We start from the raw sequence: 60948 nt of genomic DNA, 5'->3' as shown, positions 1-60948 counted from the left end.
CCCCCCCCCCCCCCGCCCTCCCCCCCCCCCCCTGTCAAATTCGCCATGTTCTATTACTTTTTATGGTTACTTTTCCTATCTCTACTTTTTACTATGTGCTGTGCATCAGATGATACTGCATAAGATCAAATTGACTGTGCACTTTTTTCTCCTCATTATTGAAATAAGAAAGGGGTGGTGACTTCACCATTTATTGTTGTGGTCTTTAGTCCGAAGACTGGTTTGATGCAGCTCTACAAACTACTCTTATCCTCTCCAAGCTTCTTCATCTCCAAATAACTACTGCAACCTTCATCTTTTGGAACCTGCTTTCTGTATTCATCTCTTGGTCTCCTTTTCCAATTTTTACCCCCCCTCCCACTCTCCTCCGGTATTAAACTGGTGATTCCTCGATGTCTTAAAATGTGTCACATCAACCAATCCCTTCTTTTAGTCAAATTGTGCCACAAACTTTTCTTCCCAGTTCTATTAAGTGCCTCCTTGCCAGTTACACAATCTACAAACATAATCTTCAGCATTCTTTTGCAGTATCACATTTCAAAAGCTTCTATTCTCTTCTTGTCTAAACTTTATTGTCCATGTTTTGCTTCCGTACATGGCTACACTCCATACAAATATGTTCAGAAAAGTTTTCCTAACTTTTAAATCTATATACAATGTTAACAAATTTCTCTTCTTCAGAAACCCTTTCCTTGGCATTGCCAGTCCACATCCTCTCTACCCTGGCCACCACCAGTTATTTTGCTACCCAAATAGAAAAACTCATCTACTACTCTAAGTCTGTCATTTATTAATCTAATTACATCATCCTCGTTTTGCTTTTGTTGATATTTATCTAATTTCCTCCTTTCAAGATACTGTCCATTCCGGTCATTTGCTCTTCTACATCCTTTGCAATTTGTGACAAAATTACAATGCCATTGGCTGACCTCAAAGTTTTTATTTCATATCCTTGAACTTTAATTCCTACTCCAGATTTTTCTTTGGTTTCCTTTTCTGATAGCTCAATGTACAGATTGAATAACATCACAAGTAGACTACAATCCTGTCTCATCCCCTTGACTCATAAGTACTTCTGTACAAGTTGTAAATCTTCATTTGTTCCCTTTATTTTACCCATGCTCCTTCAGTCAACACTGTCAAAGGCTTTCTTTAAGTCTACAACTGCTATAAACTTAGGTTTGTCATTCCATAATTTATCCTTTAAAATAAATTGTAGAGGCAGTATTGGCTTTCATGTTCCTACATTTTTTCAGAATCCAAGCTGATATTCCCCGATATTGATTTCTACTGTTTTTCCATTTTTCTTAAAAGAATTTGTGTTGGTATTTTGGAACCATGACTTATTAAATGGATAGTTCAGTAATATTCACACCTGTCAGCACCTGCTTCCTTTAGAACTGGAATTATTACTTTCTTCTTGAAGCCTGAGGTTATTTTGCCTGTCTTGTGCATCAGTTGGAATAGTTTTGTCACCAAGGCTATCAGCTGTTCTGATGAAATGATATCTACTCTTTGAACCTCGTTTCAACTTAAGACGTCTTTCAGTGCTCTGTCCAATTCTTCTCACAGTATCATATCTCCCCTCACAGTTTCATCTGTGTGTTCTTCCATTTCAGTAATACTGCCATCAAGATCATCTCCCTTCGACAGAACATCTACATACTTCTTCCACCTTTCCCCCCTTTGCTTCATACTGATTTTCTATCTGAACTCTTTTTTAGTCATCTGTCTTCTGACTAGTTTGGCGCGTTCTGCCACAAATCCCTTTCCTGTGCCAATCTCTTCATCTCAAGAGAACCACTTGCAACCTACATCCTTAATTATTGGCTGGATGTATCCAATCTCGTCTTCCTCTACAGTTTTTGCCCTCTAAACCTCCCTCTAGTACCGTGGAAGTCATTTCCTGATGTCTTAAAAGATGTCCTATCATCCTGTCCCTTCTCCTGGTCAGTGTTTTCCACACATTCCTTTCCTCTCCAATTCTGCACAGAACCTCCTCATTCCTTATCTCATCAGTCCACCAAATTTTCAACATTTGTCCGTAGCACCACATCTCAAGTGGTTCTATTCTCTTCTGTTCCGGTTTCCCCACAATCCATGTTTCACTGCTATACAATGCTGTGCTCCAAATGTACACTCCTAGAAATTTCTTCCACAAATTAAGGTCTATGTTTGATACTAGTACACTTCTTTTGGCTAGGAATGCCCTTTTCACTGGTGCTGGTCTGCTTTTGATGTCCTCCTTGCTCCTTCCATCATAGGTTATTTTGCTGCCTAGGTAGCAGAATTCCTCAACTCCATCTACTTCATTTTCATGAGTCCTGATGTTAAGTTTCTCGCTGTTCTCATTTCTATTATTCCCATTACTTTCGTATTTCTTTGGTTTACTCTCAATCCATCTTCTGTATTCATTAGACAGTCCATTCCATTCAGCACATCATGCAGTTCTTCTTCACTTTCACTGATGATAGCGATGTCAGCAGCGAATTGTATCACTAACATCCTTTCACCTTTAACTTTAATTTCACTCCTGAACTGTTCATTTATTTCCACCATTATGTCTTCGATGTACATGTTTAACGGTATGGGCTAAATACAACATCCCTTTTTCACACCATTTTTAATCCATGCACTTCATTCTTGCTTGTCCACTCTTATTATTCCCTCTAGACTCTTGTACATATTGTATATTACCCATCTCTCCCTAAAGCTTACCCCTATTTTTCTTAGAATTTTGAGCATCTTGCACTATTTGACATTGTTGAACGCTTTTTCCAGGTCAACAAATCCTATGAACTTGCCTTGATCTTTCTTTAATCTTGCTTCCTTTATCAACTGCAATGTCAGAATTGCCTCTCTGGTGCCTTTACCTTTCCTAAAGCCAAACTGATCATCATCTAACACTTCCTCAATTTTCTTTTCCATTCTTCTGTAAATTCTTCTTGTCAGCAGCTGGAATGCACAAGCTGTTAAGCTGAATGTGCAATAATTTTCGCACTTGTCAGCTCTTGCAGTATTTGGAATTGTGTGGATGTTGTTTTTCTGAAAGTCAGATGTTATGTTGCCAGATTCACATATTTTACACACCCACATGAAAAGAGGTTTTTTTGACACCTCCCCCCAATGATTTTAGAAATTCTGATGGAGTGTTATCTATTCTGATTCTAATTCTGGATCCCCTATCTATACTAAGTCAACCCCGGTTTCTTCTTCTATCACCTCAGACAAATCTTCCACCTCATAGAGGCCTTCAATGTACTCTTTCCACATGTCTGCTCTCTCCTCTTCATTTAACAGTGCAATTCCCATTGCATTCTTGATGTTGCCATCCTTGCTTTTAATTTCACTGGAGGTTGTTTTGACTTTCCTCTATGTTGACTCAGTCCTTCAGGCAATCATTTCTTTTTCGATTTCTTCATACTACCCTGCATTTCCTATTTCTGTATTCGTGACTTTCCCTGCACCTTTTTGTTCTTCCTTCTTTCATGAATAAACTGAAGTATTTCTTCAGTTACCCATGGTTTCTTCGCACTTACCTTCTTTGTACCTATGTTTTTCTTTCCAAATTCTGTGATTGCCCTACTCAGAGATGTCCATTCCTCTTCAACTGTAATGCTTGCTGAGCTATTTCTCTTTGCTGTAACTATAGCCTTAAAGATTTCAAGCGTATCTCATCATTCTTCAGTACTTCCATGTCCCACTTCTTTGTGTGTTGATTCTTCCTGGCTAATCTCTTAAATTTCAGCCGATTATTCGTCACTACTACATTGTGATCTGAGTTTACATCTGCTCCTGGGCATGCCTTACACTCCAGTATCTGGTTTACAAATCTCTGTCTGACCATGATGTAATCTAACTGAAATCTTCCTATATCACCAGGCCTTTTCCAAGTATACCTACTCCTCTTGTGATTCTTGAACAGAGTATTCGCTATTAGTAGCTGAAATTTATTTCAGAACTCAATTAGTATATCTCCTCTCTCATTCCTTGTCCCAAGTCCATAGTGTCCCGTAACCTTTTCTTCTACTCCTTCCCCTGCAACTGTATTCCCGGCTCCCATGACTATTAGATTTTCACCTCCCCTTACATACTGTTGTACTCTGCCGATATACTCATATACTTTCTCTGTCTCTTCATTTTTGATTTGCAACATCGGCATGTATACCTGAACTATCATTGTTGGTGTTGCTTTTCTGTCGATTCTGATAAGAACAACCTTATCACTGAACTGGTCACAGTAACACACTCTCTACCCTACTTCCTATTCATAATGAATCCTGCTCCCGTTATACTATTTTCTGCTGCTATTGACATTACCCTATACTCATCTGACCACATATCCTCGTCTTCTTTCCATTTCACTTCACTGACCCCTACTATATCCAGATTGACCCTCTACAGTTCCCTTTTCAGATTTTCTGGCTTCTCTGCCACACTGAAGCTTCTGACATTCCACACCCCAACTGGTGAACTGTTATCCTTTCATTGGTTATTCAGTCTTTTTCTCATGGCCACCTCCCCGTTGGCAGTCCCCTCCCAAGGTCCAAATGGGGGACTATCCCGGAATCTTTTGCCAATGGAGAGATCATCATGACACTTTTCCAACTACAGGCACATGTCCTGTGGCTACACATTATGTGTCTTTAATGCAGTGGTTTCCATTATCTTCTGCATCCTCATGCCATTGATCATTGTTGTTCTTCCGCCTATAGGTGAAGTGATATATGCTTCTAAATCGTTACATTTGTCCTCTAGCCATTTCTGCTTAGTCATTTCACACTTCCTGTCAATCTCATTTGTGTCCCCTTTTGCCTGCTTCATTTGCCGCATTTTTATATTTTCTCCTTTCATCAATTAAATTCAATATTTTCTGTGATATTCAAGGATTTCCACTAGAGCTTGTCTTTTTCCGTACTTAATTTCCTGCTGCCTTCATTATTCATTTCTCAGAGGTATCTGTTCATCTTGTACTGTACTGCTTTCTACTGTTCCAGTCAAATGTTACCTAATTATCCCTCTGAAGCTCTTAACAACCTCCAGTTCTTTCACTTAGCCAGGTAGCATCTCCTTAGGTGACTGCCTTTTTGCAATTTCTTCAGTTTTAATCTGCAGTTCATAACGAATAAATTGCAGTCACAGCCCACATCTGCCCCTGGAAATGTCTTACAAAGATTCTGAAATCTCTGTCTTACCATCATATAATCAATACGAAACATTCTGATGTCTCCAGACCCCTTCCATTTACACAATGATAAGCCAAAACGTTGCAACCACTGCCCACTGTGATGCTGGATACCTCCTGGCGGCACTGTGGGCGCGTGATGTGGTAACAAAAGTATGTAAGCAGAGCAGTGCGGACACAGACCCAGGTTCAAATCCTGGCCTTGGTACAAATTTTCATTCATTGCTTCAGTTTTCATTGCTTCAGTTTGCATGTATACATCACAGATTTTTAAGATTCGAACAGCTCTCTGGAACCATACAGTTTTGTTTGATAAGAAGCATCTATGTCTGGGTTTCAGGCAGGCTCCCCCATTTCATTTGATGACGAGGTGCTATTCCAATACAGTTGGAGAGCCTCTGCAATGCTGTTCGAGTTTAGGGGGAATACCAAGTGGGCTGTGGCATGAATGGGAACTTGGACTGGTGAGTAAGATGAGCTAGGGTAGTCTGTGCAGTTGTGCAAAGCCATTGCGCCCGGACAGCATATTGGTTAGCACATCTGTCTGAATTTGAATCCCGACCTTGGTATAAATTTTCATTTGTTACTTCAGTTGGCATATATAAATCATTAAGATAGTTAAAGGACACACAGATTTAATTGTAATAGGGTAATGGAATTTCATAGTAAGAAAAGGAAGAGAAGGAAGACTAGTAGATGAGTATAGACAGCGTGAAAGGAATGACAGAGGAAGCTGCCTGGCAAAATTTGCACAGAGCATAATTTAATCATAGCTAACATTTGATTTAAGAATCGTAAAGGAATGTTGTACACTGATGAGCCAAAACGTTATGACCACCTGCTTAATAGCTTGTTTATTCTTCTTTGGAACATTACTGACTCTGCATATCAGGGGTCCAACAGTTTATTGGTAGGTTTGTGGCGGTGTATGAAGATTCATCCATGTGTTGGTTAAGTTTGGACACTGGATTAGTATGATTGTGTCCTCCAGAAACATTAGTTTTAGAATAGTCCTATGAAGTAACTGGTGTAGGGGAATGAATGATCACATAGGGTCAGTTATAGGTGAAGCAGATGGTTTATGTACTTAATGTGTGGCATGAATTAATTATATACAAAAAGTCTAAAATATGAACATTAAATATGCATACAAAATATATAGGTCATATAAAAGAGGAAAAGAGAATAGATATAAAAATATATAAACTATATAAAACCATAGAATATAGGAGAACAATCTGGAATTTGGAGGGATCACCAGTGAAGCCTGTCAATGGGCAATCTTAAATTATATGTTTTATGAGTTGCCTAGCAACTCCACAATCACACTTGGGAGAAGTTATTTCCCCTTCTATAGGAGTCAGCACATCTTCAATGGTTTGTTCATATTCTATTTAGGGTATCCCAGATTTTTTGAGGCTTGTTGAATCTGGGTGGGGTGCTAGCAAGCAAGGCATATTTTGAAAGGCAGGTGGTACCTATTTGGTACACTCCTCTACGCAGCAATCAACTAGGCTGAATCCATTTTCATCCAAAATTGTTGCACTCTTTAGTGATGTGTTCAGCCAAACCGATGCACAATATTCCACTACCAGATTGAATAGGCCTGAAGTTCTGGCAAGTCTCTGAAAAATGTCGTGAGTTCCGAGTTTGGCAGCCTTGTTTGACAGATTATTCTTGGAGGTCATTGAGCTACCTATGGTGACACCAAAATATTTTGGGTTTTGATTATAGAGTAGCACTTTGTTCTCAATGTAAATACTGCATTAATTCTTTCCCAGAACACCCACGGCCTCAAAAATCAGTTTTGAACAACATAGCATTCTGAGAGGCAGGGGATGTCTGTCTGGTCCACTCCTCCATCCAGTGATTAACCAGATTCAATCCATTTTCATCCAGTCTCTGTTCCATAACTTTTTGTTCATCTGGAATGTAAAGACTTCTTTGTGGCACTGGGTTGCAGTCTCTAAAAAAGTATTTCCCAACAACTGTTAGGTACTTCATCAAAATGCCCTCAGTGGCCTCTATATCTTTACAACTTACTGCCAGCATGTAATTGTTGCCATATCCAAACTTCTTTGAGGTGTTTTTGTACATACCAGCTATACAAAGGCTGAAAACAGGGAGCTACAGCACATTCCTATGAGAGGTCTTTGTCAATAAATTACTTAACTAGTTATTACACAAATATGCATATGCTTACTAAACACTCATGCAGTCTAACATAGAATATTACTTAAGGGCATGGGTCCCTTACTAATAGCAATATTGAATGTATATGGAAGGGCAGCGCATACAATCACAGGTTTGATTGATCTATAAGAAAGCATCACTGAGATGCTGAATAACCTGAACTGGCAAATGGTTTAAGATATGCACCTCCAATCCCATAACACTTTGCTTATAGTGTTTAAGTGAGAACTTAAGGATTGTATGGTACTACAATCGCCTAAATATTACTTCCCTAGGAGACACGAAGGCAGGATAAGACTAATGACAATTTGCACAAAGGTATTTCGACAATCTTTCTTCCTCCATTTGTAAACAGAATGGGACGAAACATAAATTAGTGGTACAATTGAAAACACCTTCTTCCATGCACATCACAGTAGTTTACAGTGTGTATCTTTACGACCAGTCTGAGTAGGTGCAGTGAAAGATTTTGATTTTGGCATTGTAAAATTGCGATACCTCTTGGGTCTTTAAGGAATACATTGTACATGCTTATTCTACACTGTTGCATGGATTCAAAAATTTTGGAGATGCCGGGGATCGAACCCGGGGCCTTTCACATGCAAAGCGAACGCTCTACCACTGAGCTACATCCCCTCCCGATATATAACTGCTCTTTTAAGCAGTGTGGTTTGTTACGATACTGCTACAGTTGTATTTGTTTAGTGAAGTTCTTCACGTCACATGTATCTCTCACTGGGACTTACACGCAATCGCAATCTCTCTCTCTCTCTCTCTCTCTCTCTCTCTCTCTCTCTCTCTCTCTCTCTCTCACACTCACACACACACACACACACACACACACACACAGAATCGTAAGCAACAGTAGTGTAGCCATTTCGAATGAAATTCTGGAACGAAACAAGGATGGCGAAGAATAAATAGAAACAATTCTAGCAAGTAAACGCTTGCCCGACCTATTACAGTGCACTACGATGGAAAATTTGAAACTACTTGTTGGAAGTCGTTTTTCTTCGAAGCATTAAGCTAATCAAAAACACAAACCCTTGCATTACATAATTGTCTCCTTTTTGAATGTCCGTGAGTTTTTCAACTTTAGAATGCGTTATAAAAACAGGGACGAATAAAGAATTGAAAAACAAAAGTTGAATCCACAAGGCACCGGAGGGATTCGAACCCTCGATCTCCTGTTTACTAGACAGGCGCTTTAACCAACTAAGCCACGGCGCCAGATGGTCAATTGTTACCAATATTACAGTAAGTTTGTGTTTAAAACCATATTATTATTTGCATTAGAATAACAGCATTAACTGAATTTGTCTCAGAGCAAAAGAAGTTCTGTATTCTTACACACGAGAACAGCTTAACGGGTGTAAGACGGCCGCTACTTCTGTAGACTTCCTTGCTTTATTTTGCACGAGACAAATAACTCTGTAGCATAGTGAAAGCATCGGACTAATGCCGTCTTAGATGATTCCGTCATGTCTGGAAAGATCAATGTTGCGTGTAATATATAATATCCACTATGTTATAAATTAAATATACAATACAAATATTGCCGGTATACACACTGGAAGTAGCCTACCATTGTGCCAACCGACTAACAGTTGTCAAAAAAATTTCAATTCCTTCATAAATTCAGCCATAGTAGTGCTATATATTATTTAGAAACAAATTTCGACAGTCTGGGTTCGTGGCTATGATCTATTAAAAGTGAGTTTAAATAACGCATGACTTTTTTTCAGTTTCCAGCTAGAAATACACGAAAAACTTTGAAACCCCGTTCCTGTCTCCCATTGCGACGTTTGAAATATGGCTCAAAAGGTCCTACAACCTCCCCGTGTAATGGTGCAATAACGTGGCGTGCTGAGCCGTCACCCTCGGAATCGGCTACGCTACGACAGCAAGCTGTGACACATACGAAAAAAAAAAAAAAAAACCTACTGTCTCGGAGCTCATGAGAGGTTAAGGTGGGTTAATGAAGTCACATTGGCATCTAATTTCACCATAATTCTGCCCAACGCCACCCACGATGGAACTACCAAGGATCGTCGAAACTATTCGACGAAATCTGGACGTGATCCGAAGCAGCAAAGGGTATTTATGCTTTTTCAGTCCTACTATGGATGCATCTTAAGCTAATAAAAGGCGTTTTACACGCTCGAATCACGAACAATATATGTGCGTCATCTGTTCAAAAAGTCTCGTGATTGGATTAATAAAAAACAGAGAAAAACTGGCGGTTTTAAGGCTTCAGGTGTTCTACATAGAATCCTTCCTCTTGAGTACAACGAACGGAACTTTCATACAATCCTGTGAAGGCGCCAAAAAAAGTCCTTCTTTGGGATGATCTTAAACTCCTGTGTCACATTGGTTTGAATGTCGATTATGTCGTCACACTGTTGATCATTCAAGTGAATTTTTGCACTTTGTCGTTTGACACTAGGTTTGTACAGATAACACCATATCTCAGCACCAGTTATGATTTTTTCCAGAAAGGAATTGTCCGCAGTTTGCATCTCAAGTCGTGGCAGGCGTCCACGCATTGTTGTTTTTTGTTCGGTACTCGTGGTGAGCGGGCCAAACTTTGCACACACGTTTCTCTTCTTCAAAACATTCTGGATAATGCCTTCAACACGTGATTTAGAGATGTAACCTCACTGTGATTTGTGACACAACAACACCGACACAATACGGTCACACATCCTCAACTAATCATTGCCTGCTCACAACTAACTGGTCAAATGACATCCGTAGCTTATAGCAGTTGTTAGTTCCTGCTGCCACCGTTGTCACTACACCTACTTTACACACACACACACACACACACACGCGCGCGCGCGGCGTAGCTTGTCACATATACTCTGTTCACCATAAGAATAAACCTGATGTAAGCATTACACCATGTACTGTTCCGCGTTTGTTTGAATTTCATTGGATTTCTTTTCATGTGGGGTGGAAGCCAAGCGGTGTCCAGTACTGTCAAGTACGATCATAAGGATACGTTTTATGCTGTGTGACTTGCACATAGACAGCAATAATGCGGGGCAACAGGTTTACCGTCGCATTATACTTGGACAGCAATGGCCAGCCAGCGGTTCAACTAACCTGCAATAATGTGAACAGTTGCAGTTCAGACCAACGAGAGAGAAGCAAAGAATATAGTTTGGAATGTCATTTAATTTTTAAAGAGAGAGAGATAACACTCGGCAAAACTTCAACACTACCGAACCCTACTTAGGTGACCAGACGGAAAGCATAAATTGCTCTCGTACTCGCCTGACATAGCTTTCTAATTACAAACAAGAGTGACGAAAATATCTACCTTAAACACAGGTTAATTTTTCTCGGCAAGCTATGTGTATGCAAAAGCATACTGCAAGGATTTCACCGCACTGTTGAATATCGAAGCCACTGAAGGTGTTAATTATGTACAGTCAGTCGTCTGTTAATCTCTTAGCTCCTTCCTTATCCGAATCCGAGAAATACATTTCAGTTCTGGAACTGTCATCTGCTACGTTGAAACGAGTCGATCAACATCATACTCCACGAATCCAATCAGGCGCCGCATATTCTCCTGCGTGCGTTAGTTCCAATACGTCTGGCAGCTTTAACAGTCTCGTTACTTCTCGGGCCAAATCCCTTAAACTGGATACAGATCAGTTTTGTTGGGTTCATATTGTAATGGTACAGCTGAAAATGTAAAAATGAAGCATCTTTATGGTGTGCCCTATACTGTGAAAATGATTGCTTTTCATGTTTCTACGACACTTATATACATCTGTAGTATAAAACAATGCGCATAGTCCAAATAAAAAGTATCTGGTTTTTCACTTTTGCCTTAAAAATTAAACTTATGTTTTCTTAACTTAAGCAACCTTTCTTTATTAACAGTACATCATACAATATCTATAATTAAGAATTTATATTTGGAACGAAAACAGGAATTTCGCGTGCAATATGTAGTTAGAAACAAGAAGACGTGCATTATTCACAAAAAGATGATGAATTTTAAAATTACGAGATGTTGGTATTTCAAACCGAACGATAAAAAAATAACTCGGGAGAGACTTGAACCAGTGAACCACGGAAAACTTGAAAGCTGATTATCTTTGTAAATTTATGAAAAACGTTAAGAACTACCTACTTCTCCGCAGTCTTTAACCGTGTTCCACACACGTGTTTCAATACGGAACATGAAGCAGCCTCAGCCATTTTCATACCGCGTATTAACAGCACGACAATCAAAGCACAACAGTGCGGAGGTTGTGAATGTACACGATTTTTGAAACAAAAACTACTTAGCTAAAGCTTGATTAAGAAAAAACGTTGATGGCTGTTAAACAGATTTGAATAACGATGAACGGAGCATAGTGCGGCGTTTTAAGAGGGTATTACACGACGTTCCGCCGCGAACGGTACTGGTCTACCGCGATAGTCTTCTAGTGGTAGAACAGGTGAAACTACGAAAATTAGCAGTCACATTATCCGCGCGCCAGAATAGAAAGCAGTTCTGAACTGCTGTCAACCCTCACATGCGCACTAGGCTGCGAAAACTTGCGCATGCGCAGAAGCGGGTACCGCAGTGCTTTCTGCTTGTTATTTGTTTATTGTTGGTTCCCTTGAAGCAAATTACAGATTTTCGTGTTGGAGATTTTCCGCTTTTTCTCAATAAGTTGGTTTTCATAACTGCAGTAAAAAGAAATATTTTTTGCCAATAGGCTTTCTTTCTTTTATACTAGCTGTTTGTGAAAGCATATTTTTCTATTTTTTTGCTTCATATTCTAGAAATAGAATGGAACAAAGAGGCTTTAAGCATCCTAATTCAAGCGTACTGCGAAGAAAAGTGTATGTACGATCCGCTATATCATAATAAGGTACGTCGGCATGGTTCATTTCTGAGTAATATGCAGTATTCGTATCTCAATGCTTTAGTTTACGAAAGTTCATGTTTGATTTGATTGCATCTCTTGCTTTATTTCAGTATGCCAGGGAAGAGAAACTGGCAATGATAGGCGATAAAGTTCGCGCAGTTTTACCCAGTGCGACAGATGAGGACCACAAAACTCGTTTCATGCCCCTGTGGCTGCACTTTTGTGGAGAGCTAAAAAAAAAAAAAAATTAGCTGGTGAGCATAGTGGTGCAGGGGCAAGCGACGTTTACGAGCCTACTTTGTGGTGGTTGCATCCTTTAAAGTTTCTAAAGGACTACGTCACACCAAGGAAAACATTGACCAACATCCCAAACTGTATGGTAAGTATGAACATTTTGTTGTCCTTCCTTTGTAGGAATTCTGCATTGTATAAGACAGTCTATTCTGTTTGAGAATGTAGATGGATATTCCAACTCAAAGTAGTATATTTGCTTATTTTAGTGAATGGTATTTTGAAAAACAAGTCACACTTTCATACTACCGTGTGGGTTCATAGTTTTCATCGTTATGAGTGGTTCACCGATGAACAATCTGCTATTGACTAACATGGGCCTTCAATATTTCAGGTACCACAGTCACTTTCATCAAATCTGAGTAGCAGGACCATTGTTAATGACCCTTGTGTAAGTATTTACCTAAATTTAAATAAAATTGGTAAACAATAATTACAACAAGTGAATAACACAACAACTATTTCAGAATACTGAGGGGACCAGAGTAGCTGAAGTGACCATAGTAAATCAAGGATGTAATGAAGATGGCACCAGCAATGTTAAGTGCATAAACAGTGTTCTCATGTTCAGTCTGGGTGCGCGCGACCGCTACTACCACAGGTTAGAATCCTGCCTCGGGCATGGATGTGTGTAATGTCCTTAGGCTAGTTAGGTTTAAGTAGTTCTAAGTTCTAGGTGGCTGATGACCTTAGATGTTAAGTCCCATGGAGCTCAGAGCCATTTAGTGTTCTCATGTATGCCAATGACAATTCATTAGCCATAAAGCTCTCTTGACGAAAAGAATGTATTGTTATATTGTATATTTTTGGTGCAACAAAATAGTACTTCACTTTCATACAAGTTATTTACATTAACAATATTTCACATAGAGGTCTTTATACAGGCAACTGTAGTCTACATAACCAATTCAATATGTAATATGTATGCAGCACAATACTGTATCAGTTTTCTATTTCCAGTACTCCCAAGACATATTTATTGTGGAATGGACAGAGGGAAATACAACTGTGTCGACACCTCAGATACCACCACAATCATCTCTAAGTGAGCCTTATGTTTCAGCAAGAAAGAAGTGTAGGAGGGACAATGAGGATGAATTGGCCAACTCAACACTGTTTGTTTTAAGAGACATTGAAGTGTCAATTAGTGGCGGCAATGAACATGATAAGTTTGGGTAGTATGTCGCTGCTGAACTGAAAAAAAATGAAAAATCCAGCAATTAAGGCTGAAGTAAAATTGAATGTGATGAAATCTATAATGGATGGCTTACACAAAGAAATCAGTAACTGATTTTAAAGGTAAGAAATTGCCTTTCATTAATGAGTTATTTTCAAATAAAAGATTGTCTTTTGTAAATTATTACTGTTAAAAGTTGTACTTCTGCTCAGCTTCTCACTGCCATGAAACCTAACCTGTTGTACTAAAGAAATCACAAAATTTTTCGCGCACTTCCCTAGCACACAGTGATGTGCGGTTTCCACTCTGCTGGGGTACGCTAGGGAGAGATTTCTCTGCTCGTCAGGAACCATGGTTTATGGTGCACAAGTCTGTGTTTTCTGTATCAGCATCTGTCAGATGTGTGCTGTCTGCCTCTTCAATCAAGTAGTTGTGCAGTATGCACAAAGTCTGAACAATTAATTCCACTTTCTGAACAGGTAGTCGAATTGTACTGGTAAGAACTCTGAAGCAGTTGGCCAGAATTCCGAAAGCATTTTCCACTACTCGCCTCCCTCTTGATAGACTGTAGTTAAAAATCTGTGTGGGCTTCTGGTTCTGGCAGTCACTATAAGGTTTCATGATTTATGGCTCCAGGTGAAAGGCATCAGCAGTAAGTACAACATATGGCACTTCAGTTTTTGTGCCAGGAATTGATTTTTGCTGTGGTACCTTCAACCAGTTTTCCCAAAGTGCGCTCTTCCATTGCACCCAATGTCGATTAAAGAGAATCGGTACCTAGCGTCCACAGTAGCTAGTAAAACAACGCTGTGGATTTTTTTTTTATGATTGAACTATGCTAATCCAGCATACTGTCACAGTTCATCAAATTCTTTGGCAATTTTCTCCCACTCTTCTTCTGTTGCTGGTGCCTGTAACGTTATATACTTAATTACTGTCTAAGTGGCACACTCAGCCAGACTATTAGATTCCCCAGTCGCCAGAAAACGTAATGTTACAACCAGCTTGCAACATAACAGGGCATGTGCTGGTATTTTATCAATGATATAGGTTGGTATGATCACAAAACATAAACATATGATTTAATTCTTACTTTCGAAAAGGGGAGATAGCGTCCCTCATGACTGTGTCACACAATCCATCTTCTAACATATACAGCAGCTTCTCGAAACAGGCCATGTCCACGAAGTTCCGAAATTCTTGCAATATTCGGACCTCAGTTCTTTCTTGAGCAACATAATCCCCTGCCTTCGTTCCTTCTTTCCAGCCAGGGTCGAACTCAACAGTGTCTGGCTTTCCTGTTTCGTCGTCGTTCTGCCCTTATCCGAAGATTTACTGTCACAGCCAGGGCAATATTTCCAAAGACAAGTGGGTACCCCGTGTGCAAAATGTAAATTTAGATATACATGTACCTGTGTAACCAAGTGTCGTAATATAAAACTAACTGTTTAGTCTGTAATTCAGACCAGTAGTAACCCACATAATAAAATAACAATTACTTAATAAATAATGATATAAAACAATTTCTTATTAAATAGAAACCTTGAGCTGACATAAATAGTTTGAACGAATGACGTTCCACTATGTCACACGGGCCCCCTTGTGTTCGAACGAACGACTTTACAAGAGATCAGACGGTTCTATTTACTTTTCGCGCGTTATCACAGTCTATTGCGCATATGGGCCAGGTATATCCCGCGTGAATGGTGTAATAGGTCTATGTGAACCAGCGTGTAGTTAACAGATATGCACGCTTAGGACGCGGATGCATAGGTGCACGGTTTACGCGCATCGTGTGACAGCGGCTTTAGCTTGTCGCCCTCGCATCCCACCCCAACCAACACCATAAATAACATTAAATACTATAGGGGTTTTACAATCTAGCATGCTCGAAGATTTGTAAAAGCCGGATTATGGAGGTAATTTTTAAAAACCTGATTTACAACAATGAATATATGCAAAACCTATAGTTTTAAGGTACAAAACAAGTAACCGTTATTTATTAACAGCATAAAGAATTAAAAGTATATATTAATCGTTTACTGCAATGTTCCATAAACCAGTTTTTAAGGCTCAAAGCTTTTCAGAAGTTCAGTATCCTTTTTACGCCCTTATGAAATCAAATAAGCAGCACTGATTTGAAAAGACCAACAACAAGCTAATTAATAATAACTGTTACCAAGAATTTGGTGCAATTTAATTGGAAGAACTGTTTTTAGGAACAACACAGGTATCTGACGTGCTCGAAGTTGTAGAGTACGTCGGACTGGAATCCACGACTGATAATGATCCTGAGAGTTTCTTCTCAGCCCAGTGGAACATTGCAGAAATAGTAACTTGTTTCTTGGATTGAGATCTTTTTTGACAAAAATTAAGTTTTAGGGCGCGGATATTCACAACTTGAGAAGCTTTCTATGATTACTCTCAGCGAATTTCGCGCGAGTGTGTAAGTCCTCTTAAGTCTTAGTGCAAGAGATATGAGCTACAGGCGTTTCTTCTCAGTCATTCTTAGTTTCTGGCGTCGTCAGTCTTTTATTCTTGGATAACTACATTTTTGTCAATGTCGATCCATATGTCAGCTTCTTCTGCTCAAAATGCATTTTGTTCATTAGTGGATGCAGATGTTCCTCGAAAGCCTCGCGCAGTACAGCCAACCGCAATGAGCTACAAACATACGAAATTTTTTTATGCGTGCCGGACTATCGGATCCTCTGGATCAAGCTATTCCAACCGAGCTCCAGGGACCCGGAGCGCTCACTGCGGCAGTTCGGAGCCCGCGTGGAGGGGGAAAGCGAACTCACTGCCCCCTGGCCGCATGCAGCCGCAACTGACGCAATAATCCGTGTTCAGTGATAGCTATGAGTAGCCGCGGGAGCCCTGTACCTCTATTGGAGGATAATACCATTCTATTCATTGAGAGGGATGGTCGTCCGCAGTGTCTTGTATGTCATAAAGTATTTAATTCTGCGAGGAGGTACAATATACGACATTATACACGTCTTCACGCAGCGTACTATGATCAGGTAGAAGGCGTTGCACGCAGTGAACTGGTAGCCAGGATTAAGAACGACATACCAGGAGACGTAAGTTTAAAAACGGTTTCGTAATACGGAGGGTATCAAAACATGCAACATAGTTCGTGCTCTGTAATGCGTTTATAATTTTCAGGTGAATGAGAGCGGAGAAAACACTACTGAATCTGCAATTCGAGCAAGCTACAGGGTCGTTCACATCATTGCGACGAGTGGCAAGCCGTTTCCGGTGGGACCACTCGTAAAATCGTGCATGGTAGCAGTTGCAGAATGTTTGTTTCCAAGGGAGGTGCAGGCAATTGAAGGGGTTTGCCTGTCGAAGCAAACAATGCCTCGTCGAATCCTGGACATGGCCGCGGATTTAGAAACACAGCTCAGGAAAAAGGCGGAGAGCTGTGTTGCATTTTCGCTAGCGCTTGACGAAGCACCGACATATCGGACTGTGATCAGCCTGCAGTCTTTGTGCGTGGTGTCGACATGGAGCTGCAAGTAACTGAAGAATTCTTGGATGTGGTACCACTCGATTACACCGCAACAGGACGTGACATTTTTGAAGCTGTTTGTGAGTCAGTGGACAATATGAATTTGCCGTGGGGTAAGCTCCATTCTGTAGCGATAGACGGTGCACCACAAATGATCGGGCATCACCATGGTTTTGCTTCTCGTTTGAAAAATAAACTCAGGGACGAATCCGGGAAAGACATTTTGACTTTTCATTGTTTTATTCACCAAGAGGCACTGTGTGCTGAAACAGTAGAGCTAGGTGGCGTAATGAAAGATGTGCAGTGTGTGAATTTTGTGCGGCTTCACGGTATGAATCATCACCATTCAAAGGATTCCTGAAAGATATGGAAGCGGAGTATGGGGATATACCTTACCACAATAGAGTTCGTTGGCTGGGTCGGGGAAAAGTTCTTGATGTTTTCTTTGCCATTCGTGAGGAAATTCCCTTTTTCTCGAAATGAAAGGGGAAGAAACGCGTTGTCTGAAAGATATAAAATGGATATCAGATCTGGCGTTCCTGGATTACATAACTATGCATCTGAATAATTTAAATCTGTCATGGCCGGGCAAAGGGCAGCTAATCGTTGACATGCACGACCAGATCAAAGCGTTCATGGAAAAGTTATGTTTATTTGAGAGGCAGATGAGTAATGGACATTTAACGTTCTTCAATCGTGTTGCTTCCTTAAATCTACCTGAAGGTACTACTTTCGGCGATTACCAATCAAAGTTAAAGCAGCTCATCACGTCATTTGAAACATGATTCCGAGACCTCACTAGTTTGGAAATGGAACCTAAGGTGTTCAGCACTCCTTCTTCCATTTCCCCAGATGACTTGTCACTGTCACTTCAATTGGAGATTATTGATTTGCAAAATTCAACTTTGTTGAAAGAGAGGTACTACAACACGTTGGATTTGTCACGATGGTATCGTTCATTGCAGCAAAAAACATTTCCCAAGCTTCACAACAATGCCGCTCAGATCATGTGCATGTTTGGATCCACGTATTGTTGTGAGCAGCTTTTCTCAGCAACGAAAAGAGTAAAAAGTGAGGAACGATTGGTTCTTCAGGATGCAACAATGAAGGCCATCCTCCGCATTATATCTGCGAGCACTTTGACGCCTGATATTTCCGATCTTGTAATGAAAAGAAAATGTCAAGCTACAGAGGCCCAATAAATTTAGTATGCAGTTTCTTGTAAAACAGTTGTTTCTTACTTATTTCCTGAACGTCGTATTTCCTGGTGTAGCACGTGACCAAGTCTTAGCAACTAAGAGTATGAGGTTGTCGATCTTGTAAGAAGCAGCTGGCACATCAAAACACTTGCCTTGCCGCCTGCCTCAGCCAGCCGTGCCACGTGCCGGCCCACTTGAATGGTCACAGCGAGCGACACGGCTCACAAAGCAGCCGACGAGCAGGAACAACCTGTTCTGGATTATCCGGGGAGGGGGGGGGGGGGGCGGGGGGTTGAAGCAGTATCTGATGTAAATGGTTTTGTAAGCAAAATATAATGTTAAATTTTTGTTAACAGTTTTATAAATGGAAACAAATAAGTACAATCAGTAATAGCTGATTAGTAGTGAAGGAGTACACATAACCTAGGTCCATCTTAGTGACAGGTGACTTTAACAGTTAGCCAGGGCCAATTCAAAAATATTTTTCCACACAAACTGGCGCCTCTTCTTTTCCCTCGTACACTTTTACCCGTGTCAGTTTTCGGTACCATACTTCCTGTATAGCACTCAAAGCTGTGGTGCCTCAGGCGCCCCTCTCAACTTGACACCCATGCGACAGCTATGTCGCTTGGGTGATCCTACCTGTAGCTTGAAGTCGTTCCTTACTAACTTTTTTGCTGCAAATTTAGAAACTTCGCATCAAAATCAATACCTTTCGCTACATTTTTTTCGATTGACACAATTGCCAAACTAGGAGTCACGCTTGGCTCTTAGTACACGTAACCCAAGTCTTGCTCAGTTTGAGTTTTGAAAAACTTCTCCTACATAACGCTATCGAAACACACAAAGTTAGCCACAAATAATACTGACCTAATAGAGAGCGTCATGACGGATACAGGGATTAGTGAACACAAGGTCACTGTAGCAAGGCTCAAAACTGTATTAACCAAAACCACTAAAAATAAACGCAAAATATATCTACTTAAAACAGCAGATAAAAATTCGCTTGATGCCTTCCTATGAGACAGTCTCCATTCCTTCCAGGCTAATTATGTAAATGTAGACCAGATATGGCCCAAATTCAAAGATACAGTATCGACAGCAATAGATAGATTCATACCGCATAAGTTAATAAGAGATGGAACTGATCCACCATGGTACACAAAGCACGTCAGAACACTGTTGCAGAAGCAACGAAAAAAGCATGCCAAATTCAGAAGAACGAAAATTCCCCAATCCTGGCTAAGATTCACGGAAGCTCGAAATTTAGTGCGAACCCCAATGCGAGATGCTTTGAATAGTTTCCACAATGACATATTGTCTCAAAAAATGGTAGAAAACCCAAAGATGGTTCAAATGGCTCTGAGCACTATGGGACTCAACTGCTGAGGTCATTAGTCCCCTAGAACTTAGAACTAGTTAAACCTAACTAACCTAAGGACATCACAAACATCCACGCCCGAGGCAGGATTCGAACCTGCGACCGTAGCGGTCTTGCGGTTCCAGACTGCAGCGCCTTTAACCGCACGGCCACTTCGGCCGGCAAAACCCAAAGAGATCCTGGTCGTATGTAACTTACACCAGTGGCAAAAAACAGTCAATACCGTCACTGCGCAATAGCGATGGAAATGTTACCGATAATGGTGCCACTAAAGCGGAGTTACTAAATACAGTTTTCCGTATTTCCTTCACGAAAGAAGACGAAGTAAATATTCCAGAATTCAACCAGAACAGCTGTTAGCATGAGTGACATAAAAGTAGATATCTTAGGTGTTTCGAAACAGCTCAAATCACTTAAGAAAGGCAAGTCTTCCGGTCCAAATGGTATACCAATCAGGTTCCTTTCAGAGTATGCAGACACAATAGCACCTTTCTTAGCAATCATATACAACCGCCCACTTGACGAAAGGTCTGTCCCTAAAGACTGGAAGGTAGCACAGGTCACACCAATATTCAAGAAAGGAAATAGGAGTAACCCATAGAATTACAGACCCATATCACTGATCTCAATTTGCAGCAGGATTTTGGGGCGTATACTGTTCTCGAACCTTATGAAGAAAATGACTTATTGATACATAACCAACACGGATTCAGAAAATATCGTTCTTGTGCAACACAGCTAGGTCTTTATTCCCATGAAGAAATGAGTGCTGTCGACAAGGGATCTCAGATAGATTCCATATTCCTAGATTTCCAGAGGACTTCTATTACCGTTCCTCACAAGCGACAATTAATCACATTGCTTGCATTTGGAGTATCGTCTGAGTTGTGTGACTGGATTCGTGATTTCCTCTCAGAGAGGTCACAGTTCGTAGTGATGGACGGTAAATCATCGAGTAGAACAGAAGTGATATCTGGCGTTCCGCAATGTAGTGTCATAGGCCCTCTGCTGTTCCTGATTTATATAAATGATCTAGGCTGAGCAGCCCCCTTAGACTGTTTGCAGATGACGTTGTAATTTACCGTCTAATAAAATCATCGGACGATCAATTCCAATTACAAAATGATCTAGAGAGAATTTCTGTATGGTGCGAAAGAAATCCGATAAATTTTGGGTATACGATAATCGCACAAATCTAAGGGCTGTCAGTTCGACTAAATACCAAGGAATTACAATTACGAGCAACTTAAATTGTAAAGACCACATAGATAATATTGTAGGGAAGGCGGAAGAAAGACTGCGCTTTGTTGGCAGAACACTTAGGAGATGGCGACAAACCCACTAAGAGACAGCCTACATTTATTTATTTATTTATTTATTTTTATCCATCTTTCAGCACCTACATGCAATCGATGTCGTCAGAAGAGTTATTTCCGTCCTCTGCTGGAGTATTGCTGTGCGGTATGGGATCCTTACCAGGTAGGATTGACAGAGGACATCGAAAAAGTGCTCGTTTCGTGTTATCGCGCAATAGGGGTGAGAGTGTCACTGATATGATACGCGAGTTGGGGAGGCAGTCACTGAAACAAAGGCGGTTTTCTTTACGGCGAGATCTGTTTTAGAAATTTCAATTACCAATGCGTAAATATTTTGTTGACACCCACCTGCATAGGGAGAAATGATCATCATAATAAAATAAGAGAAATCAGAGCTCGAACGGAAAGATTTAGGTGTTCCTTTTCCCCACGCGCCATTCGAGAGTGGAATGGTAGAGAAGTAGTATGAAAATGGTTGAACCCTCTGCCACGCACTTAAGTGTGAATTGCAGAGCAACCATGTAGATGTAGATGTAGATTTAAGAAAAGTCTGAACGCCATAGCGAGCTTTGGAACGGATTCCGAAAATTCACATTCAATGATGAACTGCAAGAATCTTAAAGACGTGCAACCAACAGAACTTTGGCTGCTAGCAGATACCTTCTCAGCCGTGGAATTTCTGCAAGGATACTGCCTTTAGAAACATCATCATAACTGTAAACTACAAATTTTACAATTGTGGGAAGTTGCGTTTCTGAGGTGTCAATCAGATCGCTGGGCTTTAAAACAGCAAAATGATCTCATATATCCGTACCTTCCATAGTTTTGCAACATGTATTGATTTCTTGTAGAAACTTGCCAATGCTATTTAATATGTATTGATTTCTTGAAGAAACTTGTCAGTGCCCTTTAACCAGTTCCTGATATAAAGTCAGCGTCTCATCTGCTATCTTCTCTCCATTCTCAGAGTTCTGCTTTTATCCGCAGGAATGTCGATCTCACATATGTGTCCAAAAATCGATGTGCTTCATCGAAAAGATAATTTCTCATTTTTCAAAAAGACTTCTCATCTCAATAATATACGTTTCGAAGCCAACTCAGAATCTGTAAACACTTGTAAATACACAAAAATGAGAAATCACACAATGCAGGTAACAGACGTTTCTAGAGATTAGATAGTTCGTCACTGGCGTTGCTGTCTTTCTAAAGTATTTAAACACAGGTTTACCAGCTTTGTAGTGAACATTCGACCACGTATCAGACAGTTTCTTAATTGAAATTCCAAGGTTTTTTCAGAATGATCACCCATATGTGGGTAGAAGCCGAGTGAAACACGTATAGGTTCCAAAAGAGTCACATATAACAGAACTGTTGGAAAAGCGTGTAATCCACATAGACTGAGCAGATGGTTTACACTGGGAACATACATTGCCCTAGGATCAAGTTTACAAATTCTTTCTTGAACTGTTGAAAGCTCTCCAGACAATTGTAGAAGCGTTGCAGTATCCTTGTAATCAGCATGCTGTTATATCCAAACCATCCTATTCAATAACTTGTAAAATATCTTCCGTCATATTAACGGATTTCTTTTTCCCACACTGCTGAAAATAGCATTGAAATTACTCCTTTACTTCTATGTGAACATAACGAATGATTTCACCCATCTGAGCTACGTGTGACATGTCCAGCATGCAGTCAAAGATGATAGAAAAATACTTAAAACTTTTCATATAATCTGAAATATTTTCCTTGGCAATTCCATCCAGAAGTGAGACGTTCGTTTTGTATACTGGGGGATAAATAGCTTGCAAATATTTTACCTGGCTGTAATTGTGTGGACCGTTCTAGTCTGATCAATTGTTCACTTAGTACAGCATCATAATCACGTTATGTAGCTATAGTCCAAATCAGCTGTAGAAAATTTCCTTTGTTTTCTGCTAATGCATGCTCTCTATGGTCACAGAGAAGATTTTTTTCAGCGAAAAACTTCTAGCAGTCCTTTCAAAATATGTCCTCATTTCATTTTCTCTGATTTAGTTGCTATCTTTGTAAGACGATCAATTGTTTGATTGGCAATTAGATTTGTTCTTAAGGTTTCCATTTTTCAAATCAAGTTTGACGTTTCTCTGGGGTTTCATTGTCGTAAACTTTCGGACTATGTTTGTAAACTTTCGGACTAAGTTTACATCAAGCTTGAAAATTGAGATATATTGTTCAAACTTGCGTCTGTGCTAAAGTGCCTACATAAAAACAGTATAAATTCTGGTTTTTAGTTTGAATATTCTATCCCAGTTTGTAGACCAAAGATTCTCAGCCACGGTGTGTGATATCTGTGGGAATGAGACTCAAAGACAGTTTGTTCAGAGATTTGTGCCGAACAGAATTGCGGCATGTTTCCCTCTCGCAATAAAGTATTACTAACTTATAACCGTGTCGACCAGGTTAATAGTACATCTCTCCGCATCAGTAGTGCAGAACTACCACACTGGTCACCCACGACTGACGTGATAACCACAGCGGACAGAAATTCGCTCGCTTTTTTCTACTCTGCTGCGCACTAACAACGCAGTCATCTTCCGCTACGCCATACATATCAACTGTTCCACGAGAGGATATAGTTTAGATTCTGCCTCAATATGCGCGCCCTCAGTGCAGTGACTGCTTTAATCTACAAACATTGATCACACTGGAGCCGTGCTTGTGTGTGCAAACGACGCAACCACCACGTCACCACAATGGCTCACCACAACAGTGGCTGCTATCGTCCGACTTATTAGACTTCACGCAAGATCCAAAACCGCGCATGTTGCTTCCATGTCTTGATTCTCGATGTTCAAACATTCCGACTGATTCCAACTCGATTGTGTCAACCATGCCAGTTGTGCCACAAATTTCATCCGCACACATTGCTATACCGGACAATGTGCAACACCAGTGTTCTCATGTGCCAGATGCTATTACATGTTCTGCATCCGCGCTGCGAGTGCTTCAGCACACATCCACAATCGCTTCACTTATGAGTTTCACAGGCAATCACAGCTGGACACTATGCCTGCCCTCTAAAGACGTTATCACCAACTGAAACTGCCTCCATTCAGCCGTGAGCAATCAGCCCTATGGTTCGCATCGGTGGAATGCGTGCCCACATCACTGGAAATAACAGGACGACGATTCCGAAATTGTCACACTGATTTTCCACCTGGCTCAACATTGCAGCATCATTATCGACGACATCATCACACCCCCTATGCATGATAAATATGCAACAGCAAAATCTGCCTTATTACAACGATTGGGGTGTATCCTACAACAGGTGTGACAGTCCATATACGATGAACAGTTGGACAATAAAACTCCATCACTATTGAGGTGACAACTTTCCTAGACACATACCCACAGCCAGAGAATGTGCTTTGGACTCTGTGCATAGTCAGACTTCCTCAGCAACTACAACTATTTCTGATCCTGCATGAAGCAGAACTGCTAGACTGAAAACCTGCCCTAATGGAAAGATTATTTACAGTCCTACGACAGCCCACTGTATAATTTCAAAGACATGACAGAATGCTGCAACCTATGACACGTGCCAAGCCAGTCCGACTGGAACCAAAGAGAGTCAACAGTTATGTAATCCTGTGATCCCGGGTGCGGCCCGGTTGGCTGCACATGGCACCATCCCTGCGCTTCACAACACTATAATGCCTGACCCAATTGCCACTATTACACTGCTGCACGCAAAATTCAGTAACACCAAATGCACATGCTGGCTAACCTGTGAATTCCCAAATGCCAAGAGTGGACCGAAGTAGGCACATTGGCCCACAGGCAGGATATAAGCCACCTTTGCACATACCTAGTTGGATGTGCATCCTTAAAAACAGATAAGCTATCACATGGCCGAATGTATGTCCTCAATCCCTACTCGGGCATATACTTCGTTGTGGACACTGGTTCTGATGTTAGTACAGACCCTAACAAAGTTGAATGACACATTGTCAGTTCAAGCCGCCAATGGCTCTACGACTCTGTTAAAACTCAGCAAAAATCTCCCCCATTCATACAGCTTCCTCACTACTGGCATAAACAAACCAATGTTAGTCATGGACTTTCTCCGAAATTTCCGCCTTTCACCTGACCTTGAGCAAGCAGATCACATACACCATGTGACCTGACACGTCCTCCCTGGGCTTTTTGCCCTGGTATCGCCTCCACCAGCACACTCTCTCTCGGGTTCCACTGGTCCAACAAAAAAGGGCTATTACAAATGCTCATCTATCATGCAAGCAGGCATGATGGTCACTGATGCAGTCACGACGACATATCAACAGTACCTCAACACTCATAAACAAATATATACTCTTCACATAGATAATGAAAACTTATGCCTCCATATTCACAACATTTCACAATAACTCACACACATGCTCAGGGTTGCAAGACGGTTGCAGCCACTCAACCGCATAACAGCTCCATACTGCCAGACCATCACCAAGAAGACACACCACCAACACAACTGATCTCAGGCTGCAAACACAAGTTAGTCTGCAGTCCACATCCCACTCTCTCTGAGTTGTGCATGAACGTTTCCTAATGCATAATTTGCAATGTCACAATGCATCACATTCATATTACCCCCAGTTTGCTGGCGGCACATGGTATGCCGCTTAGCTCGTATTCTATTGCAAGCAGCCAAGGCACCAACCAATTACTTCCTGCATTCAGGAGGTGTTCGAACCTCTGACAGCTCCAAGGCATCACCCATAGAACTCGTTCCGAAGAAGGATGGGTCTCCCCAATTTTGTGATAACCACAGAGTACTCAATTCTCGTACTATATATGATATTTACCCCATTCACAACATTAAAAATTCTACACACTCACTCGCAGGTGTGATGGTCTTCAGTGTGCTGGACTGTTGTTGTTGTTGTTGTGGTCTTCAGTCCAGAGACTGGTTTGATGCAGCTCTCCATGCTACTCTATCCTGTGCAAGCTTCTTCATCTCCTAGTAACTACTGTACCCTGCATCCTTCTGAATCTGCTTAGTGTATTCATCTCTTGGCTTCTCTCTACGACTTTTACCCTCCACGCTGTCCTCCAATACTAACTTGGTGATCCCTTGGTGCCTCAAAACATGTCCTACCAACCGATCCCTTCTTCTAGTATCCCCAATTCCATTCAGTACCTCCCCATTAGTTATGTGATCTACCCATCTAATCTTCAGCATTCTTCTGTAACACCACATTTCGACTATAAAATGGTATATCTGCAAATAGCAATGCACCCAGAGGACTACTGCCATTACTCCTTTTGGCCTGTTTAAATCGCTGTTCATGCCTTACGATCTGAAAAATGCTACTCAAACGTGGCAAAGATTAACTGGTTCTATCCCCTTTAAATTACACTGTTGTCATGCATATCTTGATTTTCTTCCACAACTACCAAGACCACGAGACCTCAAACTAGTTCTCGTTGCCCTCCATGTTGTGGGGGTTGTCATAAATGAACAAAAGCCGCAACTGCAAAAATCAGAAGTAGCTTCCCTTGGATGCACTCTAAACACTGATCGCATTAAACCCACTCTAGAACAGACTGAATTCATCTGACAGTTACAACCTCCACAAACATATCATTATTTGCGACGATCCCTAAGAATTCTCAACTTTTAACTTCGTTTTTTGTCACATGTGGTGGAAATTCAGGTCCCACTCACTGATACTCTAGCTGGACCAAACACGCATAGCAAGAAGAAATTGGTATGGACAGCACAAGTAAAAACTGCATTTGACCAAGCAAAGGCCGCCCTCCCAAAAACAGCCTATCCCCTCTTGGATGTACCACTCACAGTCACGAAGGACACAGGTGATACAAGTATTGGCACAGTTCTTCAGCAAGTAGTAGACGGTGATACACAACCCCTTCGTTTTTTCTCAAAAAAACTTTACAACTTCATGGTCAGAGTAGCACACTTTCGAACTCTCTTGCTATACACGAAGCAGTGCAATACTTTGGGAGGACACTGAAGGCAGACAGGTAGTGATACACACAGACTGTAAACTGCTGGCAGATCCAATACACAACCCATACAAGACGTCAATCACCGGCATTTCCGTCACCTGGATTTAATCTCTCAGTATATGAAAGATGTTCAACATTTTTGCAGACCAAATAACACTGCTGCAGGATACCTCTCATGCATTAACACCATCTCCTACCACACAGACTATACTATTCTTGCTTATGAGCAAGCACTGCACGCATTAGTAGCAGACCTAATCGACAACATATCAAACTTAACACATCAAGCAGCGTACTACACCAGACACTGACATCCACTTACTGTGCGACATATCAGAAAATAGGATGAGACAACTCATCCCAGTGTCCACGGACCACGTATTGGAACAGTTCACAACCTGGCCCACCTGGGTATCTGACTGGTTGTGCAGTTGATGATGATCGTGTGGCCTAGTATCAAATGGGAATGTCATACCTGGGCGCAGACCTGCCTGCCATGCCAATGCCACAAGGATAGGAGTCATCTACAACCGAGTATCAGTCACTTTGAGATACTACGTGTATGTTTTCAGCATGTGCATCTGGACCTCATTCTCAAACTGGAGACTGGGATGAAATCTATGTGAATGACGAATCGCGAATACACATATACATTACTATTCGTTATTCATGAGTAACCAATGTTATTCGAAACATTATCCACTTACACAAAAAAATACTTATATTCGTCATCTATGAATGTAAGGTGTTAAGATGAATACGTAAATCCGAAATTCAGTTGATTATTATCTCTCATTCTTTGTCATTTATTAAACGAATGTACGTTTCCTTTTTTTAATGTCTCATCAGGGACTTTTATTTACAGAAATTTACCATCGTGACACTAAAGAAAATATGTTCTACACACCCAACCCACTTTTGAATTCATCTTTAATAATGAATTCGATGTATGACTTTCACCAAAAACTGAGGAATCATTAATTCTGCTGTAGTTTCTGGCAAATAGTTTGTTGTGATTCCACTTTAACTTCACTTCTCAGATCACATTCCTAATAAAATCTCCTTTTACGTCATAATGCCACCCGATTTCTTTGACATTTCTTTGGCTATTATATGTCTGAAGTTGGTTGCAAGCCTCCCTTGGACTTGGACAGCAACAGAGGTGAACTACTTGTTTTTAAATCGTGGGTAATAACTGAATGTCTTCCAATCGTCTCTTGACACTTTCAGCATACAGAAGTTGCAAGTATGCTGCAATATTACGAACTCTTTTATATACTTGAACCTAGTGTCTCTTCCGAAATGCCGGCCGGTTTGGCTGTGCGGTTCTAGGCGCTTCAGTCTGGAACCGCGTGACCGCTACGGTCGCAGGTTCGAATCCTGCCTCGGGTGCGGATGTGTGTGATGTCCTTAGGTTAGTTTGGTTTAAGTAGTTCTAAGTTCTAGGGGACTGTTGACCACAGATGTTAAGTCCCATAGTGCTCAGAGCCATTTGAACCATTCTTCCGAAATTTCTGAATCTCAGAGCTCGACGTCATGGCATAATTATTCCGTATTCTAATGGCAAGCTCACTAAGAGTTAACTATAAAACACTTTCGATAACTCTGGACATCTAGTAGCACCCCATAGACTTTTAAGGAGACTTTAGATTATAAAGTCTGGTGACGTTTATCGTTAGGAACCACTGACAAGTGAGTTCTTGTTTGGTTCAGTCATTTTGTAGCAGTACAACCAAGAATTGAGTAATTATACTAAGGAGACACGCATATCCAATAGCGTTAACAATCTAAGAAAGGTTTTGAAGATTGAGAGCTTTGTCGGCTGCATTCTCAACGTTGGCTGCGTACGTAGAATTGTTGCGCCATCTTAGCAGTGGGAGGGGAAGAAGTACTGGCAGATGCAGAGACAAATGAAGGGGGCCGAATCGGTAATGTAGTAGTGTCTAGGCTTACTTCACTTTAACCTGGCAGCCGACGAGTCGGCATTCTTGCCGGGCCCACACGAGACTCACGCCTCTTCACTGTAATGTACCTTCACACTGAAAACGAACTCGGTTGGCAACTGTTTTCAACTTGAAGTTTGACTTAGTTTTCAACAGTTGTCAACAGTTGTTTGAAGTCGCGAATCTGAACAACTAGTTGAGGGAAGTTTTATTTCGAGTTTGTAGTTTATGGTAAGTGAGCAAAGACACGGTAGAGTTGTGTGACTTGCGCATGCGTTTGCCATGTTGTCTGCTTTGTTTCTTTCTTCGTCTGCTGTGTTTCTTTCGACAATGGCAACTCACGAGTCATCGACAGATCCATCAATACACTTTTTGTTAGAAATTGAAATGAGGAAACCTCTGTAAGATTCTTCTTTTTCTGCATATAAAGACAGATACAAAAGGAAAGATTTGTTGTAAGAAATTTCGGATAAAATTGGTGTACCGCTTGTAGTGTGTGAAAATAAATGGAAAAATATAAAACGCTATACAATCGTGAGCATTTTAAAATGGTCAAAACTAAAAGTGGGTTTGGGACAACTTAGATCTATGTTCCGAAATGGATATTTTACGAGCATATGAAGTATTTGGGAGGCTTGAACAACCCGGCGAGAAAAATATTTACAATCGTAAGTAAAATGTGCAATTTTGTCATATGATGAAATGATGGAGAGCGTGGCTGTTGTTTGATGACAAATGTTGATGGTGTTAGGACAGCAACCAGCCACAAATTTACTTTCAGTTCCTTTATTCAAAGGATGCCGTTACCGGTTTCGAATCGTTGTGATTCATCTTCAGACGGTTTACACGCTTTGCTTATGAGATGTGTGTTTTACAGATTAATTGTCGTGAAGTATCGGTTTGGAGTGTTTGTTTTCATAACATTCGTCCAAGTAACTAGTGTTACTGAAACTGTAAGACTGTTGGTCGGAAATTTGTAACTACAACTATATTTATACGGAAATTTACCTGCTTATATTTCTCTTGCCATATCATTTTGTCAAAATCTGATACAAAGTAGTTTGCAAATTAATGGCTTACGTTGTTAATAACTAAAGCTATAAAGGTTCTGTTCGGAAGTTTTTAATTACATTTGTCTTTTCACTCGATATTTATTTATTCACATTTCTCTTGCCATTTCACTTTACCAACGTACGATACAAAGTAGATTTCAAATTCATCCCTTATATTCTTTACGGTTCTTCCTGCGCTGCTTCCCTTTCTCTGAAGACATTTATTTTGTGGAGATAAATCTCCAACGGTCAACCTAAATCCTGCCTGTTTCTGGATCTTCCACATCAAAACTACCAGGTGGGGATTAAACTGCGGCACTTTCTTTATTTCTGCTAATAAAACTGTGCAAAGACACAGCCGCAGAAGTCATAAATGTTGCTTTTTCGGGACTTAAATGCATAGTTGTTCTAAGACACCGAAAAACTGTTTACATTATTCCAAAAAATTCTCCACAATTCTCCTAGCGCGAGATATTCGGTAATTAAACATTCTTTGCTAGCTGCCTTCCTCTTGCCATACTGCATATGGTTTCATCATGAACTCTGAAAGAGCAAAAGCATCATCTCCCACCATAACAAATAGCAAATCTTCACAGTCAGAAGCCATTTACACTGCTTTTCTGTAACAAAAAATAAAAACGCCGAAAATGTGTGTACAAGAGTTTGTAACTGTTCAACGCTTTTTCCAAACTCAAAACAGTTGTATGTTTTTGTTTGTTGGAGTTGGTTTTCTGTGTGAAGGTACCTTTAACCGACAGCCGTACGGCATGCCGTGCCATGCCGTCCTTCCACCTGCAATTGCCTTCAGACTACAAATGGAGCTCGACCAGTTATAGGGGTGGCTTGTCTTGTACTAACTTTTGAAGAGAAAAAGAAGGCGGTTGCATAGGGTTCATCCACTCAATATGAGTAAAGACGAAGTAGGTGTATTCATTGTTCTTTTTGAGGAAGTAGCGAGAGATGGACATAAGTTTTTCAGTTATTTTCGGGTGAGTTTACGAACTTCTAACGATCCACATACACCAATGAAGAGTTGCATTCTGCGCCGCAACTCAATTTTTTGAGAATGTATCCAGCCCATACAAATATTGGCAATTACAGTTTAGGAGAGTGAGAAAAACAATAGTTAAACTTTTTTAAATTGTTATTCTAAAGGATGTATATGTTTGTAATCATCTTAAAAAAATTAAAACATAGGTTAAAAATTGAACAACCCAATACACGAATTTTCAGAGATTTGTGAAAGCGTGGAAGATCTGGAACATGTCCCTGAAAATCCTCCAGTGCTTGTTCGAACCACTGCGTGTCGGTAGTGGGTGGTTGACTACTTATTTCTGCATTTGCACGTGGTTGTTCCTGAAAAAGGGATAAACATGAGGTGTACGCACGTGATGTACTACGATGAGTGGCAGTGTTAATTTTATCCCACGACATTTTACGTTTCTTAATTTCAGAAAAACCTGCGCAAACACCGTCAAATGCTTCCAGAGTTGGAAATATCGTGCTGAAAAAAGACATATACCGATTGGATTTTCTGTGCAGTGCATTAATCAGTTCTACCTCTTCACTCTACAGGGTCAAGCTTCCTTTTCTTGTTACTGCATGATTTCGGTGCTTCAAAGCTACGTACTTTCCCTGTAGGCGTCTTATTACAGCCATTTTCTGGATCCTGAGCATCGTCAAAGACCAAAAAAGTCATCAGAAAGAGGTCTTTCCTTAGTCTCAACGTTTTCAGTGAGCGAGAAACTGTCAGCAGGCGGACGTGCTGCTGTGGTTTTCTACAAAAACGACGCTATTGGCTATGTACATACGTTATCGATGGCTTCCTCTCACTTCTACATTTTAGGGATGACGTATAAATCCTCTCACTTCTTTGGAAAGAATCGCGAATATTCGTTAACGTTTTTAGAAACCCAATATGAAAAGTATTGGAAAGCAGTAGGAGAATAAAATTTTGCACTGTACAACCATATGTTGATAACTTATTACACACGAAGTTTCAGGTTCTTCCCAAGAGACGAAAAGCCAAACTTCACACTTTTTTCAAGCGGCTATTTTTTGTTAGCCCTAGCTTCAAATCAGCTATACGAAAACTGATATTGTAATTTTTTTATTATTTCACATAAGACAGCGCAAAATGTTGTACAATATGTAGCTGATTTGTTTCTCTCACAAATATATTGCCAGTGATATGTCTCAACATTGTTGAAAACTAGGGGCGCAGAGTGGAAAAGTGCACTATAGCGTCAAACAAGTGAGTAATTTCCACATGTATTTAATTGATTAAAGTAAAACATTGCCTCTGTTCATCGGGGATATGTGTGAATGTACACACAAAATTTCATCAAAAACCTTGATGGTCATGCGGGAATTCTTTCCGATTTTAGATCACTGGGCACGGATTGGGCCTAATATGGGATCGTTACGGTACATACAATATGCAATTTACTTTTCCAGAAAGCTACATAGAACTTTTATTATTACAGAAACTTTTTTTCAGATATCTAGCCAGTGGCTGTACGTTCACAGACCTATAATATAGTTTCCGGCATGACTTTTCCAACATCAGTAATATAGCCTATGTGTTTGTCGAGCAATTTGGTCCCAACGTTGTGAATGTATGCCTCTACCCACCAAAGACGACTTCGAAAACATTGCTGCAAAATTTGGTCAAAGTGCAAATTTTCGTCACTGCATTGGAGCTGTAGCACATTCATATCCATCTAACCCCAGACTACTACAATTACACAGGATAATCATCAACAGTGCTGATGGCTGTGGCAGACTATAATTTTATCCACGTAGATATCGATAGTTATGGCAAAGAGGGTGATTCTACTATATTTAAAGAACGTTCTTTGTGGAAATCACTGATGGCGGTAAAAAAGCTGGTAATTCCTGAAGACAGGTGCCTTTCTGGGACGGTACGTCCAAAGGTACCTTATTTATTTGTTGGTGATGAAGCATTTGAGCTGCATCAACATCTTTACGACCGTTCTCTGGACGTCAAGTAACAGCTGCTAAAAGAATGTTCAATTATGCCTGTCAAGAGCACGGTGGTACGTAGATCGTTCATACTGACTGATCAATGGCTGATTTGCTACAGAGTTACAAATTTAAAACCCGATTTTGTTCTTGACACCGTTAAGGCGTGTGTTGTTTTGCACAATTTTGTTCTTAAAAGCGAAGACTACAACACTGTGGATACTCTGTCAATAAATGGACTTGAAAGTATAACGAGAAGTAAACGTGATGACGGACTATTTTGTGACACCTGAAGGATCTGTGAAATGGCAATTACCTAAAATTTAGTGTGCCACGATTTTATATAAAAAAAACAAACATTGTGGACTTAACGTAAAGAATAAAGAAATATACTTGCCACAGTTGTCTTGATCCTTGTCACATATCTGTTCAAAACCTTCGTTCAATCCTTTTCAGGCTTCGATCCACGCATTCCTTATAACTACTTAAAATCTTGTCGCATAAAACTGGTCGATTGGGGACTAATGTTAAACGAATTTCGACATCGATTTCCGCTATGGCGCAATAGAAATCTTCAGAATAGACTGAGCCATTAGAACAAAGCAAAACGCCACTGACTAGCAGACAACAGTTCCCAGGTTGGTGTGAAGACTTCTATTGTCCTGAGTGCCCCACTACACCGGGTGTTCCCCAAGACAGCCGTCATCCCACTGCATCGGCCAGGCTGTCAGTCGTCGTTCAGTCGGCCACGTCATATGCCGGACAGGTGTGTTAAGTTCAGTAAGCTCTTCACACTCACAACTGGTTGACCGGTGCCGGCTGCCCGGTACATGCGAAAAGGTCTCCGTAAGCGATCAAACATTTTGTCAACTTAACTACGCTTGCCAAATATTTGACCGTGTACGGTCCTGCTTGACGCGTTTGTCAGATACTTGTGTCTTGTTTTTCAATGTGAGAGCGAAGTAACGCTAAACAAGTTAATAAACGTTTCACTGTCCATCGGCAGAAAGTTGATGTAATCATCAGATTCTGAGCGTAACATTTTCATTAACAGGTTTTGAGTCGTATCTCTCTCTCACTTTAAACCATTCGCTGGACCAGCGTCTTGTTTGATTCTTCTTTAAACACAGTGCCAGGGTCAATGTTGCTGTTGTGGCCTCCAGTCCGAAGGCAGGATTGATGCAGCTCTCCACGCTACAAGAAATGCTTTATCTGCACTTGTAGCCATTACCACTAGTGCCAAAGTACAGCATACACGAAAATCGTCTGCTTCGAAATCAAGGTTAAATTGATAAGCATTCTTGGTATGTGTACAGGCTTTTTTTGACGCATCCTCGGTTAGATAAGAGCGAATCTGACAGACAAATTTGCTCTTTTAGGAGGGCCTTAGCAAGCTTTAAAAAGTTTCAAGTTGATGCAATGACTAGGTTCTGGAGTAATATTTTCTTCCGCAGATTTTCATGGGCAAATCTCTCATTTTAAACCATTCTTCTTCTTCTTCATACCTAGCACCAACGTCAATTCCAGGACCGCTTTGTCTGCATTTGTGGCCGTTCTCACTACTGTCAAAATACTCATGAACACGAACAGCGTCTGCTTCAAAGTGAGGTTGAACTGACAAACACTGTTTGAACGTGTACGGGCTTGCTTGGCAAATCCGTGGCTAGATAAGAGAGATTTTGTCAAACACGTTTGATCGTTTACAGGGAACTGAACCAAAACGTCTGCAGCAGCCAATAAAACAATGACTCGCATTGTAGCTCACGTACTGGGCCGTTGCGACAGCCAGGTGGTTCCGTGCTGCCACTTGCGAGCAGGCTGTCTCATGAGGAACGTGTGTGACTGCCTTCAGTTTCCATGCACTTATCGAATCAGCCAGACCTTCCTTTCATCCTGAAACAAATTTCATGATCACTTTCGGCAGCTTGTAGAGTAAGTAAGCTGTTTATGTTTTCTTATTGGCAACGTTACGTAGCGCTCTGTATGAAAATCACTGGCTGTGCTGTGTGCAGTCTGTGGCTAGTTTGCATTGTTGTCTGACATTGTAGTGTTGGGCAGCTGGATGTTAACAGCACGTAGCGTTGCGCAGTTGGAGGTGAGCCGCCAGCAGTGGTGGATGTGGGGAGAGAAATGGCGGAGTTTTGAAATTTGTAAGACTGGATGTCATGAACTGCTATGTATATTATGATTTTTCAACACTATTAAGGTAAATACATTGCTTGTTCTCTATTAAAATCTTTCATTTGCTAACTATGCCTATCAGTAGGTAGTGGCTTCCATAGTTTGAATCTTTTATTTAGCTGGCAGCAGTGGCGCTTGCTGTATTGCAGTAGTTCGAGTAATGAAGATTTTTGTGAGGTAAGTGATTTGTGAAAGGTATAGGTTAATGTTAGTCAGTGCCATTCTTTTGTAGGGATTTTTGAAAGTCAGATTGCGTTGCGCTAAAAATATTGTGCGTCAGTTTAAACTCAGTCATGTACAATTGTTCAAAGGGGACGTTTCATATGGCGACCCTACCAGGATACCTCACTGGAATCTTCTGATTTTTTCCTTGTAGTTTGTGTAATTAGTGTAGCTTTTGTTTATTGCTAGCATGTAATTATAGAGAGAATTTCCTTTGTAGTTGTAGTTTTTCGTTGTTGTACAGTAAAACAGTTGTGGCATGCTTGTTGATTTGCAGCAAGTATTTCGCAGCTGCGCTTGCAATTAACGAGATATTATTTTCAGTGCTACGTTAATGTGTTCTCTCATTTTTGCTCTTCAAATTGTGCTTTTCTGTGTTATCGTGTGAAATATTGTGACAATAATGGCGTGTGAAAAACGTAATACTAGGCTCCAAAGTAAACTGAGAAATGACAGTGAAGACGAAAGCAGTGTGTTAGCGCCGCCGAGTAATGAATTAACTAATGTTCAAAGTAGTAATTTGGTAACTGTGCATAGGGAAATGGAGCGAGCGGCAAATAATGGCGTAGACAGTGAAGCAATTAGTGAACAGGGAAGCATTATCGATCGATCGGTCGGCAATAGCTCGCCTCAGGAATCCGAAATGACAGGACACAATCTCGCAAATACTGTAGATTCAGGTTTTGCGTCCTCGCCGTTTTCTCAAATAAGTCAAGACACATTTTCTGCTTGTCAAAATGTGAAGGTTGCCGATGCAACTTCACTGCCGAAAAGCACTGAGGAACATGTTTCAGACAACAGTGCATTGTTATTACAGTTAATGCAACAAATGGGACAAAGGCTTCAAAAGTTAGACACAACTCTTGAACAAAATCAGAAACAAATGGGACAAAATCTTCAAAAGTTAGACACAATGGAACAACACCAGAGACAAACACAGCAACAGTTAGACGCAATGGAACAAAATCTTCACACCACGCTTGAACAAACACGTGAAGATTTAACTACTGAGTTACATAAAATCGAATCGAAATGTCAAAAAGTCTGTAATGACGTAAAAACACGAATTTGTGAGCATTTCCAACCTATTTTTCCGCGTCATGAAAATGCATTACAGAATCACGAAGCAGCCATAAAAGAACTGCAAACTATTGTTCATGAAAATCATGAGACCTTGCAAGCTAAAATTGACTCTGTTGCATCTACCGATTCGGTTACGCAACTTGCAAAAACTCAGGAAAACTTAAAGGACACAGTAGATACTCTGAAAATTGGTTCAGAAAGACACATGGAGGAAATTAGTTCATTATCAGAGAAAGTACTTGAACTTTCGGATCAGCTAAATAATTTATCTACGAAGGTAGATGATAATCTGAATGACACAAAACCGGTAGTCTTTAATGACACAGAAGAGTGCGAACAAATTAGGAAATTCAAACAAGATCAGAATCAAATTAATACGCAACACCAAAGAGAAATCCAGGAAGTACAAGATCAGCTGACACAGGTAATACAAGAATTACGTATTTCAGAGGACACTCGCGCCACAATACGGGAAGAGGGACATAGAAATACGGAACAGCCACAAAATAATAACACAGCGCATTTCGGAAATTATGAAAGAAATTGGCAAGGTGCACAGAATTTTAAAATGGAACCGCCGAAATGACGTAACAATGACCGATATGTGACTCGCCGACATGATGATTTTGACTATAAGCTGTTCATTACTACACGTAAATTTAAAACATTTTTAGAATTCTGGCAACGACATTCATCCACAAGCGTGGCTCCATCAATTCTCTCATTGTTTTCCTCCCAACTGGTCATTAGAGCACAGATTAGAATCTGTGTGTGGCTATTTAGAGAATGAACCAGCTGTAAGAATGGGATCGGTCATTCACGATTGCCACAGTGAAGGAAAGGAGAATTTTGCAATACCTTCCTCTCAGCATATTGGTCTCAAGCTACACAAGATCGAGTAAAACATAGCGTCATAATGATGAAACATTTCGAACAATCTGAATTTTCCAGTCTTGTGAAATATTTTGAAGACATGTTGCACAAGAATCAGTACCTGTCAAACCCATACAGCCCCTCAGAACTCATCCGCATTTGCTTAATCAAATTACCTAAACATTTACGACATATTACTTTGGCAGGACGTTGCAAAGACGACATTGAAGCTTTTCAGGGACTCTTACAAGAATTAGAAATTGACACTGAGAATCGCGGAACGCGAAAACAGGAGCACAGCAATTACAGGTCACATCCGTCGCAATTCCGCAATGAAATAAATAATAACTGGACACGACAAGGCTATTCTTACAACGCAAATCGTGAACAAAACAGACACCTCCCATATGACAACCACTGGCAGAGTAATAGTTACAGAGAAAGTTCGCATTTCCGTAGTAATGAATATGACACAGACAATCATAGAAACAGGAATATGGCAACCAGAACTATTATTATCACGGGAGGAGAAAAATTGTGGCACGAAATTTTATCCCTGGATAGCTGACGCCAGTAGGATCCAGAATTACCAATGTTGTGTAGGTCGACAACGCACCATTTTTAAACCATGGAAACTTGGCGCAATGCCCTGCCCAGTTGCTATTCGTCAGTTGACGGGCAGCGCTATGGTTCCGCGGCCAATCGGAGCGCGTGCCGCAAAGTTACCATAGTTTAAAAATGGTGCGTTGTGGACCTACACAACATTGGTAATTCTGGTTCCTACCGGCATCAGTTATCCAAGGTTAAAATTTCGTGACAAAATTTTTCTCCATCCTGTATATCTAAAACAGCTGATGCCAAGATATTCGCAGTCAGTGAATTTATTTCTAATTAATTTTGGACGGCTGTCAATCGTCATTAATGTCTGTTGATCCAGACTTGCAAGTAAAGAGATCAGCAACAGCTTGATCACTTTTACAGTAAATTTCCTCAAGTTTCAAATCACCAGAATTACTAAAAATACCAGTAACTCCATCAGTTTGTTCTGAAACACGCCAGGCTGTAGCCCAATCGATGTTTCATTTTTAATTTTTACATTTAATAATTACTCAGATATGTGAGAGGCAGATTTTTTCATTTCTTGCTTGAGTAATGAGAGGTTTGAAATGCACAGGGGATACCTATGATGAATGCAGAGATTATAGCATTCCTCTAACAAAACTGAACTCCAAAGTCGCCAACCATGAATCAAGTGTGTGTACAACCAAAATTTTTGCCAATGGACAGAGTTGCAAACAAGAATTCAAAATGGACATTCTGTTGGTAAAAAGAGAAAGTAGTAGTGGCAAAATAAATTTAAAAATGACTCGAAATTCTAACCAGAATGTTTAATTGTAGAAGACTACTGCAAAAAATGGTCATTATGTAGCCATAGGGAAGATGAGACCAGTGCCAATACGGCAATTTTTAGGGACTGCAGCATCTCCTGGTACATGATTTTCAAAAAATTGTTCAAATGGCTCTGAGCACTATGGGACTTAACATCTGAGGTATCAGTCCCCTAAAACTTAGAACTACTTAAACCAAACTAACCTACGGACATCACACACATTCATGCCCGAGGCAGGATTTGAACCTGCGACTGTAGCAGTCGTGCGGTTCCAGACTGAAGCGCCTAGAACCGCTCGGCCAAACCGGCCGGCATACATGGTTTTCTCCATTTTTGGATTTGTAAGTGTAATATTAACAAACAATTTAAATTATACATTAAATAATTTGTTATGTATCTAAAGTTTACAGTATTGCCGCTAATTTCAATGTTTCTGTATTTATTTACCAAGAAAAGCTGTTTTTAATTGTGCGAAATCCACTTTTCAGTCTCTTATTTGAATCTGTGACTAACTTCAGCAAGTCTGCTATCACAGTCTGATACAGTTCTACAAGATGATCCTGTTCTCCGCGAACATTTAGTAAGAATAAAAATGAGACAAAAACTTTCACTTACTTATACGTCACCAGAAATTCAAAACGAGTTTAAGCCTACTGAAATTTTAGGGAATAACATTATAGGTCACGTATAGGCCAAGTATTATTAGATGATATTCGGCAGTAGCGTGAATATTTCCCACAAAGATCAAACAAGCCAAGTCACGATACATGGTGATTGAGAGTCGGGAAGTACAAGTAGTGGAATCTGTTATAGATTTCATAGAAACAAAAACAGCCAAAGGTATTGCTGAGATGATGGTTATGACATTACGAATTGTAGAGGAAAGTTTACAATAATGCTGCTACAAAGGCCAGAGGTGTGCAGCAAAAAATAAAATATATCAATCCTAAAGCTGAATTTGTGCGCTGCACGAACTACTCACTGAACCTAGTTTGCTTACATTTGCCTTCGGTGGAGGTGAATTCAGTGGCTTTTTTATGATTTCCTTTCTGTATCCACAACACTGCTGGGAGTTTCTGATAGCTGCTGCAGGCACAGTTTGAAGAGGATTCAGGACACACGTTGGAGGGCAGGAGGGGATGCAATAAACATGTCGTGAAATCATTGTCGTTGTTGTTGTGGCATTCTCCAAATGCTGATTTGATGCAGCTCTCCACACTACCCTCTCCTGTGCAAGCCCCTTCATCTCCCAATAACTGCTGACTGCTGCAACTAACATCCTTCTGAATCTGCTTACTGTATTCCTCTGTTGATCTTATACGAGTTTTACTTCACATGCTTCCCTCCAATACTACATTGGTGATCCCTTGGCATCTCAGAATGTGTCCTCTCAACCGATCCGTTCTTTTAGTCAGGTTTTGCCACAAATTTCTTTTCTCCCCGTTTCTATTCAGCCTTCCTCATTAGTTCGGTGATCTGTACATCTTCAGCTTTCTTCTGTAGCATTACATTACAAAAGCTTCTATTCTCTTCTACAAACTGTTAACCATCCATTTTTTGCTTCCTTGCACTGCACGGCTGTATTCGATTCAAATGCTTTCAGAAAAGATTTCCTAACACTTAAGTAAATATTCGATGTTGACAGATTTCTCACCTTCAGAAACACTTTCCTTGCCAGTGCCAGTCTACATTTTATATTCTCTCTACTTTGGCCATTATCAATTATTTTGCTGCCCAAATAGCAAAACTCATCTGCCACTTTAAGTGTCTCATTTCCTAATCTAATTTCCTCAGCGGGCCGGCCAGAGTGGCTGAGCAGTTCTAGGCGCTACAGTCTGGAACCGTGCGACCGCTACGGTCGCAGGTTTGAACCCTGCCTCGGGCATGGATGTGTGTGATGTCCTTGGGTTAGTTAGGTTTAAGTAGTTCTAAGTTCTAGGGGACTGATGACCTCAGATATTGAGTCCCATAGTGCTCAGAGCCATTTGAACCATCCCTCAGCGGAATCTGATTTAATTCTACTACACTCCATTATCCTTGTTTTGCTTTTGTTGATGTTCATCTTATATCCTCGTTTCGAGACACTGTCCATTTCATTTAACTGCTCCGCTAAGTCCTTTGACGCATCTGAGAGAATTACAATGTCATCGGCAATCCTCAAGGTTTTTATTTCTTCTCCCTATACTTTAATACCTACTGCAAATCTTTCTTTGGTTTTCTTTATTACTTGCTCAATGTACAGAATATATAACATCAGGGATAGTGTAGAACACTGTCTCAATATCTTCTGCATCACTGCTTCCCTTTCATCCATTACGGGGGGGGGAAAAAAAAAAAATTGCAAGACAAGATAGGAGAAATTAATGAAAGCTTGAACGAAACTACTCCAGAACTTTGTTAGTTGTGATGCAGTCATTTTCGTTTCTGTGTTTCCTGGGTCTCTAGCAACCAGTGCTGCCGGAAGTGTATAAAGCCTAAAATTATCTGCAAATGGAGGACTTAAATGAACATCAGCGTGCTCAGAAAATGAGCACATTACAGACAGTATTGGATGAGAAGCGTGAGGAATTTGTAAACGAGGCTTTAAGTTACGCTAAAAGATTGAGATTTTTCAAACCTCCAAACCTCCTAGGCGAATCAGGAGGAGGCACATTGCTGGCGATAGAAAGAAAGAAAAGTGCGCTCTTATCGGTGTCCACATACCAACTGGAGAAAATCCATGACATCATCTGTTGGGGTGGAGGTAATTAATTGATCAATTAATTACTTTGATATCAAAAGAGTTCTCGTTCCACCCTTGTTCCACTACTGCAGTTGTCAACAGTGTCAGTGGAGGAATGAAATGCCATACCACAAACACTCGCTACCAACCCCGTGGCTGGTGCGGTAGCACGTTTGAGAGCATGCTCTGCCGTCTGTGCTGATCACACACCCCATTAAGGACCATGTCCACATTTTGTCATGTCCGTGCACCATCATAAATAGTGGTCACTGCAGCGTAAGTATTTTCTTTGAATAAAAGCGCCATTTCTGTTTGTCTCATAATGTATTTCTTTCCATTATGTTCTGTACTATACTGCAGTGTTATTTTCTATGTTGTTCCAAGTTTCATAGGGATATGTTTCTGGGCAGTCACACATCATGTCCTTACGTTTTGTGTACCACTGTACTTATCAGCACTATAAAACATATTGTTCACAAAATTGTTGCACACTACTGTCACTATTGTTGTAGCGATCAATTCAGTTCGTCCATAATTGTTGTTGTGTTTGTCAGTTCGAAGATTAGTTCAAAGCAGCCCTCCAGACTAGTCTCCTATGCAGGCCACTTCATCTCCAAATAACTACTGCAACCTACATCTTCCCCTTGACACACGGTTGCATTTATTCTGAAGTAAATTGTAAAATTATCTAGATCTGTGGTAAATCAAAGGATGTATTGGAGGACATTGACCCCCCCACACCAGGAATGAATATTTCCATGATTCACCCAAGAAGTTTGAAAGTTGATATATTACCTACCTACATTTAGAAGGACGCAATAGGTTTGTTGTATCTACAAATGTACAACTAATAACTATGATTTATTACGACTTCATGAATTTGTACATGTATCCATTTCCCAATTGCACTGTTTCTATTTTTAGTATCTTCATTATCCATTCTTCAAAACACAGTTTTTAACATTTTCCCTTCTATATATAACCAACTTTGTTTCTTACATATTGCCATTCATGGTAACATTTCTGTTAATGGTTGCAACTGAGTCCCCAATTTCTCATACAAGAGTGTTAATCCCTGAGCAAAAATAAAGAACTGTCAATCCTCTCCCTCCTTTATACAAGGAAATAAACACAGAATATTACAAGTAAAGAAAATTAAGACTAACCTAAGTCACTAACAAATAGCATATGTGAATTTTTCATGAATTTTTATACTGTTTCCTACACCTAAGTGCATGAGGTACACTTCTCTGATATTCCTTTTTGCTTGGTAATTCTTCTTTTTCCATCATGGTTGAAGGAATCTGTGGCAATGTACCAATCTCACCTCTAATCTGTTTGATTGTGCTTACATGAAGTGTAGAGCTCTAGTTGGCAACTGTAAATTTGCATCATCTGGCAAACTCATTTTGATAACTGCACTACTGGCCATTAAAATTGCTACACCAAGAAGAAATGCAGATGATAAATGGGTATTCATTGGACAAATATATTATACTAGAACTGACATGTCATTACATTTTCACGCAATTTGGGTGCATAGATCCTGAGAAATCAGTACCCAGAACAACCACCTCTGGCCGTAATAACAGCCTTGATATGCCTGGGCATTGAGTGAGACAGAGCTTGGATGGCATGTACAGGTACAGCTGCCAATGCAGCTTCAACACGATGCCACAGTTCATCAAGAGTAGTGACTGGCATATTGTGATGAGCCAGTTGCTCGGCCACCATTGACCAGACGTTTTCAGTTGGTGAGAGATCTGGAGAATGTGCTGGCCAGGGCAGCAGTCGAACATTTTCAGTATCCAGAAAGGCCCATACAGGACCTGCAACATGCGGTCGTGAATTATCCTGCTGAAATGTAGGGTTTTGCGGGGATCGAATGAGGGGTAGAGCCACGGGTCGTAACACATCTGAAACGTAACGTCCACTGTTCAAAGTACTGTCAATGTGAACAAGAGGTGACCGAGATGTGTAACCAGTGGCACCCTATACCATCACGCCGGGTGATACGCCAGTATGGCAATGATGAATACATGCTTCCAATGTTCACCGTGATGTCGCCAGACATGGATGTGACCATCATGATGCTGTAAACAGAACCTGGATTCATCCGATGAAATGACGTTTTGCCATTCGTGCACCAAGGTTGGTCATTGAGTACACCATCGCAGGCGCTCCTGTCTGTGATGCAGTGTCAATGGTAACTGCAGCCATGGTCTCCAAGCTGATAGTGCATGCTGCTGCAAACATCATCGAACAGTTCGTGCAGATGGTTGTTGTCTTGCAAACGTCCCCATCTGTTGACTCAAGGTTCGAGACGTGGCTGCACGATCCATTACAGCTATGCGGATAAGATGCCTGTCATCTCAACTGCTAGTGATAAGAGGCCATTGGGATCCAGCACGGCGTTCCGTATTACCCTCCTGAGCCGACCGATTCCATATTCTGCCAACAGTCATTAGATCTCGACCAACGCGAACTGCAATGTCGCCATATGATGAGCCGCAATCGCAATAGGCTACAATCTGACCTTTATCAAAGTTGGAAATGTGATGATACACATTTCTCCTCCTTACACAAGGCATCACAACAACATTTCACCAGGCAACGCCGGTCAACTGCTGTTTGTGTATGGGAAATTGGTTGGAAACTTTCCTTATGTCAGCACGCTGTAGGTGTCGCCACATCTTCTTCCTGTCAGTTAAATTTCATGTCTATAGCGTGTCTTCTTCATGGTGTACCAATTTTAATGGCCAGTAGTGTAGGTAAGTAAGGTCCAAGATAGTTCATTAAAAACTTTAGGATATATGGATTAGCTAGTAATAACCACTTTCCTTCTATATTGTGGCAGTTGTGTGTCCATTGAACCATATATTCTTGATTCTCTAAAGTTTATGTGTTAGCACACTTTACCCTTTGCTGAATTTCTCTCAATTTCTTCACAAAATTTTTCACTCGTTCACCATGTGGACCTGGTTTAGGCTGAACTACATTAGAAGGTGAGGGTATTGTTTGCCTGTCTTGTATCTTGCACAATGAGAGACCAGTTCCAGTATGAACTATTGAATTATACAGACCAATGACAAAACTTAAATATACATCCCAGTCTGAATGCTGTTCATTTATGCAATGGCTTGACAATTTTCATAAAGTTCAGTGAAGTTGTTCTGTACATCTATTCATTTGAGGATGGAATGGGCAGATACTTAACTTTGTAATTTTCAGTAAGTGACATAACTGTTTCATTAGTTCAGATACAAAGCTAGTTCCCTGGTATATAGTAACAGTTTCTGGCATGTCAAATTTCATTAACCAGTTATTTACCATGGCCAAATTTTGTGAAAGATAATCTAACATCTTAAGGACATATTTATATAGAAAATGGTTTGTCAGCTTCTGGTAGTCTCTGTAACTGAATTTTCTGATGAGTCCAATCTGCTCTTCATGCACATGGGATGCAGTTGCTTACATATTGCTCTACATCACTGCAAAGTGTTTTCCACTAAAATCTTTCAGCTACACATCTACAGTTGTTGTTTTCCCTCCATGACCTGATAAGATGTGGTCACGTGCTTGACATAATACTTCCATTCTCAGTGAGGTCTGCACTTCGTAGAGCTGCATAACTGGCCTTCTTGCTTTTCAAGTCTGAGGTTCCATTCAAAACAATTGACAGTCACAGTTAGCTGATTGTGCCTTTGTCCGATCTGCCTGGCTTCCACCTGCTGCATTTAAAACTGCTATCTTCCTGCTTGGGGTATCTGCATTCGCATGTTTGACTCCTGGCTTATGAATTACTTCATAATCAAACTCATTTAATTTTAACAGTCATCTCATTAATCAATTTGGCGGATATTTCAACCCCAATAACCATTTTAAAGATGCATCGTCTGTTATCACTTTAAATTTACAACCATATAAATTGTAACAAAAATATTATTTTCTGTAAATAACCACTAAAATTTCTTTTTCAATTGTTGAATAATTAGTTTCAGCCTTATTCAACTGTCTGGAGGCATATGCCACTGGATGTTCCGTCCTGTCAATGTTCTGACTTAAAATATAACCCAAAGCATTGTTGGAGGCATCACACAAAAGTATGAACTCCTATTCAAAGTTAGGAAATATTAACACAGGATCTGATATTAATATCTCCTTGAGTTTGTCAAATGCTTCTTGACATTGTGTTGACCACTGAAAATAAGACCTTTTCATAGCAACTTAGTTAATAGCTGTACAATTTCAGTGAATCCCTTCATGAACTTATGATATGAACTGCATAATCCAATAAATGACTGCAATTGTTTAGTAGTTTGTGGTATTGGAAAATCATGTACAGCAGAAGTAAGTCAAGGATCCATCCTCACTCCATCTTGACTGAAAATAAACCCAAGGTAACTTACTTGTGTCTGAGCTAAATGGCATTTCTCCACACTAAGTGTAAGGTGTGTTGCTCTCAATCTACTAAATACTCATACAGATGTCTAACATGATCTACAGTTCTGGAATACAAGACTATGTTATCAAATTATACCATACAGGTTCTTGGTTTTAATGCATGAAGTACTTCATCTAATACATGCTGAAATGTATCCAGAGCATTTTTCTATCCAAACAGGCTTCTATGATATTGGTAATGACCAGAAGGTGTTGTGAAAGCTGTTTTCGGCCTTCTTCAGGAGAGACTTGCAGTTGGTGGTAACAACTTCTCAGATCAATTGCTGAAAAATATTTACATTTTCCTCAGTTGTCTAATGTATACATGAAGTTTGGGATAGGATAAGCACCCATTGTGGTTTGTGCATACAGGTAACAGTAGCCACAACAAAGTCAATACAATCAAGTACCGTCAACTGAGTTTGGGGGTGCAGCAATAATACTTCCTGACCACAGGCTATCACTATGCTTGGTAACACTCTCACATAATTATTGATCTATAAATTTGTGTACTAGTGACTGTATGTGTTTTGCTATTCTGTATGTTTTCCTATAGACTGGTGAATTATCACCTGTTGGTATATGGTGTTCCACGTTAGGAGTTGCTGGTAGTGGACCATCTGAACTGAATAAATCTGAACATGCTAATAACAGTTTCCATGGCTTCCCATTCACTGTCTTTCAAGTGACGAACTTTGGCATTTGGTACAGATGCAGTGATGATTTGTTTGATGCTTTGGTCACCTTGTGATTCATCAATATCCTCATCATCATCACATCATTTGTTCCAAATTTATCAAAGATTACTGGGATAATCAAGTCCCCATTAATGTTGGTTACACATATAATGCTTCTTTTATAAAACAATGCATTTTATCTAATGCTTCATTGTTCTGCAGTGGCACATTAGTATCTACAGATACCCAAACCGACTTCCCACTACCAGCGGGTATGTTGTCATGTGTAATTATCTTTAATGTTCATGTACACAGTTCAGTTGGTGACACCTTAGCAATCAGTTTACTGAGCAATGCTGAAACATTTATTGCTGTTGGACGCACTGGAAACAAGTTCCCACCAAGTCCAGCTGTGCATGATGCCTATCCTGGAAGTGAAGTCCAAAAACTGCAGAGTACTATTGTGCCATAGTTGGCAACACTTTCATATGCTCACAAAACTCAACAATTCCAGTCCTAAAAATGATCCATGTTGTTCTCATTGATACCAAATTATTATTTCCCACTCCAAGTAATTTAAATCTTGGAATCCCTATTCTTCTCCCACCCATATGGTCAAGACTAATCACAGACGCATGTGCACTGTTATCAAATAAAACTTTACATTCTTTATCATTTACAAAGCACATCAAACAGCAATCCATCTCCACATTAGTGTCTGTAGTACTGTGACATATGGGGAATGTTTTCCAATGGATGATACACCCCAGTTTATGTTTAACATTTCCCATTGCTTGTTTCCATTACCCCGTTTTCTATTATTACACTCATTTGCCATGTGACCAAACTGTCAACATCTATAACATTGTAGTTGATTGCATTGAACCTTCAAATGTCCTTTCTTCCCAAAATGATAAAAATTCTTTTCAGAAGTGAAAATTTGTTTATCATTGTATACTCATGTAGCAATACCTATCTCCTGCAAATGGATGACAACACATAGAGCTTTAGCCAAATCTTCTGTATTTTCCATTCATACTCTTCACAAAGACTCCACAACAATTGAAACTTCTTGGCAGATTAAAATTGTGTACCAGACTAAGACTCAAATTGAGGACCTTTGCCTTTTGCAGGTAAGTGCTTTACCATCTGAGCTATCCAAGCATGACTCCTGACCCATCCTCACAGCCTTACTCCTGCCATTACCCCATCTCCTACCTTCCAAACTTCACATAAGCTCTCCTGTCAAACTTGCAGAACTAGCACTCCTGGAAGAAAGGATATTGCAGAGACATGGATTTGCCACAGTCTGGGGGATGTTTCCAGAATGAAAGTCATATCGGCACACACTCCACTGCAGAGTGAAAATTTCATTCTGGAACATCCTCCTGGCTGTGGCAAAGCCATGTCTCCACAATATCCTTTATTCTAAGAGTGCTAGTTCTGCAGGATTTGCAGTGGAGCTTCTGTGAAGTTTGGAATGTAGGAAACAAGGTACTGGTGGAAGTAAGGCTGTGACGATGGTTCATGAGTGGTTGGGTAGCTTAGTTGGTAGGGCACTTGCCTGCTAAAGGAACAGTCTCGAGTTCAAGTCTTGCTGTGGCACACAGTTTTAATTTGCCACAAAGTTCCATGCAAGACGCACTCCATTGCAGAGTGAAAATTTCATTCTAGAAACATCTCCTAGACTGTGGTAAAGCAATGTCTCTGCAATATCCTATCTTCCAGGAGACCTAGTTCTGCAGGTTTCACAGGAGAGCTTCTGTGCAGTTTGGAAGATAGGAGACAAGATATTGATGGAAGTAAGACTTTGTGAATGGGTTGTGAGTTGTGCTTGGGTAGCTCAGTTGGTAGGGCACTTGCCTGCAAAAGACAATGGTTCTGAGTTCGAGTCTTGGTCTGACATACAGTTTTTATCTGCCAGGAAGTTTCATGTCAGTGCATACTCCACTGCAGAGTGAAAATTTCATTACGGTGCATAGGAATTCCTTTCAACAACACACCAAGACCTCTGTTTCCAGCCTCCGTAATTAAGGAACAATCTGCTTCTGCATACCCTGTCAGCTCATATATTTGTGCATTTACTCTATGGATTCTGTCCAAAAAAAGTCTCCACAGTCTCATTTGCCTTCTGTATCAATCCACTCCATTTTTCTTTGAAAAGTCTAGCACTATTCTGATTACGGTATCTTTGATGCATACCTCCCATTAATTGTTCAAACATACTTGCCTTGCTCAGTGTTTAGTGATACATCACATATGTCTTGGCTTCACCTGTAAGGCATAAACTGGTCATCTGCAGAGTAGTCTCATCTGACCAACTACTCATTCCAGATGCAGCCAACACACCATTAATGAATTCTATTACATTATCTGTTGTTTTGCTAGAGAAGGGTGTGATTAGGTTAGCTATTGAAGAATCTACTGAAAAGTGGAGCATTGCTACTGTTGACTTAAATTCACTTGAACACAACTGTGGCTCTTGTGCATCCAGTAAAGATTCTAATTCAACCATTAATTCTTCATGGGATAACTTTTGTTGTGAATTTCCCTTTAGCAATTGTTAACACTTGCTCTGTCGGAGTGGTTATACTATCACTAGTTTTAGTTGACCTTGTGCCTAGGATTTCCATGCAATTTACCACTAACTTATATTTATACCAAAACTATGTGCTTCAACAGAAAAACATATACCAAACAAGATAAATACAACTTACAATGTACAAATATATCTAAAAACGAAAGCGTTGGTATGTTGATAGACACACAAACAAACACAAACACACACACAAAATTCAATTCAATACACGGATATGTGTGTGTGTGCGAGTGTATACCTGTCCTTTTTTCCCCCTAAGGTAAGTCTTTCCGCTCCCGGGATTGGAATGACTCCTTACCCTCTCCCTTAAAACCCACATCCTTTCGTCTTTCCCTCTCCTTCCCTCTTTCCTGATGAAGCAACCGTGTGTTGCGAAAGCTTGAATTTTGTGTGTGTGTTTGTGTTTGTTTGTGTGTCTATCAACATACCAACGCTTTCGTTTGGTAAGCTACATCATCTTTGTTTTTTAGATATATTTTTCCCACATGGAATGTTTCCCTCTGTTATATTCTTACAATGTACAAAACGAGACTCAACTACTTCTTTTGCCTTATCATCACCCAGCAGCACTCATTACAGTTGTGTGATGCATGACCATACCATCTACAAGCAGAACAAGTTACTGGTGTGAACTTAGTGCATGGTTCACTATGACCAATTAAACTGCAAACAACACATCTTGCAGTACCAAATATATCTCTTTACAATTTCCTCTGAATTCTGACAGATCAGCAGGTCCAACAAGCTTCACAAAAGATAATTCATAGACATAGAATGTTCATCAGTATGCATAAAATCTGTCATATCATAACCAAAGAAAGAGAAAAATGGCTTTTGTGGTTACAGCATTGCAGTTATTGCTACCATGAATGAACATTGTAGATGCAGACCACTGCCTCTGAATTCCTGGGATTGGAGCTGAATGCTTCCAATGTCAAATTCTGCTGGTGCTGGAGCACACACTTCTGGCAGCAATTTACAGAATTGGAGACACCTCTGTGTGAAGTCAGGATAGCTGTTGGGAACCCATGAAGCATCAGTGATGCTAGTAAAGCATTATTAGAGTTCAGTCATTTATTCACAATGTTTAAAATTTGTGTTCTTTTGAATCAGCCTCTGCTGTTGCTCATTCAGCTGCATGTTGGATTCTAGCTGACATCTGTTGAGTCAGTTCAACAGTTACACACTCAGGTGGTGTTAATGACCCCTAGACCTGCGGTAGGTTGCCAGGAAGGAGGTGCAGCTGTTGGCTGAACAGGAACATTGATCTCAAGAGGCCCTGTTACTGGCTTCCGCATTGAAGTCTACCAGTGCTGGCAGCACTCTGTGATGTGGTGTTGTCAGAAGACAGTTGGTTTCTCCATCAGTAGATGGTAGAGAGTGAGCAGCTTTAAGTATGTCAGGTGAAGGCCATCATCTTGAGTACAACTTAGGCTAGTTCATAGACTGTGCTGGAGCATGTAGAACTTGGATCCACTACAGCATCATAATCATAGAGTCAAATGCTATTACTGTGAATGCCACTGATTGCAATGATCAACTCATGATGAAGCTGGAGAGATGGCGTATTTAAAGGGAGGTGGTGTGAGACTATGACACAAGGTTCAGTTTGTAATGACCACATGTGTCCTTATTCCGCTACATTCAATTATCAGGCTCTTAACTGCTGTATCATAATCAACTGTTGTGAAAGAGATAGAGTTCCTTGCAACAAGTCTTGTGAGCTAATGAATTTACTTGTCTCACTTCCTTTGGTTTTCTGTCACAGTCTCCTTTCATCTGAATCCATATCTATGTCTATGTCTACACTGCTAGGCTCAGTTCGTAATGACTACACGCAAGCTCTTTATTCTGTTACATTCAGCTATCAGGCTGTTAACTGCTGAGCTAATGAGCTTATGAGCTAATGAATGTACTTGTCTCATTTTATTTGGTTTCCTGTCACAGTCTCATATTGTCTGAAAGTGTATTGTCACTTGTCAGACTGTCATAATGTGACAGTGACGTGGCCCACTTGTGACGTACTGCCTGGCTTCCTCCTTCTGCCTCTATCTCTGGCATGACTTGATTGTGGCAATGTGAGTGAGTTTTAATAAAATTTTTCTAATTTTTGTCCCTTGATATTCTGTCCATAACACTGCTGTTGAATTCCAGTCTCCTACCACAATTAAATTTTTGTCTCTTTTAATGATCTTAATAATTCTTTTATCTCATTAGAATAGATGTATACTTTTTGTTCCAATGGATCCATAGTGAAAAGAGCCTCCAGAATGTAAAACTTGGGAGAAAAACATTAATAAACAATAAATATTTACCAGGACAGACAAACAGGCTAATGTCCCATCCAAAGATCACTAGAAAATGGTTGTCATGGATGGGGAATAAATCAAGAAAATTTTAAACGTATTTTTAAATTATAAGGTGATAAACAGCTTGTCATGAACCATGTAAATGTTCAATGCAATGAGGTACATATGATAACGCATCAGATATTTTTCAATTTTTTTCATCATATGCTGAGCTAGTTAGGCAAACTTGCACTACTGTGCTGTGTGTTGGCATTGAGTCTACGTTGGTTATGGTAATGCATTCATTGTGCTGTTCATAGTGGATAACCCCTATTTGTTTTTGCATTTATAACTCACCTGAGCAGAAGGCCTGTTCTTCCTGCCATGGCATCTCGCTAATACCCACTATATCTAACTTCAGCCTATCCATTTCCCTTTTTAAATTCTCTAACTTACTTACCTGATTAAAGGATCTTACGTGCCACACCCTTGACTTGTAGAATACCAGTTTTGTTTTTCCTGTTTACAACATCCTCCTTGTGTAGTCCATACCACCACCATTAAAAAATATATCAGATCCACATGTCTTTGGCAAATGTATAATATATTATGAAAATGTGAAGCAAACTTCTCATCCAGATTGTGAAGACCCAAGTGATGTCTAGCACCCACCACGTCATCCTCTGCCTTGCAGAAACTTGTGGATGCTGTTTGGAGCCTTGCAGTGACATGTAGATGCTGTATGGAGGGGCATGTGGTCAGCACATTGCTCTCCCGGCCATTTTGCACACTTTCCAGGCTGTGAAGCACTACTGTTCACTCAAGCAGCTCCTCAATTGACATCATGAGGCTGAATTCACCCCATTTCAGTTGTCCCACTGAGGAGAAAATCCTTGCCTCCACATGACAGCCATCTACATTGACCACTCAGCTACAGTAGTGGATATAATATAATACAGTAATATACAAAAATAAAGTCTCCTTGTTTTCAAACATTGACACTACCACTGTAGCAAGGCACTATTTATTAAAGCGGCAGAGCCAGATTGGCAGATGTAGATGCAATCGAATAATCTAAGACTGTTCATCCTGCAGCAACTGAAAAGGCTGGTGCCATTCTTCAGGAGCCATATGTTTATCTGCCCTCCAAATTAGTTGCATCCGGGTATAGCAAACCAAATAATTGTAGATCCAACATGAAAACACACAGTAAAAATACACTGAACACAGGAATTTTTGTTCTGTTATTGTGATCATTGAATGGCCTGCCATCCAAATAGCACACCAGACTGTGAAATTTTGCTCTGCAGAAGCAATAGGTTTGTGATGTTTGTGCTACTCTGTACAGTAACCTTTGTTGTCAAGACATGAGATATTATCAGTTGTGTATGCTCTTTGGAAGAGTTAATTGAAGGGTAATGGAACCACTGTCAGTGTAGATTGTGGTGTCACCACCAGACACCACACTTGCTAGGTGGTAGCTTTAAATCGGCTGTGGTCCATTAGTACATGTCGGACCCGCGTGTCGCCACTGTCAGTGATCGCAGACCGAGCGCCACCACACGGCAGGTCTCGAGAGACTTACTAGCACTCGCCCCAGTTGTACGGACGACTTAGCTAGTGATGCAACACTGACAAAGCCTCGTTTATTTGCAGAGAAGATAGTTAGAATAACCTTCAGCTAAGCCAATGGCTACGACCTAGCAAGGCGCCATAGCAATTGATAGTTATCGTATGAAGCATGTCTCATCAAGAACGATGTATACAAATGATGGATTAAAGTTAAGTATTCCAGAAGCTACGTACTTTTCTTTATAGCATTCATTACGTATCCTGTTTCAGACATCACGCCAGTCTGCGTGAATTAACGCGTGCATCTTGGCCTCCTCTTTCAATTAGTGTGCGTAGTGTTGGCAAGTCTGCCGACACTACATAGATCAAGATTGTTCTGAGGAATATTGCAATTCATTTACAGTGTGTTGCTTTTAAAACATCCACATAGTAGAATCATTAGTAACACACAAATCTTTCTGGAGTGCAGTGCTATTTACGAATGATTAATTGGCCAAAATGCTCTTAATTTATGAAAGAGGTCACCAAAAAGCACAAAGAGCATTGAGTTACATGTAGAACGGTTTCCACGTAGATGTTTTTCAACTTGTTTGGCCTTTGTTATTGCTATCAAAAGACTTTGTGAAGTATTACCCAAGAAAATGCATACAAAAGGAAAATTACTACTAATGAGGCTGCAGAAGTAGCTGGTCATTTTTTGTCTAGATGGAAATAAATTACAAATATCCTTAATGGGTGAAAGGTAAGTTGATATGATAAAGCTAGGCACCTCTCCTTGTATATAAAGTGTAAAAATTATTCCTATAGCCCTTGAGAGGCTTCTGAAAAATGTGAAATTATCTGTTTTACACAATAGTCTTATTGCACACTTCTGTAGAATAAATATTTTTCTAATCTTACCAGCATTCCCCAGAATATTAACTTCATGGACAGAGCCTCATCCAGTGAATGAGTATTGATATCAACTACTGGTGCCTGTAAGTCATTATTGTTTGTTTGTAATTGTATAATTTGAGTCTTTGTGAGATTAAGAGTTAAACTGTTCACTGTGAAACAATTGTGAGCATCTTCCATTATTCTTCTGGCTTTGTCGGGTATGGTTGTGTTAGGGCCAACATTATAAATTTTGAAGAGTCTTCCAGTGTCCCAGATAAACTATTTAAAACATCAATGTAGACCTGTGCTGTGACAGTGCCACACAAAACAACAAGGGATGCAAGCCCCCTCCCTGAAAAACATGACCACACCACAACAGCACTGCCTTCTAATTTTACTGTTGCCACTACACATGCTGGCAGATGACGTTCACCGGGCATTCGCCATACCCACACCCTGCCATTGGATCGCCACATCATCACTCCACACAACATTTTTCCAGTGTTCAATCATCTAATGTTTATGCTCCTTACACCAAGTGAGGTGTCGTTTGACATTTACCGGCATGATGTGTGGCTTATGAGCAGTGGTTTGACCACGAAATCCGTTTTCTCACCTCCCACCTAACTGTCATAGTGCTTGCAGTGGGTCCAGATGCAGTTTAGAATTCCTGTGTGATGGTCTGGATAGATGTCTTTCTAATTACACATTACGACCGTCTTCAATGGTCAGAAGTCTCTGTCAGACAACAGATGAGGTCGACCTGTACACTTTTGTGCTGTATGTGTCCATTTTTCCACTTCACTATCACATTGGAAACATTGGACCTATGGATGTTTAGGAGTGTGGAAATCTCATGTACAGACAGATGACACAAGTGACACCCAATCACCTGACCACGTTCAAAGTCCTTGAGTTTCGCGGAGTGCCCCACTCTATTCTCTCACAATGTCTAATGACTACTGAGGTCACTTATATGGAGTACCTGGCAGTAGGTGGCAGCACAATGCACCTAATATGAAAAACGTATGTTTTTGGGGGTGTCCAGATACTTTTGATCACACAGTGTATAATGGACTGTTTATTTACCTGCAACTATTTCAGTTTCTGTCTGTATCATTGTGTGTAGTATGTGTAGGATCATAATTCATAGCAAAGTAATCCTCTATGAATAAAACAACTGTATAATTCAAACAAGTGCTAAACATACCTCGAGGGATCATAGCCTTAATTCCCTGATTCATAATTTAAGTTACTTATATATCAGTAGCCAATTGCCTTCCTGCAGTGGTAACACCAATTCCCAACAGATAACTGAAGTTAAGCACTTTCAGGCTTGGCTAGCACTTGGATCGGTGACAATTTGGGTCTGCTGAGCACTGTTGACAACTGGGGTGCATGCAGCCCATGTGAGACGAATTGAGGAGCTACTTGCTTGAGAATTAGCGGATCTAGTCAAGAAGACTGACAACAAATGGGAGAGCAGTGTGCTGACCACATGCCCTTCCATATCCGTATCCAGTAAAACCTTTCGGCTGACGCTGACATGGCGATCAGGTAGTACCGTTGAGCCTTCTGAGGCTTGTTCGGACAGAGTTTACATATATATCAGTATTCCACTGACTGACCACTTAAGCCAACTTAACAATCATTATTCACTTATGTAGGGGTATAATATAATGGTGTGCAACAAAACCTCTGTGCAGACAAGCCATTTAACAGGTTGATCACTTTCCCTCTACTGGACTGTTGGCAGGAGAGTTACTGCTAGCCAAAAGGTAAAGTTGCAGGTGATGTTGCATGCAATGCCAAGCAAAACTAATGCATCATCCTCTTATGGACCACTTTTGTCCTGAATTTTCAGTTATTATTGTTATGAATTCATTAAATTTAGTGACCAGTAATTTGATCTAGTACAAACTGTCTTGTAGTTATTATCATTAGGGAGTTGGATGTCATTTGCCTTACCAAGTTTATTTGTTTTGTGTCTAATAATGTTCCACATTGTCCTTGTCTTATTTCACAATCTTTTGTGGGTGCATCAGGTATAGTATTATTTCTTCTTGCAATATTTCAGCTGATAATTGTACAGCCATCTTTAAGATGGGTCAGTAACAGAATTAAAAATCACTTGACACAATACTGTGGAGTAAATAAACATATGTTAGAGGTAAGACAGTTGGCACCAATATTGTCAATCATCGGTAAAAGTGTATGCATGTAAGAGTAGAAAATAGTAAGCAAAGTCAACAATTTGACAGTGCTTTTGAATTACGTGGTTAATAATTGAGATGAGTGACACATATTCGAATGAAAGGCAACTGAGACTTAGAACAGTAGTTCTTCTAAGAGTGTTGAAATGAAATGAGTGGTTTCTATGATTTGTTGAGCTGTAACGCTCATCTCTATGGAGCAGATTGTCTGCTAATTGCACTTTCACAGCTTCTTTAACCAGTGAATCCCACTAGGAAGATGCTGTACCTAGTATCCTGACTTTCCTGTAAAGTATCCTGACTTTCCTGTAATCTAAGGAATGGTCATTGGAAATACAATATTCCTTTACTGCAGAGTTTTTGGGCTGTAGAATGTGGGTGAGTCATTGGTGTTCATTGCATTGTTCTTGTACAGGGTATATTGTTTGTCCTGTGTACCTTTTAACATGGTGACAAGAAATTTCATAAAAATCTACCTTTTGTAAAAGCAGATCACTTTTCACATACCCCAGAAGAACTGCTGTCTCAGCTGGTGGTAGGAATATCAAATCATCTTCATTATACTGGCAATTTTTGAAGATCCCCACATAGAATAGAAAGGCCATAGACTTTGCATCTCTTTTTTCTTACTCGTCATTTGGTTGGTCTAGTGTTTTCTCTTGTGGAACACTCTTAAACTATTGTTTTGAATATCCATTTTCTTTGAATATCTCTTCCAAATGTGTCATTTCATTTTTTAGCCTGACAATATTGGACATTACATGCACACTATGTATAAAATTTTAAGTATGCTTGTAGTTTGTGAAGGATGCTGACAGCTAGTTGTCTGCAAGTATAAACTGGTATGCATGGGCATACATTATACACAGAATCTAAAAAAATCCATTATCCCTACATCAAACTCATACATCCAAAAACAGCAGAGAGCTGTTCATTCTCTGTTTGGCAGTAAATCTGATGTTTTGTTTAATGGGGATTCACTGCTCAAGAAATTCCTTCAACTTGTCCAGACTATGAATTTATACTTGACATATTTCCAGAACATTGTTAGTTTAGGAATTCTGATTGTAGTGCATTCAGTGCTAATGCACACTGATAAATAAAGTCCATCTCTTCCTAGAAAAAGATAATCTGATTCCAGATGCTAGCCATGATTTCTCTTCATTTCCAGTGTAATTGTTCCTGTCCCATTGTAAAAGAAAACAGGATTCATAAAGTTATTAGAATATTTTTAGGAAAACATTTCATACTTCATCTACTGTGTGTTCTTGGTAAGTTTCTTCCAGTTTTTCATCACGTTATTGTAGTCACAATGTAAGGAAAGGTATAGTTGTTGTACGCACCAAAAGTGAACTGAACTGCACAGAACAACACTTTGAGTGCTGTGCTTCAGCAATGTAATTGAAAATGTGCAAAAATGTAGTCCTGACAGTGTACAGAACACAAAACAATGTTTTGAACTTCAGCAAGTTATTAGTAAGAGAATTAAAAAGTCTCAGTAGCAAAATCTGGGAAATTGTTGGATGTGGTGATTTCTATGTTGATTTCATCATAGTATTGATCAAGTGCATCTAGAACTACTAAAGTTTAGCTTTGATTTGTTTTCCACAGTAAGGTGTCGAAAAATACAGTGCAGAACCAATTGACATTTTATTTCTAAATACAACTATCTCCCATGAAACAGATGCAAACCCCATAATATATGATTTGTTTGACAAATGGCGATTAAATTACCACAATAAACTGTCAGTGTCAATCAGGCTTTGGTAAGAAATGAAAAGTATAGTCTATAGAATCTTAAATTCTGACCCATATGCACTTTCCAGAGAGAGCATACTAGATGAACAATGCGAAGAAGTTTACCAAGTGCACACTGTAGACAAGAAATCTGATTCACTGTAAAAACATTGTACATAACTATGAATCCATTTTTTCTTCAAAACAGATGAGAGCCAATTTCAGTGGAAGTTGACAAAGTCTGGGGTTAAAATGAGAATATAATAAAAGAACAGCTCTATGATGACCTGGAAAATATATGTTTCACAGTATATAAGTACGACTCGGCATTAATAGTAGGTGATTTTAACACAATATTTGGGAGGAATAAGCATCGATACAGAGTCTCTGGAAAACATTCATTGCATGAAGAAAACAATGAGAATGAAGATCTGCTATGCCCATTTGCAGCAAAAAATAAAATGATAATTGAGAACACCTGCTCCCCACACAAAAGTTTTCATCTGTGTATGTGTAAATCAGAAGTCAGTGGAATAGTTGACTAGATTGATCATATTTTAGTGCATGCCCATCATTCCACCTCAGTTGTAGATGTATGGGGCTGGAGAGGACCAGATTGTGACTCAGGTCACTATGTGGTAGAATCAGTCATCAGTGAGAAGCAGTGGAACAGAAAAGAGAATGAACTGGAATTTAGGCAAACTTAAAATTCCTAGTGAAATCAAAAAATGCCAACTAACACTAAGTGGGAAATTAAGTAATGTAGAGCCAACAGCAGGTGTAGAGGGATTGAAAAAGCCTTTCAGGATGCTACCAAAGAAATAATAGGCATGAGAAGAAGCAGAAGAACCAAGGAATGGTTTGAAGAAGTTTGCAGGCTAGCAATGGAAGAAAAGAATAGAGCAAGAAAGAGATAGCTACAAAAATAAAACCAGAAATGACATAGAACAATATAGAGAATGAAGGAAAAGAGCTAATAGATGGACAAGAGAATAAAAGAGTGAACCAAGAAGAAATTCCAAGAACTAGAAGGGCTAAAGGAACAGAGTGAAAGAAGAAATTTCTATCATGCTGTAGGCAAAATAAGGAGTAGATTTGATCCAAGAATAAAGATGGGAGAATGATAAGTACGGAAGAAAAGACAGTGGGCAGACTGGAAGAATAATTCAAAGACACACAGCCTAGAAGAAAAACAGATAGTTCAACAGGAAAAAAGAGGGGGAGGGGGGGTAGGAGGCTAGAAGCAAGCACTGATGCAAGAAAGCCAACACTGCAATAGGTTTTTCTGACTGTCCAAAAGGCAAAAAAACAATCGAGCCCCTGGTGAAGACAGCACACTCTCGGAATTAATAAGTGGCTGAAGTGCTGTAATGAAGGAGATGCACACACTAATATCAGATTGAAACCATGCTGGATAACTGGAAAACAGGAATAATAATTCCCATTTATGAGAAAGAAGATAGAACAGCTTGTGAAAATTACAGAGGTATTACACTGCTAAGCATGACTTATCTTCTCAAGTATACTCAGTGAAAGGATACAACATTGTGCTGAAGGCATACTTGAGGAATATCAGTATAACTATAGTTTAATACAACTGAGGAGGCAGAAGCTTCTTTCTAGTTATATGGTTAAAATCTTGATGACATTATCATGAATACATTAAGCTGTATAGTGATATTATTATTATTATTTCTCTTTCCTGTCTCAGACGTTATGTCTGGTTAAAAATGGAAAGTGACACGGACCTGGATCAAGCGTGACTTCCTTTTAACTGTACGGTTTATGTTACATTGCATTTAGGAACTTTCGGGTAATTGAACATGTATCAATAATTACAGATTTCAATATAATAGAGGGAAACATTCCACGTGGGAAAAATTATATATAAAAACAAAGATGAGGTGACTTACCGAACGAAAGCGCTGGCAGGTCGATAGACACACAAACAAACACAAACATACACACAAAATTCAAGCTTTCGCAACAAACTGTTGCCTCATCAGGAAAAAGGGAAGGAGAGGGAAAGACGGAAGGAAGTGGGTTTTAAGGGTGAGGGTAAGGAGTCATTCCAATCCCGGGAGCGGAAAGACTTACCTTAGGGGGAAAAAAGGACAGGTATACACTCGCACATACACATATCCATCCACACATACAGACAAAAGCAGACATATGTCTTTGTTTTTATATATAATTACAGATTTCTGTAGTTGTATATATACGTTTGGATGCAGATGTATTACGTTGATGTACTGGTGGATATCGTGTGGTATGACTCCTGTAGTTGATAGTATAATTGGTATGATGTCAACTTTATCCTGATGCCACATGTCTTTGACTTCCTCAGCCAGTTGGATGTATTTTTCAATTTTTTCTCCTGTTTTCTTCTTTATATTTGTTGTATTGGGTATGGATATTTCAATTAGTTGTGTTAATTTCTTCTTTTTATTGGTGAGTATGATGTCAGGTTTGTTATGTGGTGTTGTTTTACCTGTTATAGTGGTTCTGTTCCAGTATAATTTGTATTCATCATTCTCCAGTACATTTTGTGATGCATACTTGTATGTGGGAACGTGTTGCTTTATTAGTTTATGTTGTATGGCAAGTTGTTGATGTATTATTTTTGCTACATTGTCATGTCTTCTGGGGTATTCTGTATTTGCTAGTATTGTACATCCGCTTGCGATGTGCTCTACTGTTTCTATTTGTTGTTTGCAAAGCTGCATTTATCTGTTGTGATATTGGGATCTATAATAATATGTTTGCTGTAATATCTGGTGTTTATTGTTTGATCCTGTATTGCAATCATGAATTCTTCCATCTCACTGTATTATATTATTATTATTATTATTTCTTTCCTTTCTCAGACGTTATGTCTGGTTAAAAATGGAAAGTGTCGCGGGCCTTGATCAAGTGTGACTTCCTTTTAACTATACAGTATATGTTA

At 40.0% G+C, this 60948-nt stretch overlaps 2 non-coding genes across 2 annotated transcripts; both read right to left on the bottom strand.

The window, feature by feature from the left end:
- Window positions 1-7942: 7942 nt before the first annotated feature.
- On the bottom strand, window positions 7943-8014 carry Trnaa-ugc. Its single transcript has one exon. It is a non-coding gene; the product is annotated as a tRNA-Ala (tRNA).
- A 520-nt stretch (window positions 8015-8534) lies between these two features.
- Window positions 8535-8608, bottom strand: Trnat-agu. Its single transcript has one exon. It is a non-coding gene; the product is annotated as a tRNA-Thr (tRNA).
- Between the last annotated feature and the right edge of the window lie 52340 nt (window positions 8609-60948).

This window comes from Schistocerca americana, chromosome 4, assembly GCF_021461395.2.
Source record: "Schistocerca americana isolate TAMUIC-IGC-003095 chromosome 4, iqSchAmer2.1, whole genome shotgun sequence".
In the NCBI taxonomy this organism is placed as follows: domain Eukaryota; kingdom Metazoa; phylum Arthropoda; class Insecta; order Orthoptera; family Acrididae; genus Schistocerca; species Schistocerca americana.
Note: the sequence above shows the minus strand (reverse complement) of the source record. Positions and strands in the feature narration are given on the sequence as shown.